Source organism: Eschscholzia californica, unplaced genomic scaffold, assembly GCF_041429995.1.
Source record: "Eschscholzia californica isolate CP2 unplaced genomic scaffold, dmEscCali1.0.p SCAF_1, whole genome shotgun sequence".
Classification (NCBI taxonomy): domain Eukaryota; kingdom Viridiplantae; phylum Streptophyta; class Magnoliopsida; order Ranunculales; family Papaveraceae; genus Eschscholzia; species Eschscholzia californica.
This window is the reverse complement of record NW_028238198.1, coordinates 41,371,012-41,443,100: the sequence shown is the minus strand read 5'-3', so window position 1 is coordinate 41,443,100 and position 72,089 is coordinate 41,371,012. Positions and strand designations below refer to the sequence as shown.

At 34.3% G+C, this 72,089-nt stretch overlaps 3 protein-coding genes and 1 long non-coding RNA gene across 7 annotated transcripts; 2 read left to right on the top strand and 2 right to left on the bottom strand.

The window, feature by feature from the left end:
• Nucleotides 1–21,538: 21,538 nt before the first annotated feature.
• Nucleotides 21,539–26,130, top strand: LOC147566896 (uncharacterized). Of its 2 annotated transcripts, XM_086653473.1 has the most exons (8): nucleotides 21,539–21,719; nucleotides 22,836–23,116; nucleotides 23,241–23,447; nucleotides 23,554–23,643; nucleotides 23,753–23,857; nucleotides 23,946–24,227; nucleotides 25,165–25,239; nucleotides 25,922–26,130. In XM_086653473.1, exons 2-7 carry the CDS (start codon nucleotides 22,859–22,861, stop codon nucleotides 25,192–25,194), a joined length of 972 nt encoding a protein of 323 aa, XP_086509599.1. In that variant the 5' UTR covers nucleotides 21,539–21,719; nucleotides 22,836–22,858; the 3' UTR covers nucleotides 25,195–25,239; nucleotides 25,922–26,130. The 2 variants fall into 2 exon arrangements, with proteins under 2 accessions (XP_086509599.1, XP_086509600.1); XM_086653474.1 differs by lacking the exon at nucleotides 23,241–23,447 and having other exon boundaries at nucleotides 21,548–21,719.
• A 13,900-nt stretch (nucleotides 26,131–40,030) lies between these two features.
• Nucleotides 40,031–52,501, bottom strand: LOC147566895 (26S proteasome non-ATPase regulatory subunit 2 homolog A-like). Its single transcript, XM_086653471.1, has 25 exons — nucleotides 52,303–52,501; nucleotides 52,106–52,206; nucleotides 50,570–50,690; nucleotides 50,432–50,491; nucleotides 49,808–49,875; nucleotides 49,177–49,219; nucleotides 48,933–48,998; nucleotides 48,739–48,777; nucleotides 48,565–48,647; nucleotides 47,042–47,156; nucleotides 46,828–46,902; nucleotides 45,599–45,757; nucleotides 44,905–45,012; nucleotides 44,718–44,822; nucleotides 44,500–44,640; nucleotides 44,306–44,410; nucleotides 42,876–43,097; nucleotides 42,510–42,623; nucleotides 42,211–42,426; nucleotides 41,835–41,894; nucleotides 41,489–41,602; nucleotides 41,301–41,386; nucleotides 40,832–40,940; nucleotides 40,550–40,728; nucleotides 40,031–40,447 (listed from the first exon to the last, which is right to left on the bottom strand). The coding sequence occupies exons 1-25, from the start codon at nucleotides 52,411–52,413 to the stop codon at nucleotides 40,372–40,374; spliced, it is 2,676 nt and encodes an 891-aa protein (XP_086509597.1). The 5' UTR covers nucleotides 52,414–52,501; the 3' UTR covers nucleotides 40,031–40,371.
• A 5,844-nt stretch (nucleotides 52,502–58,345) lies between these two features.
• LOC147566894 (uncharacterized) lies at nucleotides 58,346–62,887 on the bottom strand. 3 transcript variants are annotated; one of them, XR_015237506.1, is made up of 5 exons: nucleotides 62,713–62,887; nucleotides 62,498–62,523; nucleotides 59,445–59,721; nucleotides 58,859–58,986; nucleotides 58,346–58,533 (listed from the first exon to the last, which is right to left on the bottom strand). It is a non-coding gene; the product is annotated as an uncharacterized LOC147566894 (long non-coding RNA). The 3 variants fall into 3 exon arrangements; XR_015237509.1 differs by having other exon boundaries at nucleotides 58,346–58,522; XR_015237508.1 differs by having other exon boundaries at nucleotides 59,463–59,721.
• Nucleotides 62,888–65,877: 2,990 nt separating this feature from the next.
• LOC147566893 (calcium-dependent protein kinase 2-like) lies at nucleotides 65,878–69,372 on the top strand. Its single transcript, XM_086653470.1, has 8 exons — nucleotides 65,878–66,819; nucleotides 67,155–67,298; nucleotides 67,597–67,749; nucleotides 67,892–68,007; nucleotides 68,103–68,270; nucleotides 68,354–68,481; nucleotides 68,658–68,757; nucleotides 68,886–69,372. Exons 1-8 carry the CDS (start codon nucleotides 66,117–66,119, stop codon nucleotides 68,976–68,978), a joined length of 1,605 nt encoding a protein of 534 aa, XP_086509596.1. The 5' UTR covers nucleotides 65,878–66,116; the 3' UTR covers nucleotides 68,979–69,372.
• The last annotated feature ends 2,717 nt before the right edge of the window (nucleotides 69,373–72,089 follow it).

Here is a 72,089-nt window from a genome sequence, read left to right as displayed (position 1 = left end):
GAAAGGACAGGTAAAGTTTTATATTTGAGTCTTTTGATTCTTCCTTGATTTTTTTATAAAAGATATAATAAACTGAAACCAAATGAGAAGATTACGTTATTTTTACAAGAAAGACATCCCACTACTAAATTCAGGAACTTCCCCATAAATATCATTATTCGACAAATCCAGTAATTTAAGGTCAGGGAGAGTTGTAAGTTCTGTAAAGATCGTACCGGTTATGTTATTCCCAGCAAGAACAATTTGTTGGATGATTTCTTGTTTTTCCTTAATCTCCTAGATGTTTAGGTGAGTATTTGATAGATAGAATTTGGATTTGAAAGAGAAGTTGGACAATAGAAGAAAGAGAACAAGCAGAACAAAGATTAAGAAGTTCTTGTTGGCTTTATTCATCATAGCAAAGACTATTTATAATAGTCTTACAACTAATTGTAAGATCCAGGTCAATCGTTAACTTCTTGCCAATTAAAAAGATGTTGACTTAAGGTTCCTTGTGGCATGTATTCATAAACAAGAAGCCTCTCATTTCCATCTAAAAATTAACGAAGAAGTGCAACCAGATGCCAATGACGGACTCTAGTAAGCACAACAATCTCACACGTAAACTCAGTTACTCGATTCCCACTCATCACCCTATACCCCATCCTCTACACTGCAATGACTGTGCCTTTTCTAGTTCTCATTTGTAAACAACTCTAAAACCCCCACGTCCCAAGATATTATCTAAACTAAAATTATTTGTCATGTTTCTTAATACTTGTATTAAAATCACCATGTTTCTGGCTTCGACAACTAAAGTATCACTTGGCCCACTACTTCCATAGCTATAAGTTTCACTTGATCCACCAACATCCATAGTTGGGCCTGCAACTGTAAAATATTCTATACATTCCTTCCAAAAGATAAACTATTTCAATGATAATTTATAGGATATTTTAGTATGTACAGTACATAACCAAATGTACAATAAATATTATTGTGTCATGTAGATCTTGTTACGTACAGTATATAATGAAATGTCTTGTACTATACATATGATTATGTCCTATACATTTTTCAAAATTCTTGCACTTTTTTCCGGTGGGGGGGGGGGGGGGGGGGGTATGTATAGGACATTTTGTTGTGTTTAGTACATAAGAAAATGTTCTATAGACATAATTATGTTCCGGACACTTCTCTATCTAGAGTATATAAGAAAATATCCTTTACATTCCTTTCAAAGCGTAAATTATTTTCATAAAAAATTTATAGGACATTGCATTATGTACATGACATAATAAAATTTCCTATACATTCCTTCTAAAAGGTAAACTATTTCACTGAAAATTTATAGGACATTTTGTTATGTACTGGATATTTTTATTACTACCTATTCACATTTCTAATTTCTTACACGTTTCGAATAGAAAGTGTAGGAAATTTTGTTATTTTTGTTATGTAAAGTACATAATCCAATGTCCAGTTCTGCACATTACATTTTAAGAAATATTTCATTCACAATTTCAGGGAAGCTAAATATGATAAATCAAATTCAAAAAATTTCTTAGAACATAACGAAATAGATCTGATTTCATTCACAATTTCAGGGATCAAAATAATTGTAGATTTCATTCATACAACTCTTAATTAACAGCTCTCACAAACGTCCTACAAATAAACCTAAGTTTGATCACAAATAGTAGACCAAATTAACAGAGATCTTCAATTTGGTTTAAAGATACCAGATTTGTTGTTATTCGATTTAATTTTTAAGAAACCCAAGTTTTTGATATTTTAGGATTTAGATCCATGAATCCAGAAAAAATCAAAGATTTCATTCAGAAATCTCTTAATAAGAACCTAAACACACAAAACCGATCACAAACCATCAACGATCCTTGATCTTCTGAACCATATGAACTCGATCCTTGATCTTCTTTTAGAGGGAGAATGAAATCTAGAATATTGGTCCCTGGTCTTTTAGAGGAAGAGAGGAAGATCTACTTCTTTATGAGAGAGAAAGAAACTCAAAATATCAAAGCTTTGGTTCTATGATTGGAGGGGATCAAAAAAATTCGCCAAATTTTTAGAAAACTGGCGCCACAAAAATAATTTTGAGAGGTTCCACGTCACTTATCCAACGACAATCAGCAAGCTCTGTGGCGATTAAAAACTGAATTGGATGGATTACATGCCTTGGCTAAGAGGTTCCACGTCACTTATATGTACTACAGACCAAATTGCAATCAGATAGCCCATAATGTGACTTATCACGGTATGGTCCATGATTGAAGTTCATTGACTTTTAAATCCTTTGAAGATAGTCTATTATTAATTGGTCCATTTTGTAATGTTTTTTCGTTTCTTTTTTGACTAATTGTAATGCTTCTTTCTTTTATGGTATGTTTTAGCTCAAAAAAAGATAAACAATTTTGAGAGAGGAAGAATGTAAGATCCGAATCTTTTAGAAAGAGAGGGAGCAGGTAAGATCAGACAAAAGTGGCAAGTTTTAAGGTTTATGGAAGATTTTCATCTCATGATTGGACATGAATATTTTAATGCTCAAGTTGTCTTTAGTCAGAAAATGGAAGAGAAGTTGTTGAATGCCCCATCCAAGAGCAAGAGGGGAAGAAAAAAAAAGAAGAAAATAAAAAGTTGTAATTTATCTGACATTCGGACCTACTTTGAATTTTTTTGTTGCTGGGTTGGGTTCGAATTTACCCCTGAAAATTTGGACATCCAACTCATTTGTCCTAAGCCAAATAGATAAAACCCACAAAATTTCAATTTCTTAAAAATGTCGAATGATAAGCACAAACCCCTCTTAAGCCCATGAGGTCGTGCGATCGAGACTCGGTGGAAGCAGTTTGCCATCAAGATTTATCCCATGTAATTTAAGCAATATATAAAGTAAATAATATAATTAATTTGTCGGGTTTAAGGCCTATTTCATTATGGTTTAAATTAGGCGGTTATCACGCTCATCACATCTTCATGATGTATCAATGCCTTGTAACGACTAATGTAGATCGTTGTCGATTTCTAAAAAAAAAACACAAACCAAATTGCCTTTTTATGTAATTAATTCTTGTATTTTAGTTTTAAACTTTGACTATATCTAACTCTTCAGTCGGATGTAGATAAAATTTAAATATCTATAAATAATTTTTTATGGTTTTTCAAATAAATACCACTTTGAAATTCTTTTTTTTTTATCATTCATGATTTTTCCAGGTAGTTATTCGCAAAAACCATAGGTGGTTAGTATTTACAGAGCGTAAAAGGCTCATTACAGAGCAAATACTTTTTGCTTTTCTCTATTTCTCTGTAAATATACTTTTGCTATTTACAGATCAAATAGGGGTTAAAATGAAATTACATACTTCAAGGATCAAACTGATGAAATTAAAGATCGTACTTGTTTTTATGTCTTATTTCATCTTCAAATCCTACAATCACAATCCACAATCATCAACAACCATCCCCACAATCATCCACCACAATTGCTATTAATAAAAGAAATTAACTTGATGAAGTTTTATGAATGGAGAAGTTTAATATTTCAAGCAGCTTCATTATTGGAGGGAGTTGAAGCTCAAAGATCCTCATTAATGGAGGAGCTTAATATTCATTAGCTTCGGGAATCATATGACTTATAGATATAATATTCCAAGTGAAACATGTATTTAGATGTAAGATTAAATTTTTTTAATGATTTTTCCAAATAAAACTTAGATCTATAAGGTAAAATCAAATTTTTTTGTTTTTGCCTCCAACCCAAAATTTCGGCCAATTGGTGCTTTAAATGATGAAGTTTTTTGGCCGCATTTTTATCCAAAATTTTTCGGTCAATAATGTCATTTTTCATGAAATTTTTTTGGTGAAAGCTACTGCTTTTTCATTACACAATTTTTTAGATAGTTACATTTTGAATTCTAGAAAAAATATGAAGCACTAACAACTCATATGTAAACAATATACAATACTTGTACTTTTTCTTTTTTTTGAGGTTAAACCCAACTATGAAAATCAAACAGTCAATTACAACAAGATAAAGGACTGAAAAATAGAAGTTAACAATCGAGGGATAGTAAAATAAATGAACTAGTATCAGGGGGCCATAACAAGAGAATGGGCCAACTGATTGCTGCTACGTGGGATGTGCCTTAATTCCACGTCCAACTCAATTAAGGAGCCACGGATTTCGTCAACCAAACGTAATAAACGCCAAGGGACGTCAGGATCTTCATTTGATAAAAATCTTACGGCCACAGATGAATCACTTTCCAATATAAAGCACCTCTGTTGTAGCTGCGTTGCTAGCCTTAACCCTAATCGCAAAGCCAATATCTCACTGTGAAGCGCAGAAATAGGTGAAAATCAGTTATTAAAGAGCCGATCATATCTCCATTAGAATTCCTTGCTATTGCGGCCGCCGATCCATTGTTCGGGTTGAAACCACTATCAACATTTATTTTTACTTTACCTGGAGGAGGAGGTGACCAATCGACATGGTTCCTGTCTCTAATAGACTCAGAAGGGTCAAGAAGGGAAAAAGATACATTATACCTGAGTTCCTGGATCGAAGATCGATAGATATGTGGGAGGTTTGGTTCGATTCCATTGAAATGAAGGTTATTCCTTGCCTTCCACCAAAACCAAAGCAGATAAGTCTATTGATACCATTCTTTCTTTTTATTTTTACCTTGGTTGAGCAAGTTAGTTATAGAATCAATGGGGTTTGTAAGAACCTGTGTTTGTAAACTCTGGTCAGTAATATTTATCAGACGACTTGAGGTTGCTAAGACTAGAGAAGGTAAGGTTAGGAAATACCTTCCTTGGCTTCATCAAGCCACTGGAAAGCAAGACAGGTATGAAATTGGCAAGTAAGGTATTTCCTAACCCTACCTTCTCTAGTCTTAGCAACCTCAAGTCGTCTGATGCCAATGCATTTGGGCTTTTCCACTGACTATAAACCCAAGGACATTCAATTGTTGAATGAAAGGGTTCATCACACATTTGACAGGAAACTGTCAAATTTATTGGTGGGGATGAAGAACTGCCGTCCATCTCTCTCGGCCCCAAGATTGGTGAAGAAGATAAAGAAAGATCAAGAAGCTAAAGAGAGATGAACAGAGGTTATGATAGAGAAGAAGAAGACTGATGAAAGAGAAGATGAGAAGAAGAGTAATGAAAGAAGGGAGTTGGTCACAAATCGGGGGCCAAAACGGAATTAACCTTAATTTTTTGTCTTTTATGCCGAAAATCTCATCTTTTACATCACGGATCTACTAAAAGACATTGTCTTCCTCAAACAATATTTGCATTGTTTCTCGAGTTTAAACTTCACATAATCAAAAAACTTAGAATCAAAAAACTTAGAATCAAAATCCTAGTTAAAACCAACAAAATCCTATTTATATGGAAACGTTGTATTTGTGTTGAATAATCCAAGATTCTAGAGAGAGAAAATCAAAACTCATGTTCTAATCAAACTAACAATTAGCCACACAAGAACTTATAAAGCCTATTCAATTAAATAAAAAGAACACTAATAACCCAAAGATTTTGATTCTTTGAGATCTTATACAAAAACTTTTTATTTTGATTTTAATAGTGATTAATTATGTTATAAGTTTAGAGTTTTATCATATGGATTATTTTGAGGGACTTTACTTGAAATTTAAGCCTTTCTTTTTAAATACAAAATAATTTTTGGTTATTTTCTTTGTTGAACTAGCTATCATAGATTAAATAACAGCGTTATTACAATATTTATTAACTAACATACAAGGTACATTCTTCCACTCTTTGCTCGCGTTTTTCTTCCTTGCCCATTTAGCTAATTTGTCTGCGCTGGAGTTGAGTTCTCTTTTCGTGTACTTGAATTTCACCACTTCGAATTCTTTTCTGATTTCTCGAATTTTCCGGATGTGGATTAAAGATTGTCATTGTAACGTGTGATGTTGATTGTGAAGATGTTTGATGAGGTTGATATTGTCGCTTTCTACAATTATATTCTTGAGTTGATTAGCTTTCGCCCATTCGAGGTCGAGTAAGATTGCCATCGCCTCTCCTTCTTCACTGTTTCTGGCTCTAGTGGATTTTACTTTCACTCCTATGAATTTCGATTCTGCATTGTGAACAATCAAGCTAATGCCCACATTGGATGTTATATTAGTAAAAGATGCATCAACATTCACTTTAATAAAATTCTGGGGTGGGGGTTGCCATTTCTCACTAGGAGTATGTTTGATTTTCTCCTGGTTCATATTGATTTTTTGGTTATAGTTAAAAGATCTCTGTAAATACTAAAAGTACGCTCTCTAAATAACCAGCTCTGTAAATAGCTCTTAAGTGCTCTGTAAATACCAACGACCAAAATAGAACTTGCAAATAAAAAAATAAAAAAAAATAAAAAAGTAACCCATTTTTGGAAAAATAAAAGAAGTTGTTTGCAATTTTTTTGTTAAACAATAACTTGAAAAATAAAACTTTAGCAAATAACTGTTTCTAAAGTAAAAATAGAAATGACACGAGAAAAGAAAATTAAGCCGCAGATATTGTTTGAAGTATGATAACAAATAATTCTAATTATTTGAATATGCTCGGGTACTTGAGAAGTATCTGTTACTAAAGTTACTCTTTCTTAGATTTGTGTGAATTCAAGTATTTACGCTTTTCATGGTCCTTGAGCAGTTTTCTACCTCACTCAATCGAATCAAATATTTTAGTTACAATCTGGAGTGACTATTCAATCTGGAAATATCGCGATCATACTTCTCAACTCTTTCGCTTTCCCAACTAGTAACATCTGTTATACTGAACATATATTTCCCTGTATTTTTTCTAATTCGCTAAGAGATATCGGGTGAAAGCTACTTGCATAAATATACACTTTATCACTTATATTCACACACATGATTTTCCCAACCTTGCCACGATTTGTTAATGCAATTCATATACTTCTCAATTCAATGTAACCTTATCAACCAGACTATCTTTTTTTTGGCCAATTCTAGTTTATGAGGTACTCCTTTTTCCCCTCTTCTTACGTCATTCAGTCGATACTGTAATTCTTTTATATTTACGGAGAATTTGGAGAACTTTATGTCATTTATTTTTTACAATTGGCCCTTGATTATTACTCTCAGCACCCCATTACATATTAAAAGGGTGCCTTCAACCAGATTTATTTGAGTTACAATTTTTTTTATTTCTGAAGTTGTCTTACTCGGAAACTAATTTATTTAATAGAAGTACTTTATCTCCATTGCGCAAATTCAGTTTCTTAAATTAAAGGATAGGTGATATTATAAAAAATAGACTAAGACATCAAGTAAAGACAGACGACCTACATACCAACTTGGAGAGTAATTTTAGAGGACAACGTAAGAGAAAAGTTCCCTTCTTTTTTGGTGCCAAGGTTTGGGAGATTTAAGTGCTACATGGAATACAATTTTTGGAAAAGACAAGGAGTGTATTTAATTTTATCTTCTCTATTCCTTTACTTGTCGATTATTAATTGAACTATGTATTTATTTTTGTCTTCCGTTGGGTTAGAAGATTACACCCTAATATGAATATTCGTTGCAATATTGTTTTTATTTTGTTATTGTTGGGATAATTCATCATTATAAACAAGAATCAAATATATTATCAAGTCTAAACAATGAAATCCAGGAGTCATATTTGATGAACAGAGAGATGAAATTTAAATGATTTACTAACCTGAATCATTAGAAGCCATGATGATGATGAAGCAAAATCTTCCAAACCTAGAGAGATCTCTGTAGTAATTTTGTCTTAATGGGAAGAGAACAAAATCAGAGTTATATCTCTCTGGTTCAGAGATTTGCCCCTTTATGAATCGGAACTCCCAACCAGTTATTGGAAGTTACCAAATTATTACTAAAGAGCCCATCATTCTTTAGTAATAATACTCAAGGGCTCTACACAATGCATATATATAATATGCCCCCCACACAATATAACTGATATTAAATAGGTCCACATAATAATTAATTAGACCACTAAGGACCCTCAATCGAAATAGCCAACATATTATATATTATGAACCTCATATTAAGTCCACATAACCATTAGTATTGAAAAATACTAACAATCTCCCACTTGGACTTTATATGATTCTGAGTTATATAATACGAAAAACTTTAGTGCGCGCATAAAAGGCTATTTCTGAGCTTAGAAATATCACGTCCAATCTGGTTCATTAATCACATCAGCAAAGGATCAAAACGGCGTTCGTCGCATTTGTTCATGACTAGACCTTTAATGGTCACATTACTAACGTAATTAACAACATAGATCAAGTGTGGATGTGTAGCTTGGAAATTACATGTTATGTGATCTATACATGCCTATTTCCAACTAATCCAGCGACTCCATAGAGTCCAACTTTCTCCAATTGATTCCTCAATATAAAGTTGTCGTACTGAAGTTCAGAATATTGAGATGAAATATATACTTTTATTAATACTTAAAACTTGTACAAGATTAATACAAAATACAGTTATGTCCAAAGAACATAAAACTGAAGGATCCAATAAAATGACCAAATAAACTCCCACTAATCAATAATATCAAGGGGTCCTAGAATCCCCATACGGACCACATGTTCACAAAACACTTGAGGCGGTAAACCTTTAGTGAACGGGTCAGCTATATTGGAGTTTGTGTCAATGTGCTCAATGCACACTAAACCATTCTGAACTCGATCTTTTACCGCAAGATACTTTATGTCGATGTACTTAGACTTCGAAGAACTTCTGTTGTTCTTTGAGTACAACTCGGCTGCCTTATTGTCACAATAAATCTTCATTGGTCGTTCAATATTATCGACCAATTTCAAGTTAGAGACAAAATTTCGAAGCCATATAGCATGATTAGATGCTTCAAAGCAAGCTATGAACTCTGCTTCCATGGTTGAAGAGGCTATAAGAGTTTGCTTAACACTTTTCCAAGAAACAGCTCCTCCAGCCATCATGTAAATGTATCCGGATGTTGATTTTCTACTATCAATACATCCAGCAAAATCTGAATCGGAGTATCCTACGATCTCTAGGTGATCATTTCTCCTGAAGGTGAGCTTGTAATCCTTCGTCCTCTGTAAATATCTCATAACCCGCTTTACGGCCTTCCAATGATCTAGATCTGGGTTACTCAGATATCTGCCCAACATTCCTACAATAAAGGCCAAATCTGGACGTGTACAGACCTGTGCATACATAAGACTCCCAACTGCAGACGAGTATGGGATCGCCTCCATTTCCTTCTTCTCAAGATTCAATTTTGGACATTGGAGCAAACTAAATTTATCACCTTTTGCCACAGGTGTGTCTCCTGGTGAACACTTTTCCATGCCAAAGCGTTGGAGAACTTTATCGATATAAGCCTTTTGAGAAAGACTGAGGATGCCTTTTGAGCGATCTCGATCTATCTGAATACCCAAAACAAATGAAGCATTTCCAAGGTCTTTCATTTCAAAATTATTTGAAAGAAATACCTTAGTTTCATGCAACATGCCTATATCACTGCTTGCTAGTAGAATATCATCTACATACAACACCAGGATAATGAATTTGCTCCCACTCGACTTGAGATATATGCACTGATCAATGATATTTTCCTTAAAGCCAAAGGAGGTAATAACCTCATCAAATTTCCGGTACCATTGTCGGGACGCCTGCTTTAAGCCATAAATGGACTTCTTTAACTTACATACAAGCTGTTTTGAGCTACTCGACTCAAAATTATCAGGTTGTATCATATATATGGTTTCTTCAATGTTTCCATTAAGAAACGTTGTTTTTACGTCCATTTGGTGAAGCTCCAAATCATAATGAGCTACCAGAGCCATGATAATCCTTAGAGAATCCTTCGTAGAGACTGGCGAGAATGTCTCTTTGAAGTCGACTCCTTCCTTCTGTGTAAAGCCTTTAGCGACAAGACGTGCTTTATATCTTTCAACGTTACCTTTTGAGTCTCTTTTGGTTTTAAAAATCCATTTACAACCAATTGGCCTCGCCCCTTTAGGTAACTCGACAAGATCCCAAACATCGTTGTCAGCCATAGACTTTAACTCTTCCCTCATGGCCTCAATCCACTTTTCACAATTTGAGCTCGTTTTGACTTCATTAAGAGAAGTTGGATCGTTTTCCAATCCCAAGTCATATTCGTGCTCATTAAGATAGACAATGTAATCATCAGAAATTGCCTTTCTTCTTTCTCGAGTGGATCTTCTAAGTGGCTCCTCAACTTGAGGTTGTTGATTTGGGACTTCCACAGTTACTTCCTCTGTTTCCAAAGGTGCTTGTCCAGCTTGTATAGGGAAGGGTTCCTCATCTACTATAGGATTAGTCTGTATGATTGTATTTGATGAAATACCTTGATTCACGGGCAGAACAATGAGAGGTACTATGACTTGATCATTGTCAGTAGTGACTATAGGAGAAGTATTTGCATACTCCTCCTCAAATACAATTCCTTTATTTTGACTACTCCCACTGTAATCAACATCCTCAATGAACTTAGCGTTCCCTGTTTCGAAGAATGCCTTGTTTGAGGGATCATAAAATTTATAACCCCTCGATCTTTCAGAGTAACCAACAAAATAACAACTAATTGTCCTCGAGTCCAGTTTCCTTTCGTTAGGCTTGTAAGGCCTAGCCTCAGCTGGACAACCCCAAACATGCAAGTGCCTAATATTAGGTTTCTTGCCTGTCCATAACTCGTAAGGGGTTTTAGTTATTGCTTTACTTGGTACTCTATTCAATATATAAACTGCAGTTTTTAGGGCATCGCCCCATAGTGACTCTGGTAAAGAAGAATGACTAATCATGCTTCGTACCATGTCTTTGAGGGTACGGTTTTGTCTCTCAGCTACACCATTTTGACTTGGAGTTCCCGGCATGGTGTATTGAGGGACTATACCACACTCACTCAAATATTGGACGAATGGTCCTGGACGTTGTTCTCCTGAACCGTCGTATCTGCCGTAGTATTCACCTCCACGGTCAGATTTGACAGCTTTAATCTTCTTGCCGAGTTGGTTTTCAACTTCAGCTTTGAAGATTTGAAACTTGTCCAGTGATTCTGATTTCTCCTAGATAAGGTAAAGGTATCCATAGCGAGTAATCATCGATGAAACTAATAAAATAACGTTGTCCATTCGATGATGCCTTAGGAAATGGACCACATATATCTGTATGTATTAGTTCCAACGGTTGAGTAGCTCTATATGCGCCTTTACCTCGTTTGTTTGTTTGTTTTCCCTTAACACATTCTATGCAAATTTTATATTCAGAATCGTTAAGGGAGTCAAGAATTCCTTCAGACACAAGTCTCTTGATTCTCTCCTGAGAGATGTGACCTAATCGTTTGTGCCACAATATGCTGGAATTCTCATTAGCTATTCTCCGCTTTGTACCCAAAGTGCTAATATGTAAATTTTCATCACAATTAGACTTTATGGTGTTTAATAGATACAATTTATCAATTAAGTTACCAGTACCAACAATATCAGACTTTAGAGAAATACTAAATAATCCATTTCCAAATGAACAAGTAAAACCAGATTTGTCCAGACAAGAAACAGAAATTAAGTTCCGTCTAAATGACGGTACAACAAAAGTATTTTCTAAATACAGATAAAAACCAGTACATAACTGAATTCTAAAAACACCAATAGCTTCCACTTTAACCATAGTTCCATCGCCCACGAAGATGTATCTTTCACCATCAGACGGCGTTCGGTAGTGGAGACAATCCTGCATAGTGACACTAATGTGAGTAGTAGCTCCTGTATCTATCCACCATGTGTCACTTGGTACAATAGCTAAATTAACTTCAGAACAAACAAAGTTCAGAAATATACCCTTCTTAACAAGCCAAGCGGCGAATTTTGAACAATCCTTCTTCACATGACCAGTCTTTTTACAAAAGAAACAGGAAGGTCCTGAGACCTGTATTTCTTTTGCTTTAGTCTGTGATGTTCCACCCACTGCAGTTTCTTTACCTTTAGTTTTGTTTCGCTTAGCAAACTTCTTGACTCCTGAGGTCGAGGCTAAGTGAGCACTTTCAGACATCTCCCGATTGATCCTCTCTTCTTCCTGAACACACTGTGCTATAAGCTCATTCAAACTCCATTTATCCTTCTGAGTATTGTAAGAGATCTTCAGTGTGTTATATTGAGCAGGAAGTGAAATGAGGATCAAATGAACAAGGATGTCATCTGATAGTTCCAATCTGAGTTCCCTGAGTTTGGAAACCAGATTAGACTTCTCCATAATGTACTCTCTTATGTTCCCCTTTCCTTTGTACGTCATGGTGACAAGCTTTGTTAATGCAGTGCTTATCTCCACCTTCTCACTCGCTGTGAAGCGATCAGAAAGTTGCTTAAGGAACTCCTTAGCACTCGTCTCAGTCAAGCCACTGCTTATTGAGTCCGGAATTGAGTTTTGCATGATCATTAAGCTCATACGGTCAGACCTTTCCCATTTTTCAAAAGCGACCCTCTGTTCAGAGTTACTTAAGTCTGTCAGAGGTGCTGGGCGGTCAGTCCTGAGAGCAACATCTAGATCCATACAACCAAGCACAATCATCACGTGCTTTTTCCATTTCTTGAAATTTGTGCCGTTAAGCACAGGAATGTTGTTCATGTTTGCAGATACTGCAGATACTATAAAATAAAGAATAACAAAATACATATATGCTCAATTAGAGTTCAAATTACATCAGACAAAAATTAACAACAATTGAAAACAACAAAAGTTGCAATTTGTGGGCCCATTTCAAGATATCAAGTGTAACATTACTACCTAGTCTTTGGACAGAGACAGTAACATACTAGTGATACTCTCGGATATTGGTACAAGATCTGCCAAATATTATGCATTTCTTTGGACCGACATAATATTCGCATGACAACTAAGTATACCACATACCCTCGTCATAAGGCAATTTAAGGCTTCCCTGAGACCGGTAAAAGTGACCTTCCTTTGGGCCGATCACTTCACATGGACTAAGACATGTTTATCTGCATCAACTATGACATTTTACCCAACAGGGGTCACTTTGGTGACATGTCAGTTCAATGTCATAATCAGTGCAATAACCATCTAAGTTCTTGTCAAAATAAAATAATAATATTTTGATACAAGATTAAATTAATAGCCTAACCTTATGTACAATGGTTATCAATATGTATCAACATATATCAATATATTTCATGTATAACAAATGTCAATTCATGATAATCAAATAAAGAATTTCAAATATATGTGTAAAACAGAGACATTTTTTGAAATTCCACCCAAATTTTGTTAAACATTCATAATAATCAACCAAACATATACCTAAATATTTGGAACCAAAAGTATTAAAAAAAATGTTATTGTATCCAGAATAATTTTGATTTATAATTCCATGAGAGAGGGATACTATATAGCGGAATCTCTATTAAAAGTTATTCACATAATATAATTTTATATTAGGGGAGACAAAAAATAATCAAGTATTTATGTATCCCTAAATCACTTAACAGAATCATTAAACCAAATTAACAGTATCTAATACTTAATTTTCTCTACAAAAGTAATAATCATCAGAGAATTTATAAGAATATTATCTACCCCAATATCTCTCAACTACCTAAATATTCAAACAGAGAGATTAGGGGAGAGGAATAGGGGAAAAATAACTACGATTTCTATTATTCCTCCCTAAATCAACCGAATCACAGAAGATAACATTCAAGATCTTTATTATTTAAAATAAAGGTAGTTACTGATGTTCTATAAAATATTAGATCTCCCAAATATTCACAGAAACTAACAGATTTAGGGATAATCTAAAGGTAAAACAGTTTCTTACAAATTATCTTAAACATCACAAACATGGTGAACAGAACACATAAAATCATCTCAAAATTCATACAAATAGTGGCTCTGATACCACTTGTTGGGATAATTCATCATTATAAACAAGAATCAAATATATTATCAAGTCTAAACAATGAAATCCAGGAGTCATATTTGATGAACAGAGAGATGAAATTTAAATGATTTACTAACCTGAATCATTAGAAGCCATGATGATGATGAAGCAAAATCTTCCAAACCTAGAGAGATCTCTGTAGTAATTTTGTCTTAATGGGAAGAGAACAAAATCAGAGTTATATCTCTCTGGTTCAGGGATTTGCCCCTTTATGAATCGGAACTCCCAACCAGTTATTGGAAGTTACCAAATTATTACTAAAGAGCCCATCATTCTTTAGTAATAATACTCAAGGGCTCTACACAATGCATATATAATATGCCCCCCACACAATATAACTGATATTAAATAGGTCCACATAATAATTAATTAGACCACTAAGGACCCTCAATCGAAATAGCCAACATATTATATATTATGAACCTCATATTAAGTCCACATAACCATTAGTATTGAAAAATACTAACAGTTATCTCTTTCAATGAGCTTTAATGTTGTACTTTGGTTAGCCTAGGAAACAAACAATTCCGAATTCAAATTACATGATATTTTAAGTAGAGTGAGTTTTTGGTTTTGTTAATTATGAAGGTTTTTTATTCTTTTATCTTCCGAAAATTAGTTACTGTTTTTCACCAATTTTTAGTTATAAAGATAGAGATAATAGTTTGGATTTGATATTAGATTTAAGTATGATTGTTAATGGTGAATTCCCAAGTCCTAGATTTACCATATCATAGCTTATCTGACAATTTTATTTCATTTTCATAGTTTTAATTGTAAATGTGTCAACAGTTGGTAGCCCAAGTGGTTCCAAGATGTTGACATAAACTCCAGAAAGTCCTGGAGATCCCAGGTTCGAATCCTAGAGAAGGTGGAATTCTTTGGTTATTTGAATTGGGATTATTAGGGTATAAATAATGTAGTTGGGCTTTAGGCCATCGTTTAGTTGGGCTATAGGCCCGGTCTTGTTAGAGTTTGAATGGGCGGGTATCGAGCTTATCACATCTTTGATGTATCAATGCCAAATGGAATGATTATCGTTGATCGTAGTCAATTTCCAAACAAAACAAAAATATTGTAATTTTTAGTTCTCAAATATTATCTCGTATTTGAGTAGTAGTTATTCTAGTTTAATATTGAGATCTGATCAAATCCTCATGGATCGACCTCATAATATGTGCCATATTCACTGATTCACATATGTTTCGTGCACTTGCGAGAAACTTCACATCAGTAATCATGGTCTTAGGGGGTAAATTTAAAAGTTGGGCAGATGTGAGGGTCAAATTTATTGTTGGTCACAAATTTAGGGTCAATTTGGAAGTGTTTGGATGATAGGTTGAGTTTCAATTTCGATTCTGGAATTGATTCCTAGTCTCTCGTAAAATCTCTTCATGATCAAGGAGATCAGTGTCGCTCCTCACAATTTAGAAGTCCAATACCAAATTTTGATTGGAACAGTTTTGAACGAATTCAATGGAATTTTTCACAGGTTAAGATAAGAGGTAAGAAGTTTATGATAGCTTATAAATCAAATGGAACATGACAGAACTACCAATGAGTATTGTTCATCAAAAAAAAAAACTAATGTAGCTTTATCTGGAATTCAAGGAAGTTTTATCCGCATAGCTTAATTAATTCTTCCAGTTAAGTTTTAAAGTTTTTATTAAGCAGGTGTGAAAAAAATGGATGGGAATTGATTTCTTTTTTTCATGAAAAGAAACACAATAGTCTAAGAGTTTTTTAGCTTACTCCCTCGACATTCATTGGTAATTGAGTTGACCCCTTGGAGTTTGATCCCACATCTCGAGGAAATTAAAAGCCACGCGTCATCCTTTGATATTCAGTATGCTTGCTGCCCTCGTGCTGCTAATAACGTGGCCCATGATTTGGCTTCAAGTTTTTTCCATCATCCACTTTAATTAGTGGTAGTTTGTGTTGTTCATGTGCTGTTTACATTTTTCGTTTTCTTTTTTGGAACGAATTGTAACTTATTTGTTTTTAGTGTTATTTCTCCTCAAAAAAAAAACTTATTATTTTAATAAAAACATTAAGGTTGTGTTTGGCTTACAAAAATAAAATGCAGGTTATCTAAAAGTTGCACCTGAAAATCTATCTCTATCATTCTTGTTTATGAATGCCTCAAATGACAAAGTCATTACATTTAATAGAACTTAAGTGAAGAAAGTGTTCTTCTTGGTAATCATGTTCTATTCTAAACACTTCAAACACAGCGTTAATGTCTTTTTATTAAATCTAAAGGGGTAAGGTCAATTACCAATTTGTGTTGGGGAGTAAAGCCAGAAAACTCATATCTAATGAAGTTATCAACTGTTAGTATTTGGGAAGACAGTGGAAGAATTAATTAAATTTCTCTCCTTTAGTCAAACGACAAACCAATTAAGTTGTGATGTTTCTTATGTTTAAGTTTCCACATACGTTTAATGTGTAATATCACGTAATATGGCTATATAAGGAACTTCTAGTCTTCTAGAAATAAGCCCCTTGTGATGGGGGGCCATGCGCGGCCATAGGACTCGCACTCCCCACCACAAGGGGCCTAATCAAGATATTTGTCAAGAAAAATTTAACTCCGTTTACTAGAAGTCGACGCAGATAACGATCACTTTCGTCAACTAATACTACAAACATGTGCAAGTAGGTTTTTAGAGAACTTTAAACCAAGGAGAACCTTTTTTTTTTTTTTTTTTTGTTGAACTAGATATTCATATATTAAATAACAAAGTTATTACAATACTTATTGACTAACATACAAGGTACATTCCCCCATTTCGCTAATTTATCTGCGCTGGAGTTGCATTCTCTTTTTGTGTACTCAAATTTCACCGCTTCAAATTCGTGTTTACTATCTCAAATTTTCCGTATATGCATCAGGGATTGCCAGTGAAGAAAGTGATATTTATTGTGAAGATGTTTGATAAGATTGATATTGTCGCTTTCTATAATGATATTCTTGTGATGGTTCTCTTTTGCCCATTCAATTCCGAATAAAATCGCCATAGCCTCTCCTTCTTCACTATTTCTGGCTCTGGTAGATTTTACTTGAGCTGCTATAAATTTAGATTCTGCATTATGAACAATCAAGCTAATTCCAATATTGGATGTTAGGTTAATAAAAGATGCATCAACGTTAATTTTTATGAAATTTTGAGTCGGAGGTTGCCATTTCTCGTTAGTTTTTTGTTTGATTTTCTCTTGTTTTTTCATGATTTTAGGGAAGTTTTCAATCATTCTGATAATTTTATTGAGATCGTTGATTTCGTGTTGAAAACAATGATCGCATCTCACTTTCCAAAGGATCCATAATATGTGTGCAAAGTGTATATTGACTTTTACATTAAATTTTAATAGTCACAAAGTTGTCTACGGTACACCAAAACATGGAGATGTTTTTCTTAATAACAAGGTTCAAGCTTTATTATCACTTAACCACATTGAATTTCATACAGATATAATTTGTAATAGCATAAAATGAAAAAAAATAAATAGGGTACACTTTTTTTTTCTGTTATTAGTCAAGAGCGAATGTCTACCGCCACCATCAAGCTCCATCAACGAAGTTCAAGTAGCTCAGGGCGGAAAATCTGACCACCACCCTAATTTGAAAATAAGAAAATCAATGAGATTTTCTTCAATATTGTTAGGAAAATCCGAACCATTTCACTTTAACTCATCAGTGTGGATGAGAATTAATATGAAAATTTTCCTCACAAAACAAAAAATCACTACAATATCACCAGGGTACTTAGCAAAAATAAATAAAAATTGGTGTGTTTGCCTTCCAAAAATTTGCACTATCATGTCTACGTGTTTCTTCTTTAATGTTATTTTTCGCCCTTAAAAACTACTTCATTTACCGACCGATTTACATATGACAAGCCACCTAAAGAATATACATTCTTAAAATATAGCTTCAACTCACTTATATTATGAAGTTTTTGTGTATCAAAGTTAATTAGTTATTTTATCTTAAATTTCTCTTAATACATGAAAAATTAACCTAGCTCATAGATAAATAGAGATGGTAGATAATCTTACCCAAATTTAGTACATATAACAACTAAAATGCTGAAGAAAAAAGGTAGTAGCAAATGGAAGACAACTTATTTATTTACTTCATTAAAAGATGGATAGAACAAATTAACAAGGACTAATACATAAAATAACCAAATTTACTACTCTACTAATACTGCATCAAGCTAGGGTTCAAAATATGATCTACCTGCTGATGTCCATGAGGTGATTCATATAAGAAGGTTGGTGGATTAAATAAAATCCCATAACTCAAATTCTGAGGAACACAAAAATCTTCTTCAAAGGGTACCCCAAAAGTTGATGAATAATCATTAATATCAGAAGAATTCAACCTCATGTTATTATAAGGGTATTGTTCTACTCCATCAACAACCTTTTGGCTATATCCATTAGCAAGAACCTCTTGATGATGATCATCATCATTTTTTACTATAACACGAGTTTTCTGCTCAAGTTGATGATAGTGATGCTTTGGAACTGTTTGAAACCCTTGGGTGTCACAGGTATCCGAGAAGTTAGAGAGACCGGTGGAAACCGATAAATCGGAGTCCCGGCCAGTGAGTTTTTGAACCAATGCTCTGAATTCTGAAGCACTAGTCTTTACCTTTATGGGGTTTGAGATATGAACAACTTTGACAGCAGGTTTAGTTTTTCTTTGATGATTAACAACACTTAGTCTCTTATCCATATTATATTACTTGAATAAAGTATTCAACAACCAAAGAGAGAAAACAAATTTAGAAGAACATAGCTTGGTAGGAAGGGTTTCTTGTAAATGATGATTATGAAAAGATGAGGTAGGTTGGTTTAATAGTGAGTACGGAACAGTCGGAAGGAAAAGCATATCTAATTCAATGATGATAGGGGGACCCCTGTACACTCCCTGGTGTACTTTCCCTAATAGGACAAGGGATATTTTAGTCTTTTTACAATCTGAAAAGACGATGAAAAGACCAAAATAACTCTTGTCTTATTAACAAACTAAGTTATGCAGTGTATCAGGGAGTACACCAAGAAGTCACCCAATCATTTTTGTATCTAATTTCTTGGAAAGAGGAAAAAGAAAGAGAGGTCAAATCTAGTTTAAAGTGATCAGAGAGATTGTTTTATTCCTTCATGATTTTTACGAAAAGATGAGGTTGGTTTAATCGGAGTTTGGAAGGAAAAGCATATCTAATTTCTTGGAAAGAAGAAGGGGGAAGCGAGGTTCGTTCAAATTTCCTAGAAAGATGTCATATCAAAGAAATCGTTTTATTCGTTGACGATTTTCAAAAGAAATAGACGACTCTATTTATAGAGTTAGAATATTACTGGTTTCTAAGTTGCTAGTAACTAATATCTAATAGTTTCTAATATTTAATAGCTTTTAATATTTTAACTTGTTTCTAATATTTACTAGTTTCTAATATCTCAATATAGGAAAGATATTTCAACACTCCCCCTCAAGTTGGTGCATAGATATCGCACATGCCAACTTGTCCTCCAATTTCAAAAAAAAAATCTATTTGAGATCGCTTTTGTAAGAACATCAGCAATTGATCTTTTTTTTGTTGACAGACAGTCAATTGATCTTAAGATCGGATCTTTGGTAACTCCACAATGTTGTCGTCTAAATTTTCTTTAATGAAACATCGATCTACCTCAACATGCTTTGTACGGTCGTGCTGGACTGGATTGTGAGCAATATCACATGTTGTTTTATTGTCACAATATAATCGAATTGGTCTTTCTGGAGGATATCCTAAATCATCTAAGAGGAGTCTTAATCATAATGCTTCACATATGCAATCTTCCATACCTCTAAACTCAGACTCTACACTTTGAACGTGAAACAACGCTTTGTTTTTTTACTTCTCCATGTAACTAGATTCCCGCCAACAAAGGTAAAATATCTTGCAGTTGATCGCCTACCTTTTACTTCTCCAGCCCAATCTGCATCAATATATACATCAATAGTTTATGAACTCGAATTTTTAGTAAACAAAATACCTTTTCCAAGAGCCGCCTACAAATATCTCAAAATGCGTACAACAACATTCATGTGTTTTTCACCGGGGTTGTGCATAAATTGACTAACAATACTTAATGATATGAAGATCTAGCCTCGTCTTCACCAAGTAATCAACATTCCAACGAGTCGTTGATATTTTCTTTTATCAATCGGTATCTGATTAGGGTCAATGAATAACTTTAATCCTTCTTCGACAGGTGTATCAATCGGCTCACACGCTGGCATACTCACCTCTTGTAACAAATCTAAAGTATACTTTCTCGGGAATAGATAAATTTCATTACTAGATCGAGATACTTCAATTTCAAGAAAGTATTTCAACACACCAAGGTTTTTCATCGCAAACTCTTTAGACATGTAATTTTGTAAAGTCTTTTGTTCTTCGAGATCATCCACAGTAACCACCATATCATCAACATATACAATATGTGTTGTGAGTTTTCCTTTTTACCTTTTCTAAATAAGGTATGGTCAGAATTACTTTGCTGATACTCGAATTCCTTCGTAGCCTTTTTGAACCTTCCAAACCACGTTCATCGTGATTATTTTAATCCATACATTGACTTTTTCAATGCACACCTTTTGGTTACGTATCTCTGCTATCTTGCATTTCGGTGGAAGGTCCATGTAGACTTCTTCTAACAGTCCCCCATATAAAAAAAACATTTTTCACACCAAATTGTTGTAGTGGACGATCTATATTCACTATTAACAAGACACGAACGGTGTTGATTTTTGCAACTGGAGCAAATGTTTCTGTGTAAGCGACTCCATAAGTTTGAGTGTAGCCTTTTGTCACTCGCCTCGCTTTGTAACGCTCAATTGCACCATCTAAATTCACTGACATCCCAATGGACTTTAATCAACTGGATGATCATCTAGCTCCCAAGTGTCATTGTTTTGTAAGAATTTCATCTCCCCATTCATAGTCACTTTATTGAGTCAGACAAGGCTTCATGCACATTGTTAGGAATGGATACAATAGATAATTGATTTACAAATGACTTTTTTGATTCTGACAATCACTACGAAACGGACGGGTTTTAGCTACGCCCCTTTTGTTACGGCTAACGAGTATCGTAGCTACTTGTCACCACTTGCTATGGAGTTTATGGTATTGTAGCAAATGCGGGCCAACAACTACGACCGTTGTGTTCATTTGCTACACATTGGTCTGTTTCAAGTACGTCTCACGCACAAACATTTAAAAAATTAGAAGGTGTCTTTCACCTACGGTTAGTTTGGCGTAGCAACTGGTGGCCATTTGCTACGAGTAATCCGTAGTTAATGGGGAAAAAGGGTAGCAGATACTCATTAGGTTTAGCGCGGAAAAAATTGCGGGAATTTTTTTTATTTGCGCCAAAAACTTTGGGTGCCTTGTGTAAAAGAAGCTCAATTATTGGGTGCTTTTCACAAAATATAGAAATACTTGTGGTGCCCAAATCGTCCATTACTTTTTTTTCTATTTTCTAAATAGAAAGACCTAGAGAGGGAGAGTTTGAAACCAGGGTTTCTTTTTGGCAAAAGGAAGAACGGTTTATGCATAGGAGAGTTGGAGTTTCTTGAGCCGAAGGAAGATCGGTTTCTTGTAAATCGACAAAGGGAAATCGATCGAGAGAAGGAAAGTTGGAGAAGAACGGGTTCAGCTTATTGTTAGGTATTTCATTGATTTTCCCCTCTTTCTCTGTCTATGAAGTTTTTCTGAGTTGATTTCCCAAATTTCTCTCTCGATTAAATCACAATGATCAAAGAGAGAGGGTTGTTATGTTCTTTCTCTTCTCCTTCTCTTTACTAATTTTACAGTTTATTGTGTATAAAAGTGGATGAATGAATTTCTTCCTGTAACCCAAAAAGAGAAGGAAAGAGATAGAGACTATGGGAAAAACCTAGAATAATTAATTGTGATTTATGAGAGATGATAATAGAAAACTAAGTATATGTTTATATTTACTCAAATTGTATGAGTGTCTGTAAAACGATTTTTGTTCGTTTGTTGATGTAAATCTCTCACCATTATTGATTTTCTCGTTACTATGTTCCGAACACATCAAGAATTTTAGTGTTTGTAAAGTTGTTCTTTCCATTTGATTTAGATATCAAGCAAACTAGGAGGTTTACGTTTCAGACTTCTAGTAGGGAATGAAAGACAAAAAGTCTGAATAATAAGCCGAGAGACACGTTTGACATGGGGGTAGATGATCAATTATTGGATAGTCAACCTTATAACTTGGGATGTGGTGCTGATGATGAAGTAGATATATCATTAGTGAGGAATGATCTGGTTGGAACAACGGCTGAAGCACCACTTAATTTAAGTCGTACCGAAGCAACTAGTTCAGTGAATTTCATTAATGATGATTATATTGAAGATGTTACCGAGGAAGATGAAGAAGATATAATTGGGGACGAAGATGAGGACGAAGATGAGAATGAAGATGAGAATGAAGATGAGGATGAAGATGAGGACGAAGATGAGGATTTTGATATTTAAGTGTCAACTTTAATTGTTATTTTATAGGAATAAGATCTACCTATTAGCCTTATTTTTCACGTATGCTTATAAATGATAACTTTTGAGTTAGATTATTGTAATTGTTATCATAAGTATTAGTATAAATTTTTCTTCCATTTAAGATTATTTCTTTTCAAATAGGTTTATAAATGTGATCTTACCTATTATAAATGTGATCTTAGGCTCTCTTTCACTTGAAGTTATTTCTTTTTCAATTATGTTTACAAATATGATTTTACTTATTAGCCTTACGTATTACAGGATCGAAGACTACTTGGAAGGTGATGGCCGACGAACAACCACGAGCTCTTAAGCGAACAAGAGGTCTTGCTAAGTTGGAATTTTTGTCAAAAATCCCACCTGGAACAAAACTTACATTAACTATTGAGGGTGGAATTCCTTATGGTAAAAATTCTACAGAGTTAGCTGCTTATGTTGGAAAGCTAGCTAAAGATGGTGAATATTTCCCTTTTGATGAGCCTGTGTGGAGTAAAATAGAAGATAAGGCAGAAAGGGTAAGGCGGGTGAAAGATGACTTGGAGGTAATTTTGATGTTCTATCTCTCTCCATCTTTTTTTATCTCTGTCTTTTCTCCCTTTCTCTTTAATTGTATATATGAATTCTTTAGATTCGCTGTTTATATTTCTTTGTTTTTGTTTTTTTAAGAATATTTTTCACTTTCCCGAAGAATGTGATCGTTGGATAGACACGACTCTAAATCATAGTTGGAGACTTCACAAGTACAGAATGAAGTTGAAATATTTTGACCCGTATAGCAATAATACTGAGTGGTATGCTAACTGCCCAAAGAATGTCATTCCAGCTCAATGGAAAAATATGGTTCATTATTGGCATACTGACCCCCATTTCAAGGTTTGTATACGTTATGTTTCACACATACACAGATGCAAACACAAACACTTCATTAACCTAATGAATAGTATAATTAATTAGGAGTGAATTTAATTTCATTATGCAGAAGGCAAGTGAGACAAACAAGAAAAACAAAGCGAAGAGCAAGGATCCTCATATCGGCGGTTCAAAATCGAATATGAATTACGCTAAGGAGGTAAAATCAACACAATTCATTCATAAAAAGAGTTACGTTGAAGTAAACTAACTGTCATCTTTTTGTGTTATTTTTCTATTCTTTCCATTTATTTCTACTCTTTTTACAGATAGAGGCTGCAACAAATGAAAAGGTCACACGATCAATGATTTACAAGAAAACACATCGTCGGTCTAATGGAACAGTAGCTTCTGAAGTCGCAAACGAGAGAATAGTATGATTTTAGATCACTTACAATTACTCAAATTAACTTATTCATTACTCAATCTAAATTTTTGTTATATATAAACTAACAAATGTAGAGGAAGATTGATGAGATTTTGAGCACCGGTGCTGAAGATGTTGTCTTGTTTCAAGAATCTTCTGTGGACTTGGGTAAAGACATTTACTCAAAAGTTGTAGGACCCGAGAAAAAAGGGCGATGGGGGGTTGTGGGACCTAGAATGAAATTCGATAGAGTTGATCAAGGTGCTTCTAGCTCCACAAGCAAGGATGATAAGATCAAGAATTTGAGTGAACAGGTTGAAATGTTACGCACAACTATAGATCAGATGAAGGAGGAGCTATATCGACTATCTAGTCAGGTACACATGTATTTTATATTACATTGTTTATGCAAATCTTTTCGTTTTTGTACATATTGGATTGCTTAAGGGGACCTGAACCCAAAGAGTACAAGGAATATCTAAGGCATTAAAGCGTTCCTATACAAACACTTAATTCCCCAAACTGAAAACTAGGAATCCTGACCCAACCATAGCCTAAATAAAACACAACTGCGTAGAAAGCAGTTATACATATACTAGATGCAAAGTGTAAGAAGGCACTAATATTACTATAAGAGTAGTAATTTGGATTTCCATTTATTGTTCCTAGATTCGGGTACCAGTACCCGGCATAGACGGATGGAGAATAATGTGACGAATTATCGTTCGAACGAGTAAGAGATGATCTTTCCATGATGCAGTAAGTATTAGAAGAATTAGGTCTGCTAAAGATATTCTTTCCTCTCATCCCATTACCTAAATTACTTGTTAGTAATGGGTTGGATGCTTTAGTTGTTATTCCACCTTCATGAAAGTCCCATTGAGAAGGGTAAGCTCCTGCGAAAATCTCGTCCGGGCGAAGACTTTTTTGGAACTCAATATTAATACCATGAGTACTACTAGTTTCCAAGTCATTGGAGTAACCTAAGCAAAAAGGTCTAGTTGTTGATGATGATATTGAGTTATAAATTCCAGCTGAATTAGTACTAATACTTCTCTTGCCATAGAGCTTAGAACGTTCTCGTTGTCGTCTAGCCATGATAACATGCCAATGATTCTTAACAGAATTCAACAAACTGATTTAGCAGCCTTTTAATTAGAAATGCAGTTACTCACATTAGAAATACAGTTACTCACATTAGCAATTACTATTAGAAGTGCCAACTTAATTTGTTCTTTCAGCTATTATTATAAAAAATTTGTTTCTAAGCATTCTTAATTATCAAGAAATAATGAGTACCTTAACTATCTGTAGGGTACTTCATCGTGTAACTCTGCACAATGATGATGATGATACTATTATTTCAGAAAGTTACCAGAGTATGCATTGGTACGTCTTCTCGTTTACTTTCTTACATATTTTAAATTTGCCGTATGTTTCAGTATCTCCATCAATGTGGTAGACAATGACGCAGTAGTTTTAGAGTACCTATCACAGTAGGGAGTCATTTAAAGAAACATTAGGCTCCATAAAAATCTTCCTAAGTTTGTAGAAAGCCTATTTTTTTGTTGCAGTCCAGAAAGTTATAAACACATGAATTTTAGGTTTTAATGTAGAAACTGAAGATGAATATATATCTTAAAAAATTTGTATTGGTATACTTTCATAATTATGAATCTAACAGACATCATGTTGCTCATATAAGTGTTCATCTCTACTTTAGAATATGGAATGTCAATGTTGCTGTTTGTGACTCATTTTATTAATTAAGCTGTATTCTGCATTTGGCTTTCAGCTTTTATCGTAAGAGATGTTTTTAGTATTCATCTGTTTAACTCTACACAATTATTTACTCATTGTTAGGTTGCTTACATTTAGATTTTCATTGAATCTTGTAATGAATGGTTAGGGTATCATACTCAAGGCTCTATAAATAGTTTTGTACATTGTTTGTTAGCATTTTGGAATCGTGAATGTTACATTTGATGGCAAAAGATGATTACATTCTTGACTTTATTGAATTACCATTGTTTCTCATTAAATTCTAATAAAATATTATCTCTTGTTGCAGGAAAAGCTGGAGAAGTGAATATCCGTACGAGATCCTTTTTGTTAATATATAGTACGTTGAACTTTTAGATATGATGACATTAGTTAGTTTGGATTGTTTACTCAATATATTACGTTCATATTTTGGTAAATTTAGTTGGTAGGTATTTTACTTTGACGTTTGTATGAAAGATTTTTAATGAATGAATGAAACAGATGATTGAGATGTTATTGTATGTGTTTTAGTTATATATATGAATAGATACAGGTTGAACAGGGTTACGATTAATGAATGCGAACCGGTGTGGGCCTTGAAAATTGTCATTTTTCTGCTACGAATGCTTTCGTAGCTAATGGACATTCAACAGTAATATATTATTTTAAATAAGTGACTTTTTGCTACGAACAATTCCATAACAAGTAGACAGTGAACGGTCAAATATTTTTGAACATTTAGTTACGACAAAATCCATAGCAAAAGGTTTAAATTAGTAGTTATGGATTAAGTCGTAGCAAGCAGTTCGTAGCTAAAACCTTTTGTGACGGCAACATTAGTTACGAAATGCAGGTCGTAGCAAGATATCATTTGTTACGGAATATCGGGTAACAGCTACGGCCAGGGCCCGTAACTAAAGGACGGCTGTTTTGTAGTGAATCGATGGTCTGACACATATTGGCTCACTGGATATTTGATTCTACTAGACAACTCAGGTTCATATGTCGGTTTAGGAATACTTCTTGTTTGACACCGTGGTAATATTTTCCTAGGTAGTTCAGAAGGTGTTTCATGGACATCCTTGACAAGGGATTAGTTTGGTGTATTACCGACCCCTGGTGTAGTGGCTTCAATTGAGACAAATCCACAGTTTGTTCAACGATTTCATTAACATTTTCTTTCATCGATTCAGCTGGTGGTAATTCTAGAATTTCATTTCTTGCTTTCATTATTCTTCAGGAATCAAATTTACTTCAAAATTAGATCCAATGTTATTCCCTTTTACATAATTATTTGTTTCTTCATAATCAAGAGTCAGAACTTCTTGCTTTTTTCTCCCCCTAAAGTTCCGACTCAGGTGAAAAATAATATCATGAAAGATAACAGCCAATGTAACAAACATCCATTTAGTTGGAGGATGATAACATTTGTACCCTTTCTGATTTGTAGTGTACCGTATGAATAGACATCTTAATGCCCTTGGAGTTAATTTTGTACATAGGTGCTTATGAAGATAGACAAATGCTACACAACCAAAGATACGGGGAGGTAAATTTGAAATTGTTAGAGACGTTGTAACATCCGATAGAGCTTAAAAAGGAGTCTTAAACTTAACAGTACAAGAAGGTACTCTATTAATTAAATAGAATGCAGCAAGAAGTGATTCTCCTCAATAAGATAATGGAACATGTGCTTCAATCAATATAGCACCGATAACTTCTAACAAGTGACGATTCTTTCTTTCAGCGACCCCACTTTGTTGAGGGGTATTTGGACAAGTAGTTTAATGAACAATACCATGAGATTCCAAATAGGTTTGAAGTTCATGATCTACATACTCTCCCCTGTTGTCACTACGAAGTATCTGGACATTTGCGTTGTATTGGGGACTAAATAATTTATCAACCTTCTGAAATAATACCTTTACTTCACTTTTAGATGTCATCAACTACAACCAAGTCATTGCAGTGCAATCATCAATAAAGGTAAAAACCACCATGATCCACCCAAAGTAGGAACTTTAGATGGACCACAAACAGCAGAATGTGAGATCATAAAAGGAGTTGGACTTTTATTTAAATTTAACAGAAATGTTGCACGATGACTTTCTGCAAGTGCACAAACATCACACTGAAAACTTGAAAAATCGTATTTAATATATAACGATGGAAAGAATTTCTGAAGGTAACCGAAGGAGGCATGCCTCAAATGTCGGTGTCATAACTATATTTTAGCTTTATTTTTGTTTTTAGAACTGTTCACTACTAATGTCTGACGTGATTTACTAGAGCTTTCATATACTAAGTCAGAATAATACAACTTTCCTCGTCTAACACCACAACCAATTGTATGTCTCGTCTGGATGTCCTCAATACACAACATTTATGCCAAAAGATGACAATACAAAATAGAGCGGTGGTTATTTGAGGCATTGGTAATAAATTATGATCTAAAGATGGGACAACCAAAGCCGAGTCTAAATTCAGGATGGTAGTTAGAGTTATAGGTTTTTCCCCTACAACAGGGGCGAAGGTGCCAATGGCAGTAGAGATACATTTACGTGAGGAATTGTTAATGGTTGAGACGTATCCAAAATCAAAAGTCATATGACCTGTAGGTCCTGATTAATTATCTAAGTACTATTTGAAACATGTATAACATATTTAAAGTCTCACCTACGTTACTTGTAGTGGCTGTTGTCGAAGAAGCTTGCTCACAGTTAGATCTACAAGGGTTTTCTTAGAGTTTTTCTTTCGATTATGATCCCACCATTCTGGATAGCCTAATAGTTTATAACAATGGTTTTTGGTATGACCAATTTTGTTGCAGTGAGTACGCTTATAAGCTGTTTTGTCGAATTAACCAAATTTTGGCTTTGTCTTATTGCGAGTCATCATTGCGGAAGCATCGGTTGTTTCAGGTTTTCATTTCATAAATTAAATTAAAAACTGATGAAGTTTTTACTTCACTGAAGCTAAACCGGAAAAAACAAGATGAGGATGAAGGTTATTTCTCTTTCAATTAATCGAAATTCACAAAACAAATTCAAGATTGTTGGCTCTGATACCAAGTTCAAAGTGATCAAAGAAATTATTTTATCTTTGATGATTTTCAAAAGAAATGCAAGACTTATTTATAGAGTTAGAATACAACTAGTTTCTAATTTACTAGTTGCTAATATCTAATAGTTTCTAATATTTAATAGCTTTTAATATTTTTACTAGTTTAATATTCACTACTTTCTAATATCTCAATATAGGAAAGATATTTCAACACCCATATGTGAACAAGTTGCCATTTTTGGCCTCTTTCATTGTGCAATTAATTATTCAACAAATGCTACTTGATCGAAAAAAAAGTTATAACCTGAATCGCTCAACAAAGTCAAATTTTCGTATCTGTAGCTATTTGGTGTACGCATTAAAAAAAGTTAAACTTTTATTTTCTTTTTCTATCTTTATCGTTTCAACTATTTTAGATTTTTTTTTTTCTTAAGTTCTTGTTCTCTTTATTCTTAGATCCAGGTTAGGAATTTATTTTCTTCTTCGATTTGGAGAAAGGCCATCTCTGATGAAAGGGCCTTCGCCAAAGAAAGAGTTCGATGAAGGGCCCTTTCCTTCATAGGATGTTATGTAGTTTTTTCATAAGTAAAGTTAGAAAGAAAATGAGTAAAATTAACTTCCTCACACATAACAGTTAAAAGTTAGCTAGGGACCAAATCGCCTTGTGACATACTGAAACTAACCACATAAGATGGGGAAGATGACCACCTTCCCCACAAAAACTGTGATTTCATTGCGAAAAAAAAAACAAAAAAACTGTAGCCTATTTGGAACATTAGAATCCGAAAACAAAAGGAAAAGTCTTAGCCTCCAAATTGCCACAGCCTCCCCTCTCTTACCACTCCCTATGGGCCTCAGATGGAGTCCACGTACTGGGCAATCCGAGGGCATTCAAAGTGGCCCAAGTTCGAGCAATTCAAACTGAGCGCGGAATAGGCCCAGTCTGAGGCGTAAGGTAATATTGGGGAGTGCCTACAGAGTCTCCAAACAAAATGTTAGGAGAATAAAAACAATAAAAAATTTGCAAATGGTCCAAAAAGTATATTCTTAATAGAAAACAAGAGAGGAAACTAGAAGGTATTTTTCATATTCAAATTTCCTTCTCTTCCTCATCAATCTGGGTTTCTGTATCTTGATGATAAGAAGAAAATATCAATGGAGGTGGAGAGATTATACATAAACAACAAGAAGATAAAGTTATGAAATCACTCAACCTTCGTCTTCGAAATCAAGTATAATAATTCGTCTCCCAGAAACTTGGTGGTGCTTTTGATGAAAGCGTAATTTGTCTCTACTCGGTCATTCAGATTACATATAATTAAGTATTATAATTCACGGCCTTTAGGGCCTCTTTCGTGATCTTCAGGATCTTTTATTTGTGATCTTTAGGGTCTTTTTATTTCATTTTTGCAATCTTGTACTTACTTTCCCTTCATGTTGTCTTTACTTTTGTAGGTTTCATTTTTTATTTACTTGATTAAACCCATGTTGTACTCAAAGGAGTCAAAATCATCAAAACCATGTAATTTGTTGGAATGTATTCCTTCTATGAATGAAATTCTGGTTTATTTCAAAAAAAAAAAAAAATAGGAAATAGATCTTTGTCGAAAAAAAATTTAGTTACATTCTAACTTTGTTGTTTTGGGCAAAAAACTATGGAAGTGACTTACAATTTAGTTAGACTCCTATGTTATTCTTGGTCGCTGGTGTTTAACGAGCAGCTTTTGCTCTTTACATAAGTTCCAACTTTTCCACTTTCTCTGTAAATAAAATTTTGTTATTTATAAATCATATAGAGACTAACATAAATTTCTTGTAAGGGTCAAACTGAAAATAAATGTCTTCTTCCATCTCCAAACCCTACCACTCCCTCCACAATCATTCAACACAAACACTATTCATTGAAGAAATTAGTTCGATGGAACTTCATTAGTGGAAGAATTTAATATTTCAACAAGCATTATTGTTGGAGGAATTTGAAGTTCAGGAATATTCATTAATGGGTGAGCTTTAGCGTTCACGAGCTTATCAACAATCATTGGGCTCATAGTAATAATATTTTGAGCGAAGACATGTTTTTAGAGTTAAGATAAAGAAAATTATGGTAATTCTTCCCAAGAAAACACAGATTTAAGGGAACATCATTAAGTAGAGGTTGGGCTCATTGTCCTTATTCTTAAATCTAGGATATCAATCATTTTAAAAAAAAAAAAAATTATCTTGTCTCATTGTTTTCCTCTCTACAATCTTGTTTTTTCCAGAAAATTTGCATGAAAAGTAATTATATATTTTGCAAATTAGTTATATATTCTCATAGCATTTTCTTGATTCTAACAACATATTTAAGTTTTGTAATTTTCTAAGTTATCCAGAAAATCATTTAGGTTTTGTAATTCTGAATGAGCGAGTTTGTTTTGCAGTTGGCAACCCCCTCAAATTTCTTGTAACATTTCTTTAATTCTGCATAAATTGTTGAAATTCTACTAACATTTTCTAAACTCTGACAAAAAATAACAATACAAGCGCAATAGAAGAGGGTTAAACTAACTTGGTTGTTACTTGATGAATTGAATGATAAATGAAAAAAGTCTTTAAGTTATTAGTTCTTGTAATTGATTATGTTGTAATGAATTTCTCTTAATTATAATTACTCTAAATTTTAGTGCAAATATCGTGAAATACTTTAATAATATTGAGAGTTAACGGAAAATGCTACAAGATAACACAAAATTAATGCTAGAATTACCACAACGATGTCCATAACACTTTATTTTATTATCTTTGAGTATATCCATATGTTTGGTCTACAGGGGGAAAGATAGAAACACATGACTCTTTCTTACTCCCTCCGTCCCAAAATGAATGACCTAATTTCTTTTTTGGGTTGTCCCATTTCTAAAAATAAAGAAAAGAACTTTTCGCTCTTTCCTATAATTCTCACTACTTTAAATTTAATGAAAACTTTATTTAAAAGTAAGTTAAACCTTTTTATTGTATTGTATTGTAAAAAAGTTAATGAGGGTACAATTGAAAAAATCATGTTATATTTTAAAGTCAAACTCTAATTAATGATGTTCCCTTAAAAAGTTGGGTTTTCAAAATAGGTCATTCATTTTGGGACAGAGGGAGTATTAATTCTCCATTTCATATAAGAGACAATATAATTTTGTTCGCTAACATCTATTTCATGATGGGGTACATGTGCATTACAGAGTAAATACACATTGAATGATACGAAAGCATCAATGGAAAAGAATAAAAATGTAAAACTTTGTGGGAATCTATATACTTCTATTGTAGTTAAATTTAACTTATTTATGGTTATAAAAATATGATGGGTTTTTCAGTATTTAGAACATGTTTATAGAGTTATCAAAATTTTCGCCAAATTAAAACAAAATGCTACAAAAAATTTATGAAAAAATTTTAACAATGCATATGATGTTGTTAGAATCAATAAAATGCTACCTGAAAATGTACGAAAAATATACGTCAATTTACATACATAAAACAACATCAAATTTTTTATTCTAAGATATAAATGTGTTTGTTAAAATCAGTAAAATGCTAGAAAAAAATTGGAAATTTTGTTAATCTAAACTAAGTAACTCAAAGAACATGTCATACCTTAGTACGTTGTTTGGAATCAATAAAACGCTAGATAAATAATCAAATTTTTGTTCACCTGCTTTAATCAAGTAATGACCGAGAGCATCTCGGAAGGCTTGAACCCCACCCTCAAACTCTTGACCGACGTGAGTGAAAATTGGACCCCATGCATCTGCCTTAGTTATTTTTCATTTAATGTAACAACCATAAGAATTTGCATCACTAAAATCTTTTCAATGATTGAATAATTGCCCAATAAAAGTAAAAGTATTACGTGTAATAAGAATAAACAAAATTCTAGAAAAATGTTTAAAATGTTGTTCTCCTAATTTAAGTAATACAGGAGAATCAAGGAAATGCTAGAGAAATGTTAAAAATTTGGTAAACTGATGTAAGTAAGTCAGAAAACATATGATACACTATTATGTTGTTGTTATTTCGATTCATCACCTAAACTGTTTTAAAAACTCAGAAGTATTCTTAAGTGTAAGTATATAATTGAGTTTTTAAAATCAATAAAATGCTAGAATTTTTATTGAAATTCGGTTATATCTTCGAATGTTGTTAGAATCAATAAGATGTTAGATAAATAATCAAACATTTATTCACCTACTCTAACTAATTCGTAACATATGCACGCATATTATGCCAATGAATTAATAAAATGTTTGAAAATACTGAAAATGTCAGCAAATTAAATATCAGTGTACATTATGTTTTCTTATGATAACAAGATTGCAGTGATAGAAAATTCATCTTCTTTTCTTGCAAAAAAAAGTGATGAAAATGTTACTCTTAAGTATGTTTTTAGAACTAAATAAATGTTTTAAGAAGATTCAAAATTTGATCAACATATATATATATAAATTAATATAACAATTTTCAAGACAAAATAGTTTGCAGAGATGGAAACGTTGTAAGAGCATCTCCAATGCAAAACTCAAAAAAATCTCTGTTCATCCTATGTGTCAAGTTCTATTTGAGATTCTCACTCCTAGGTGGCGTTAATAGAGATCCTCAATTTTTTTTTGTCTCCAATGCAAAACTCTAAACTTATCTTATTTACTCATGTGGCATAGTTATTTTTGTAAATAAATAAGAAGTTATTTTACAAAATATAGAAAACTCGATTTCTATTGGTTGAAAATCAAATAATGATGAGTTGGACAATTAGAGAAATCTCAAGAGGACACGAGTGTCCTCTTGAGATATCTCTATTCCACCCTCGACACGTCATCTTAGAGATCCAAATAGAGTGTTGCATTGGAGATGATTTTTAAGAAAAAACTCTAAAAATCCTAAGTGGCACTCAGAGTTTATAAGATTGAGTGTTGCATTGGAGATGCTCTAAGAACATAGAGAGAAAAATAAGGGAATCTCGTTTTTAGAAATAAATATTGAGAATAAATTTTGGTATGTTGGTCTTGGCAACTAAAAATATATAGAAATAAATATTAAGAATAAATTTTGACCATAAATTTCCTCTCTTAAAATTTATGAAAAGAATATATTTATTAACTCAACCATAAGAAACCTTTGGTTTACTATAGGTTAAAATATATTTTAAAGGGGCAATAATGGGAAAAAACAAATGGCTTGAAGCATGGGACCCACCAAAAAGTAGACTTTTGGATTTATTTTCTATTTCAGGTATTATTTAGGTCTTATAGTGTTTATTGATTTCGGAGTGGATGTATGAGTAATTACCCCCTCTATTTTTGGACCTTAGACTCAAAAATTCTAAAGAAAAAGAAGCTAAAACAACAAAATCTTACTAATAAAAACCCAAGTTTTTTTTGTGTTAAATAATCAAGATTTTTAGAGAAAAAAAAACAAATTTGATGTTGTAATCAAAACAACAACGATATCCACACAAGAAATTATAAGACCCAACTCAATACAATAAAAAGAATCTTAAATTTTAAAGATTTAAATTCATTAAAATCTGAGACAAAAAATTTTTATTTTGATTGCAATAGTTAAGCTATTAGTTTTAGATTTAGAGTTTTATCATATGAGTTATTTTCATGGACTTTTCTCTAAATTTAAGATTCTACTTCTGAATATAAAATAGTTTTTAGGTCATAACTGAAAACTCTGCAAATACCAAAAACCAGGTCTTTGAATAACCAGCTCTGTAAATTGTTCCTAACTGCTCCGTAAATACCAACAATCTATTCTTTCTCTCTTTTAACTATTGTCTTCTTTCAACAAAAAAAAAATTATTGTCTCCATTAATTTCCCTTTCCCTCTAACTTATCGCTCACTCCACTCTCTCTTGTTTATCTTCCATTTCGTTTTCTCTCTAAAAATGACGAAGAAATGGATGGTGAAATTTTTTTTGTTATTTCTCTTCTTCTAAATTTTTTCTCTTTTATAAATGAAACTAACAACGGATTTAACAGTGAAGAAATCTCATCGCTCTTTCAATATGGTGAAGAAATCTTATAGACTGAAGAAAAAAACACGTATTGTTTTATAAAAAGTTAGATCTTAATCTTTATTAAATATTTGAACAAATTGAAGATTCATACTAGAGCGTGTAGATTCATACAATAGCTTAAAGATTCGAGCATGATTTAGAATTATTTTCTCTAAAATGCACTTGGAGAATTTGAGAAAATGTCTTGTACATTTTAAAACGTCCTAAATCTCGATCGTGGTTTGAACAGTATATTTGATAATGTCTTTTACATTTTCTGAAAGTCCCTATACATTATCAAATGTCATATGCAATTGAGAGATTTTTTTTGTTGTCATTTACATATGATTATGTCAATTACATTCAAAAATATCTCGTACAATATAATAAATGCAAATTACAAACTTACAAGAACAAACTAATAAAAATTAAAGTCTGTACAGTACATTCGTCTTATATAATTTCATGTGTCCATTGCATTTTAGATACTTTTATATATTTTTGTTTACATTTCATTACTTTTTTTTTTTTATGAGATATATCAAAATAAAAACCAACATTCTTACAACAAGAACTAATTAAGAGCGGAAAAAAACGATGGTGCTACATTCCAAACATTTTTCTGACCATTCTTCCTACCCCATTTTGCGAGAGCGTCAGCTTTGGTGTTGCATTCCCTGGGGACATGTGTGAAGATGATGTTTGTGAACTGTTTCTTAAGATCGAGCACTTCCAAGATGATTTGTTTGGATTGCCAATGTATACTGTCACTCTGGCCATTGATGAAATTGAGATTGTCGCTTACGATATGAACTTGATTGATTTGAAGTTCATATCGTAAAAAAGGGTATCGCTAAACTTTCACATTCTTCTGCATTTTGTCCTCTGACTGTGTCTGCTGTCGTTGTGATAAAATTTGATTCCTCATCATGAATGATACATCCTATTCCAGCTGGTTCCGTGAGTTGCGTAAAAAAGGCATCTACATTTATCTTGAGGAATTGTGTCGATGGAGGTCTCCATTGTTGTTGCCGTGGTTTTTTTCTGCCTTTGTTTGTTAGTGTGGTCTCAATTTTGAGTGGTTTGGTAGACGTATTTTTTATCCGCTCAATCATGTGAATAGGATTTTGTTTAGGAGAGTCGAAACAATTCTCGCACCTAGCTTTCCAAATAAACTATAGAATTTTAGCATATAAAATAGTAATGTCCTCATCCAATAGTTTCCATTGCTGTATCCATTGTCTAACTGTGGTTAATTGTTCAGATCTTACCTGAAAATGAAACCATATTGCTCTGGCATAGTTACAATGTAACATCACATGGTCTAAAGTTTCGTTTTCATCGCAGTTTATTCAAGTGTAAAGGTTACCAATATACCTACCAATTTTGTCTCGAACGGGTAGACTATTCGTACAACATTTCCAGAGAAATAGTTTGATGCGAGGTATCGTGTTCATGTTCCAAATAAAAAACCAATCTGTGTCGTCGTGCATTGGTCCATTGCTACTAGTTCTCAAATAATTGTACATTGATTTAATAGAGAAGTTTCCTGACTTGGTGAGTGCCCATTTTGCTGCATCCTCCTTATCAGCCTGCAAATTAATACTTAAAATAGCGCTGCAAGTGTCAGTATTAAAGCAATTATTTATAACATTTGATTACTTAAAGTACTTCAAAAATGCCATTTACATACAAACAATAATTTTTATAAAATTTAGAGTATATACAGTATATTCGTGAGTGTCCTGTACATTTCCGTAGATGTTTGTGTGTTTCTATGAGTGGAAATTACTTAGGCCGAGACTTTGGGGAATGAAGAAAAATCTCTGAGGAATAAATAATTTCTATAAAATTGGTCAATTGAGATTGACTCTTTTATTTCTATTGTTTGCTATGAGGCTTCTAATTTTGGAAAAAAAAATTAAATTTTGAAAAAATCTCATAAATGAATTTAGAAGATTCTTTTACAGTGTAAACCCTAAATTTCTTCCAAGTGTTTGTTCTTTTCTTCATCTTCTTTTAGAAAGATTTGTTTTCTTCTAATCACTGAACCCTAAAAACATGTAGAAAAAACCTAATATCTTTAGAAGTGATGAAAAGTATGGTCTAGAGCTCAAAATTAACTGATTCCTAAGGTTTAGAATGTGTTTACATCTCTTGGAGAAGTTTAATGGATGAAAAAACTTTCTTTAGACATCCCATGAAATGTTAAGAGCTTTAAGAGATTTTGTATGATGATTTCTAAAGTTTAGAATGTTTTTCCCTCTTATCTTTGTATCTTTGTTTATGATTTTAGACAAATAAAGGTAGTAGGTGATGGAGATTTGGGGAAGATAAGCAAGAGAAGTGATGGAAAAGAAGGAACAATATGTTTGGCTAGAAGTTATGGAGGAGATGGCATTGATGAGTTTTTCTCCCGAGAAGAAGAAAGAGGGGAAAAAGACTTTAAATTTAAAAAAACAATTATAATTTTTATTAAAGTTAATTGTAAATTTTTTCTATATTCCCCCTAAGAAAATATTCTCTGAAGATTTTACAAAGAAACATGAATTACCTAGAGAATTTATTTCCCGGAGATTTTTCTTTATTCCCCAAAGTCACGTCCAGTATTTATAGAGAAAAAGTATAAATTAGAAAGAGAACAAATCTGAAATGATTGAAATTGAAGAAGAAAATTAGAATTTGGGAAGAGAGAGTAGAAATTAGAGAGAAGAAACGTGATTTTAGAGAGAAAGATTGTGTAATTTAGAGTATCTACAATGCAAAACTCAAATAATCCTACGTGTCAAGGCTCAATTGAGTTTCTCTTTTCCATATGTCAATGTTGAGATCCTCAATTCAAAAGACATCTCTAATGTAACACTCTAAAAACTTAAAAATAACTTAGGTGTCATTTCCTAGATTGTTAGATTTGCTTTTAATATTGAGTGGTCAATTGAGATCTTCAAAAGAAATCTCAAATATTGAGTTTCTTCTTGAGATATCTCAACATTAAATGATACTACATCATTTTGAGATTCAAATTGAATGTTGCATTAGAGAGTTTTTTGTAAAACTCTAGGTGCTAGAATTTTTCCAAAATCCAAACCAGGGTTGATAAATATTAGTTTGTGTTTATTAATTTGGGTTGTTCAGCTCGGCTTAAAAATCATTTCGATTGGTTGGATTAACCCCTTTACGCTCACTCTATAGTAAAATGCGTGGGTACTGAGCTCAACCTTTGAGCACCTTATGTAAAATTCCAGAGATCCTAGTGATGCAATATACAAAGGAATTATATGAGGTTACATCAACATCTCTTCTTCTCCACCCCATTAGACCATTACTATCTCAAGTCTTCTACTTTAATTCTGCATCGATATTTTCAGTTAGAAGACAGGCCCGTGCGATAGGTACGAGTCATGGCTCTCACTGGCCCAACCACAAGGCCCCATTTTGTTGCCGTCCTCAAGTTATGCCAAATATAGTTTAAAATACCAAATGTTGAAGAACTAGTACAATAATCATGGAAGCTCAATGGGGAAGTTGTTTTGGGCGAGTGACAGGGAATGGATGTCTGTTCAATACACATTAGTGGCATTTTTTACTTTGGGGTTTGAACAATGGTATTGATTCAGCAAAGATGTGATAAGCACGATAAACGCCAAATTCAACGATGTTCATTTTGGGTTTCAGTTTTTGGTTGTTTTTTGTCATGTTTTGATTTTGGTTGTTAATCGATGTTGTTTTTGTAACTTCAAATATGCTTTTTGGACTTTCAATATGTTTTTCTTAGATTGTTATATCAAAGGTTAGTTTAGGTATTATAAGACTATGAGTTGCATAGAGATTTTGTTTTTAGGGGGATTGATTTTTCTCGACTAGATGTCATCTATTAAATTTTGTTTTTGTGAATAAAAAAGTTTATTTTTTAATAATGTCAATTCTTGGACCATCAACCCAGAAATTGTTGAAAAAAAATGACGTTAACGAGTGACGTCCATAAGGCTCGTCGCTACGCTTTCGCTCTCAAATCCATCTTGTTTTCTCTCTATCCGAATTTTATTAACTCTGACAAAGAACCTAAATGCTTACTTTTCTTATTTAAAATTCGAAGATAATTATCTTTTTAGAAACAAGTCTTTGCAAATCAAAGAAACATGAAAAATATTAGGTGAATCATGTGGTGACGAGATAGGTCAGGTCTAGATTCATTTGTGATTTAATATTAATTTTATACTTAAATTATTTAAAAAAATCAACTTATTATTGTGGTGTCAAAAATTCAACTAATTCTTGGACTTTTTATTAAAAAAAAAAAAAAAACATTAAAATTTAACAAATAATCCTGAGTTATCGACCACCAGCCTGTTAAAAAGACTATCAGAAAAAGGAGTTTGTCTTGTTTTATGTCCACCTTGATAATGAGTGACACAAGGACATTCAACCAGCCTGTCTTACAACTTGGCTAAGAACTATCCAAGCTCTTCTGCAAGTAGTTCACTCCTTTATTTCATTTTTAAACTTGAAAGTCATTCATGCAACTCTACTATCAAAATGTTGGAAATATTTTTCTATGATATTTCAAATAAGATGTAATAAAATCTCATATCTAACAGAAAACTATTGAAAAACAACTTTTTTTTGTCAATTTTTCCCGTAGTTATTTTCGTTAAATCAAATAACATTTTTCTGGCATACAATTAAATCAAATAACATTTTTCTGGCATACAATTATCTTGAAAATGCATTCAATTATTCGTGAAATTGTCAAGTCCTTCCGCTGCCGGATACTAGAGGGAAGCTAATTCGAGTCCAAATGACGTTGACTTGCATAGACTCGGCAGAAGACAAACCATTGGCTAAGTGATTTGGAATTGATTCTTTCCACAAGGCCCACCCTTGTTGTAAGCCTTGCCAACAATCAAAATTGGTTCTTTCTACAAGGCCCACCACCCTTACTTTAAGCCTTGCCAACAATCAAACTCAATGATATCAACTCGAAGCAACATCCTGGATAACAAGGGAGGTAAAAGGATGAAGGAAACGCTAGGGTTAACGACTTGTCAGGTCCTTAAAATTCCATTTCCTCCCAATATCCATCTAATATAGAATTAGGGTGCAGATGTCCAAACCAAACTAGAAAAATAATGAAGTTCAATAAATTCAAACCATCAAAGTGTAGCTTCTGCACCTCGTTACAATATTTCTGAGGAAGGACGGGGCAATAAGGGTCGTTCTTATTCAACCGATAAGAAGCTAGCTAGTTGCACACCCACATAAATCATTATAAAAAATAAAAGCTCTTCCATTTCTCAGAAGTCTTAATAGTTTAGTCTCTGATTTTTGGGCACACAATCATTGATAGATGTAATTTCAAAAACTGAAATGGTTCACATGTATGTCCCCCCTTTCCTTAATTCCAAGATCTTCCCGAGGCGAAAAAAAAAAATTGGAAGCATAATAAAATTATGAAATTTTCAATACCTCTAAGCTACATCTAGGAGAAAAAATACAAGGAGATTCCCATCGACAGACAGACTATAAATAATTGTTCCAATTGTGCAAAAGGAACACAGAAATATCTCTCTAAATCGCCTGCTGACTTCGAAGTGGAGAACTGATATCAACCTTTACCGGAGGACTTCTGTTATCTATTTGTGCGCGCACAATAAATAGCAAGCCTAGTTGTCTTCCCGATACTCGGGGTTCTCTTTTAGAATTACAAATCCTTCTAGAATTGGTGATAGCGGAATGTACCTAAATAAAAGTAACATAAGTATGCTTGTAGAAGTACATGTATATGTGTGTGTGTTTGTGTAAATAATATAGGGATCTAAATGGAAAAAAAGGGTTCCTTACTTGCCAGTAGCAAGTTCTGCTCTATCACCCGCAGCCAAAAGAACAGGGGTAGAGTGAGTCTGGAACCCAGTGATAGACTTAGGTCGACCGGCTTGACCAACCACATCAACTGCCTGACCCACTCTAACAGACACTGATAGAGGTTTTAGATTCTCATCCACGGTCATCAACATTCTCGGCTGTCAACACAGATAAGAAACATAACATTCAGCAAGGAAAATCAAAAGCTCCTTTCAAGGTTCTGCATCACATATGGTATTAAACAAGGCTCTAAGAGATTACCTTCATTGCTAAAGCGAGAAAATAGAGGACATAATGGTATTTCCCCAATATTATTGATTTCATGTCAAGACAAACATGCAACAAGATTATCAATCCAGCAAGTGCCGTCCTGGAGAGAGCAAAAAATAAGAACATGTAAGGCTCCATCTAGAAAGAGATACCATCCAAAACAAGAAAACACTCGAGAATTGAATTTGATGAACTATGTAAAAGGTTGGTCCCGAGGTTTCATATTCTCTTTTTCCGCAAGTACTGTACTACATTAATATTGGCAACAGAAAGACAAATTATATGTGCCAAGTTTCACTCGTTAGATTTGATGGAGATATCGGATCTAGTAAAGGTCAAGTTCCGTGAACGTAAAATTGTTCATCCACAAACTCGCTGCAGGAATGTCCGTCAACTATATCTAACAAGTTCACAAGGTTCCAAACCATAAATAGGGATTTTTCAACAGAACTTCACTTACGGTGAGAGAAGGAAGCGCTCTGAATGGTAAGGAGCAAGAGTCAGCAAACCCTTTCCCATATGAACAAGACCTTGTGCAATGCGAACCTGTACAAGCAGAATTTTAGGAAGAAAACAAAATGAGAGAAGAAAACCATGAATAATTTAAAGAAAAAAGAAAATCAGAAGCATCGCATATGAACAACATACACAGAAAAGAAGGCTGGCTTCTTTGTAATAATAGCTCGATAGATTACGAAGCATGCCAGCTATGCGAGCATTGTTGGTACCAGCACCTATTAAACCCAACGAGATAGTAGCTGCCTGAAGAACCAAGAAAGCGACTTAGACCACAAAAGTACATCAAATGTGTGTATGGGTGTGCTCAAGTATCAAATTACTCCAGTTCAACAAAAAAAAGTATAAAATTACTCCAGTGCAACATAATGAGAGCAATGATAAGAACTCTAACAAACACCAGAAAGGAGAAAAAAACTTATCCATCTGAAAATCATAGTTGATACGAGAGAGAAAGAGAGAGAGTACCAAAACATACCATAGCTACTTCCGAGTCTGTGTCATGGCTGAGCCTGCTTAAGGTATCCATCACGTTTACCTAAAGCAATAATATAAAGTTAACTACTCAGTAAATGAAAAATACTTGAGATAAAAAAAACAGCATGTGAGTCAGGTAACTACTTCAGAGATATACATATTTCATCCAACTTGTAAGGCCACAACAGGGGTCATGACGACCCACCATGTGATTGGCCCCGACCTGCATGGGCATTGGCACTCGCTAGTAATAGTAACTACCAAGTCCTGATGTGATGAACCACTTGATGTGGTTGGGTCTCACATCAAACTTGGGTCAAAAAAGAAATACATAAAAATGTAAGGACACCCGTTCCTCGACACAACTAAGGACATACTTTTGGGTTTGATATGCAGAGAAGCCCAAGAGCTAAAGGAACAGCCCGCCGGATATTTTGTTCACCGTATTGTAGAAGGTGCTCCAGTGACCGTATGGCCATCTCAAGACCCAGCTCTTCAGCCATTGCTACCATAGCAATTCCAAGCACAGCAGGACCTTGATGACTCTCACCCTTCTCAAAATGTTCTGCACACTGCCCCAGAAGGTGTTGAACCTGCAAATAAAGCATTAGATTTCCGTATAATAGGCAGTATCTTTTAAGTGCTACTACGGGTATGCTGGAGATAGATTGCATACCTTGAGAACATTTCCTGTGCCAGCATATGCACATGATAGTAAGGTCATATCACAGTATTTCTTAATTTTTTCATTAAATGTCTTCGAAACTTCTGCAGTAGCCTCAACGCTTTCCTGCCATGTATCGTTCAATATATCATTATTAGAACAGTCAACAGTAGTTTAAAATGCAGAAGAAGTGCAACTATCTCAATGCTCATGTCCTAATCTAGGTCCTCTAACTTGGAATAGAAAAGAAGCCATGCATTTTACCAACCTGAATAAATTTTTAGGACGCGAAAGAAATGAAAAGATCGTATCTATGCACTGAGGAAACTAAAAGCCCTTAAAAGACACGAGCTGTTACGGGCAGCAAATACGGCTTACCTGTTTCCCGAGGTATAGAAGCCCAAGGCCAAGTGGTAGTAATCGAGTGAGAGGCTCATCAAGTTCTGCCTCACTACGGTCCATCAATGCAAAAATAATTGACTGGGCAACATCCTCGTTGCAAGAACCGACGAAGACCAAGCCCAAAGAGATGGCAGTAAATGCAATCACATCGAGTGGTGCTTTTGCATCCCCTAGAATAGGAGACAACTTCTCATGAATCTGCAGAATAATCCATCACTTAGCACAAACTGAATGTACACTTGTTGCTAATACGTAGAAACTGGCATATAATCATTGTTTTAAGAAAATCTCAACATCCATCACACTGACAATTCTGAGAACCACGTTGCAATATGAACAAACAATCCAGCTAGATCACACTCAATTGCAAATTATCTGACAGCTTATGAAGTCGGATGATTTATGAACCTAGAGTTTATACATTAATCAGATGCAGAGCCAGCCTAACCTATCAGGGATTTACTTTGGTCGAACTAACATGGCTCACTAGAAATACTGACTGATCACCCCATTTAAAGCACACTGGACGACTGAAATATGTTAGTACACTAAAAAATCAAAATTGTCCAATCCCTCTTAAGCTTCTTTGGCCTTCTCAATGTGCTGGTTGTTTAGAAAACAGAAACAACTAAGTTTTGAAGGCAATGACAACATCATTCTTTAGTCTATTTATCCACCATGTCGGGTTGCAGAGTATCTAATTGTTTCGAAGGCACCAAGACGGGTCCGTCTCAGTGGCCCTAGCAAGCTTCAAATGTTTGGTCACTCAAATAACTATATTCTGTAATATTCTAAGGCATCAATTACATTGATTTAATTAACTAATTTCTGTGATGTATGTCAAATAGGCTAGTTATGGGTGCAAGGTGCAATCTAAGCAAGTGAAACCGCTCAAGGTGCAAGTGACGCTTGAAACCGCCTAACGCCTTGCTCCATCCCACCAATTTAGGCTCATCTAGCCCGCCTCGCTCAATTCACCAATTTTAGACTGTTACGTCCTTGTCAAACTTAGCTTCACAGTTCATCTTCAGATAAAGTGATGGACCAGTCTATTTGTTGAAAAGTGGAGATACAGTATCCAGTTATCAAATTTTCAATGATGCCAAACAGTCTAAAGCCAACATATTTAAGCTAATCTAATTATTTTCGCCACCAACAACAACTTTTGCTTCAAGCGGAAACAATACTAATTGGCCAGCCTGAATCAAGAAGCACAAGTGAACAAAAATAGATTTTGGAAAAAGGAGATTGTGACCTTCCAACTTCAATAATAGCCATGAGTCTTTACACCCATCAAAAGTAGCTACTTATCTATCGACTAGCATAACCAATATTTGCAGATTTTACTGCTTTTCTTCTTTCTGAATGGAAGATTTTCCAATTCAAGAATTTACAGAGTAACTTACTTGATCATTTTGGCTCCCTGCATATGCCAAGCCTAGTCCCATAATTGCTCCAATGCGGACAGTTGAATCCTCTCTATCTAAATAATCAGATAGAAGGGCCAATGCCTACGAGGAAGGAATATCCCCATTAGACTTCACCAATTCATGGAAAACTACATATTTTTGGGCAGACATTACAAAGGAAAAAAACTTACCGGATCACAGTCATGATTGACACTACAATTGACGATCCCAACACCTAATAATGCACCAGCAATGACATGGTTGTCATTGCTGTGGAAGTACTTATCAAGTTGAGCAAGCCCATTGTCCACATCCCACTGCAAAATCATGCCCTACAACCAAGACGAATCCATCTCAAAACCAGAAATCACATTAAGAAGAAACCCGAAACACAAGCCCAAAGACATACCAAACTTGCTGCAGCACTAGCTTTCCCATGCTCCTTATTCTTGAAAAGCCAACTCCCGCTAGAGCCACCACTTGAAGATTCTGAAGGAACAGTCATTAACTTATCCTGCACATGAATGTAAGGTCAGACTTCATACTCGGATCGCTTTGTCGCGACGTAAAAGAGCATCCTAGACAGTACAGCCTACCTGACCAAATCCAGCATTCACAAAAGCATTGACAAATGTAGCTGCTAAATTCTGCCTGGCTGAATCAACATTTGCCCCTGCACTCGCCCTGCCGTCTATCAAGTGCACCTAAGGAACAAAAAGTAATTAACATAAAAAAGAACCTTACACGAGTAAAGGTGTTCCAAAACAACCAGATCACATCACTATTTCACAAGAATGGTGTTACTGTGACAAACAGTACAATTGTCATCAACCAAACATTAAGGGAGGCCTGTGAGTGCCATAGTGATGCCCATACACACCAAAACATAGTTTCAAATTTATGTTACACTTTGGATTATGATACTTGACAGGAGATATAGATTACTTTGGTCCTTTTATAACTAGAGCTATTTTGAACTAGAGTTGTATAGTACATTTTGCCAAGCTTGCAAGTTTTAAAAGATGAACCGAAACTGTGAGACATTTGTTTTGATGAAACTCTTTTTTCAGTGAACGTGTGTAGTTACTAGGGTATGCTACTTATGCAATAACTATTTGAAACTGAGCCAACATAATGAATTATAAATCAGGTAGTAAGTGTGCTTCATTTTATTTCACTGCAAGGTAACTGATATGCAAGAAATGTGACCCAGAGAAGGACAAACATACAACTACTCTACTCAGGCAAAACAAATTTTCTCAGTAGTTTTAGTTGGTTAAGCAAAACTACCTTATATATATCTTCAGGGGATTTTGGTTCCATGACTTCGATATCACGAGCAAGATTAAGATATCCTTCACTACATTTGAGATTGTTTATGATTTCCTGGCACGCCTCCCTATCATCATCGTTTTCAACCATTTCCTCGTCGAGCACGAAATCAACACCCTGAGTTATAGAAGTATAAGACTAACCAATTAGACAATCAATTAACTTTTAAAGCTATAGCATGTCTACAACAAGATGATTTCACAACTTTGTACCAAGCATGCTGTACAAGCATATCCAACAACAATATTTGGGGAAAGGCTATTGAGTTAATTATCATGCCATGTCGTTAATAAAAAAATGTCTAATAGTGTTTACAGGTGACCATAATCACTACAGAAAATTAGTTTTTAACCAGGCAGTCTAGAAGTTAGCTCCAAGGCTCTGTAGAATGTAGATGCTAGGCTCACGCATCTATTTGTCTCAATGGATTGTGATTTGGTTCTTTTTTTTCTCTATATTGTTGACGGTACTCTTGTTTCATGAAACGTATGTAGTTGTTTATTCTTGCCTGTTTCTCTCTGTATTTATCTTGTTTTAACAACATATAACAATTGAAAACATAAAAAGAACTAAATGATATAAGTGGTATCAGGGTATGTAAAACATTGAGCCTACTGGTAGCCTTGGCGATGCATGGAAGCTATTTTTCGCCTCTAAAGGCTTAAAATCGTTTTAAAACATCACAAATGATTCAGTAGTCCAGTAGCTCTTATTGCTACATAGACTTCCCTCTCAAAATCGAGAAACCCTGCTCTGACCAGGCATTATTAACGCTAACAAGTGTTTCCAAAATTTGAACCAAAAACTGTTTCCCTAAAACTTCTTAGACCAGCTATACAATAATAGAAGCAGCAATCACCATCCTTCATTTCTGTCGAACATCGAAAGGCTGAAGACAAATAATACTCTGTTGACCTCTAAACGAGATCAACCAGTTTGGCCTCACTGCGATATTTAAATAACTAAACCATGAAATATGCATTGTTAACAGAAACTTCGACAATACAAACTAACTCATTTTTTTTGGAACTACCCCATAACTAAATTAGTCATATAACTTATCTTCCCCAAAAGGAAGTTTATATGTTATTCAAGCCATCTTGAACATATATATATATATATATATATATATATGTCCCGACCATCATCACATCTAAGTGATCTATGCTAAACATAAACTAACTTACATGACGTGCAAGAATGTAACAGAACTGCTTCTTTAACTGCATGTCATTACAAGAGGTAAACATCTGCTTCACATACTGCAAAAGCAAAAGGGTAAAAGTGTAAGCCAGTAAGCACAATAAGAAAACAAGAACATTATCGGCAAAATAAGTAATAAGGAACAATCAGAAACAGGATTAAGAAGAACGAGCGGTGCCTGGTTGTAGCAAAACGCACCTTCAAATTATCCAGGTAGAGTGCAATTCGAAGAGCACTGGGGTATTCTTCAAACTTAAGGTAAATCGCGTATGCTATATCCAGTACTAACAGATCATCAGGTCCAGGAAGGTAACTGCGATACATTACAATTTTTTTATTATTAAAATAAAGCGTAACAATTTCGGTTTATGCTGCCCTGCAGTGAAGTAAACTAGGGTTTTCCAGCAATATTGATTTATTAATATTTAAGAAATAAAAAGGTGCAAGTCATCACACCAGTTGACAACTCATGATGACCAGTGACATCCAAAATACAGGACAAACACTGGTCTTGTACTATATAACTCATAGGAAAACGCATCTTCTAAAAATTAATCCATGTTATCTCACGAGATGAGAATTCCTTAGAGATTTATGTAGCATCCTAAGCATCTTGTTACATTAAGAAAAATGATACAGGAAACTACAGCTACAGAATTTGGTATGACATAACATTAACATCCATGTGAGTCTGAACTCTGAATCAATCCCATTTACAGATGCACAACCTCCATTTTAAAGCACAGTACAATCTAGAATTCTAGCATATATTTGGGATCAAGATATATTCTACACAGTGGGAACAGAAGTTTGGCCGACTTTTGATTGCAACGATGTAGGTAACTGTGTGGACTTCAAATCTTACTCGACATCTATGCTGTTAAACTGCCTGACCTCCCCTCGCTATTGTCCAACTCTACAATTGACCGACTAGCTGTGTTCAGCCTCCTAGGTTCTCAACCCGGCCTAATTTCCTACTAGGTCTCCAAGTCAGGCGGGCAGATTGAGGTCTGCAAATGAGACCGAATTTCGAAGATAATCCCCCACCAAAATAATAAACTATACTTCTTTATTGTTTCAATACTTAAAACAATTAACAAAAACTGGCTTCTTAATAAATGATAATTTTCATGAATCCCAAGCTAATTATCAATTATTGATTTAAATTTGTTTTAATTTAGGAGCGGTATATAGGATTATGTGTGGATTGAAGAAACATTGTAGCATCAGACTCTACATCTACTGTTATTATGTTCTAAGGTTGTTTTATTACATATACAGGAAGACAAGGTGTAGTGTCATTGTGATGGTAACTGTAAGTTAGTAAAATGCATCTATATATAGAACTATTGCGAACTATATTATATTTATATATCTATATGGAAGGCTAATTTGGACTGTAACCAGCTCCAGAGTCCAACATTGAACGACTAGTCCCGGGTCCTAGATTAACACACAGAATCCACTTTTACTTCTTTGTGTTCGGACTAACGAGCACAGAGTAAAAGGGTCAGTATCTGCTTTTAGAGGGGTAAATTGCAATGTTGTACTCAAATAATACTGAGTATTTTAAAAGGTGGTTAGAAATCTAATTCCTCAAACTTCATTTACATGATCTTTGCTTTCAATATTGGGGCACAATACATTTCACAATTCACTTCATCAATTGCTCAAAATTTAAGACTTCGGATATTGTACCAAATATTTGCAAAGAATCATACCTTGCCGAACTAGTAAGGTATAGGCATGTCCTTTTGTAATTTGTGGCATCAACATGCTCAACTAACAAATCAAGATCTTCAACCTGAAACCAACAAATACAGGTTGCAATGTTTCTTCACTCAGGAGATGATGACACTCATCACGAAGGGATGAAACTTGAAAGATGGGCATACCTCCATTAGAAGATCAACAGCTTCAGGCTCCGCATTGTGCTGTAACATGATTTAAAGAGGGGATCACATTACAGCGAGTTTCACAACATACGAGCAACTAAAGACTACATAATAAGTACTACACAAATTGATAGTAATTTCTCGCTTTGTACGAATGAGATGAGTTTACTACGACCGGTTGTCAAAGAAGTTACCTTCATGTGGAAAGCAACAATTTGTTGCACTAGGCCCATTAGATCTTCTACTGAAGCCTCTTCAAGCTATTGCACAATAGAAAAAGATGAGTATAGAAAAGATAATATACAAAATTAAATAAAAAAAAAATATAACCTAATAGGTGAATTGAACTCAAGCAAAGGCACTGCTTTGATCTAATGTCTCTTTACAAATCCATGTGTCACAAGACAAAAATCAGAAATAATAGATTACTTGTCTAACCTGTCGCTTTGCATACTCTTGGGATATTTCTCCAGCAAGGTTCCTACGAGAAATAGATTAAGATTAGAAGACGAATTAGTGAAGATAAAAGTCGCTTATCAGACCGCTTAATTACAAATAAAATGGTCCATGAAGCATACCAACAAAAGCTACAAATAACATTGAAGTGTGAACTAGAAAGAACTTATCAGTGACATGAATGTCAAAACTCGTATGGTTTCTGATGCGAGTACGGGCATGGTATCGAATGCCAAATATGATGTCTAGGTGTCTTGTCTTCGTCATTAGATCATTTTACAGCTTAAATATTTACTTTGAACATCTATGAATACAAAGTACACAAAATATGGGAACCCAAGATGGTATTTTAAAGTCCTAGCATGATTTCATGTAACTACATGCAAGATGTGAATTAAAAAGTTCATGTTAGACTCATTGAGGTGATCACAAGAGTTACACAAGAATATTGAAGTATCTTAAAAAACACTAAGTAGACTATCCATGTAAGAGAAAATATAGAACTTGTAGTACAACACATGAAAATAAACTCAAATATTTTTCAACCAGAGAATAATAACTGCACTTATGTTTAAACCTCAAAAAGATTATTTGCAGATTAAAAAACACTAACCTAACATATTCATGGCCCCATGACCCAATATCTCCCTCCGAACCCAATAGCCTGTACTTGAGGCTCTCCTGAATAAAGAAGAAGAAGAAACTTCAAGAAAATGGTAGAAATAAGATGAGGAAGTATAAGGAAAACCATGGTAAAAGCGTTTATATGCTAAAGTAAATTAAGCTCAAATTTGTAGATAAGGAGGGTCCTCATGCTTAATGGCCAATTCAACAAGAGAGACAATTGTGTGTTAGGTGAAAAGTTGATTAGCATAACTATTAACTACGTAACATGACAGAGTTGTAGCTGCATTAGAAATCGCAATAATATGAAAAGGTAGCAATAACTTAATCTAATGAACAGAAAGGGGGAGCTTAATTCCGCAAAAGAAGTAGGACCAGCCGGCTTTCTTCAAAGAAAACTTCCTTGAATAGCCTCAAGGCTAGTTTGCCTGAGTAGCTAACTAGGAGTTACTCTTATAGTTATATATTATATATTGTCAAAGATCACAGCACCATATAGAGAAACAAACGAAAAACTAGGCCTGAGTAGAACCGTATAAACTTGAGCCTAATACTGGAAGTATTTTAGCATGAAAAGGTTAGAGCTGAATTAGGGGTAGAAATTATAAAGTACCCGATCTCCTTCTGCAGACATAGTTAAGGCCAGAACTGAAAGAATGTCGGCTAGGTATTTCTGCAATTACAAAGGTTAAGTCAAATCTCTAAAATCGAAGTAATTTTTAAAACTTATACAACAGACTGCAGCTTTTACCTTCAGATCTGAGTCTCCCATAGTTTCATAGAACGCCTTTAGAGTCCCATAATGTGAGCGGAGAAACTTCAGCGGTTTTGGAACAGAGGTCATTGAGCTAGTCGAGGTTCGAATCTCCTGCCTACAAACAAAATTTTACAGTCGATTTTCAATGAATATAATCGCCTAATCGGAATGCCCGGACATAGACTGATGCCAAACTGTACATTTTTACAATGACGCAAACAATATCATATGTAATGATTCTCAAACATATTTTTCTCTAATCCTTTTTCTTTCTTTTTCCTTTTTCCTTTCCTCTTTTATCTGTAGTTCTTTTTTGTGTGATTATTTACAAAACAGGCTTTAGATTCAAACAAGATAACACATAGTTTAAAACTATAATTCTTTTTGCGTCACCGCAACATGGGATGGCAGGAAACAGTGCGACAGATACAGCTAAGCGCTGTAACATATTGATTGAATATCAATACGAAAAGTAGTGATTGCAATCACGAACATTTATTTGGGAAACGGGATAGCACAATATGCTATTTAATGAACGGGAGATGTGGATCACTGAAAACAGTGAGTGGCTAACTGCTGGGGTTGCCATAGTTAGGCATGGATTTCAGACATTACATTATCAATGACAGGTCACTGGCATTTGAATAATACCAAATCCAATAGGCAACATATGTTACATAACAATAGTTGCCTACGAGCATCTCTAATGCAAAACTCAAAAAAAAGAACTCCATTAGTCCTATGTGTCAAGTCTCAATTGAGATTCTTATTCCTATGTAGAAGAAGAGATGCTTCAACTTCTGTGCGTCTCAGCTACATATCTCTAAAGTTGTTCTGTAGTCGCAATGCGGAGGTCCCAGATTCAATCTCATGGAAGTGCAAATCCAGGAATATTGAACTTGTTATAAATAAAGTAGTTTTCGTGGGCTTTAGGCCATTTAATTTCGTCGGGCTTTAGGCCATTAATTTCGTCGAGCTTTAGGCCAGTAATCTTATCACATCGTATCGATGTATCAACGCCTTTGTAATGACCATTGTAGTCAATATTCAAAAAGAAAAAATTACAAAGACCCAACAAAAATTCGTTGTTTCAGTTTGAACGATCTCAAAATACTATCCCATGTTTATTAGTATAACTAGCGAACTAGTTAGAGATTTCCATGGTAAAACAGTCCTCTGTGCACAAGTACTCAGACTTGAACCCTTCAACCCTAATAGCCAACTGCTTTTGAGATGTCATAGAAAAGTAATATTTTGTGATATCAAAATATTCACCGGCTCCAGGGTGGAGCAAAAAGGAGAGACTTTGTAGGCTGAATTGAGATGTTCTCTTACTATGTACGGTTTTACTACCATCACATTGAGTATTGGTAGAAAAATTATGGATGAGCCATAATCACTGGGGAGTTGGGAGCTCAGCTTTTTATCATCAATTGAAAGCAAAAGCACTAGAAACCATGATAACCAAGATTGAACAAAACCCTAGCAAACCATCAACAAGATAAAAAAATTAGTCTAATTCGATATTACCTCATGCTTTCTAGGGCAAGTTTCTGAATACCAGGTTCAGAATCCTGAACCCTCTCAACGTAAAGTTCCAATTGTTGCTTAAGAGCCAAATCCTCATCAGACTGTTATTTGAAATTCAGAAAGAAGACAGTGAATCAGATCAAAGATTCGCGTGCAAAAAGAACAAACACAATGGCTAGGGTTTTGTTAGTACTAACCAAGTCTTCGTCTTTCTTCTCATCCTTCTTCTTCTTAGGATCTTTAGAAGGTACTTTAAGAGAAGCCTCTTTTGCGTTTTCGCCGTTACTAGGGTTTGGATCGGTCGTCATGTTAAGATCTCTCTGTTGGAGAAGGAAGAGAAAAGAAAAAGCTTGAGTTCTCTGTCGGGTTTCAACTTGTGTTCGTAAGTGTTAGTACAGACTACAGACACACCTCTCTCTCTCTCTATTTAAAGCGCAGTGAGTTCAGAGGCTCACGGTGCGAGATGATTTTTAACCGACCGTGTGAGGTGTTTTGGGCAATCAAAATAATGTGAATAAATAAGGTCGATGTTCATCAAAAACAAAAAATAAGGTCGATGTTCAGAAAATTTTCCGCAATATAAAATTTTAAGTGGAAAACATGTTTTTGTTTTATCCAAACACTACTAACTTTTTCTACGCTTCTTGTTTTTTCTTTCTCCATCTTCCGTTCTCACCACCATTAACTCCAGCGACCCATTAACTTCAGGCTCCAGCGACCCTCGAACACTAACTTCAGTCGTCTCTCTCTCTTCCTCTCACTCTCCTTCTATTTTTTCATGTTGCAGCAAAGGGCTCCGTCGGGATTTAGAAAGAGAATGATGGAGAAAGAGAGAGGGAAAGAGGAGAGGAGAGGAGAGAAGAGAGGGAAAGAGAAAAAAAAATAAGACAGAGAGAGAGAGAGGAGACAAATAAGTTGTCGGTCTTCGTCCGCCAACTCTAGTCGGCGACTTTAAGGATGGGTTTGTTTCATGTTTTGGGGGGTTACTATCTTTTTTCCCGGAAATTATTCTTGTTTCCCCAAAATACCGAGCAGACAATTAAGATTTGGGGCGTCCTTATTTTCAATCCAAATATAAATCTGATTGTATTTTAGTCTTTAACCTTCATCCTCATGTTCATCTCACCTCTACCACCACAACTTCTGACCACTGCCACTATTTTCAACCACCGCCACTAGCATTTTTGTCTCTCTTCTTCTCTTCATCTGAGTTGAAATATATATACCCCTAACGGGAATCTGAGATCTGGTGAGAGTTATCGAGAGAGGAAGAAGAATAAGGGAGAAAAAATGGTGGTGGCAGTGGTCGGAAGTGGTGGTGGTGGTGGTCGGTAGTCGGAAGTGGTGGTCGGTAGTCGGAAGTGGTGGTGGTGGAAGCGAGGTAAAGATGAAGATTAGGGGTCAAAACCCAACTAGTTTTATTTTTTACTAATAATAAAGATGTTCTCTTAGTAAATCTTGATTAACCAAGTATGAAGATGAAAATAAGGGGTTAAAATACACTTAGGTTTATTTTTTGGAGTGAGAAACAGTAGAAAAAAAAAATCAGGGTACAAAATGGGAAAAAAAAAATAGCGGATCCTGATAAATTTTTTGAGTACAAAATTTAAGTTAAAGAGAAATTATAGGTTTTGTAAAAGAGTTAAGGATAACAAAAAAAATTCTTCTTCCTCATCTTCGACTACCAACTCCGCCCACAGCCATATTTTTCTCCTCTCTTTCCTCATTTTTTTCTTCATCCTCTCGTTCCACCACCACCATCTCCATTTATCTTTCTTATCTCTCTTTTCCTTTCTCGTTCGTTCGCTCGTTATCCTCTTCTTTTAGTCTCTCTCATCTTCTTTCTCTCCTCATCCCTTTCTCTGTTGATTTTATAAAAATCGAACTGAAAATCTCCCACACAAGCTCAGACATGTTTGCAGAAAGAGAAAATAGTTGTTTAGGTCAAAATATCATTCATAATAACTAAAAAAACAAGTAATTTTTTCTATTAACCAAAAGTTATCAAAATATTATGGGTATTGACACATATGGTTTAAAATAATATGAGAAATTATTAATCAGGTCATTTTTCAATATTTTGGTTCCAAAAACACCACTACCCACAAAAGTTCATTTTCTCTCTAAATAATTCTAGAAACTTTTAGGGTTTTTCCTTCTTCTGCATCTTCTCTAATTCTTCTTCTTCGTCTCTCCAATTCTTCTTCTTCTGGTTCGTCATCTTTGATTCTTCTTCTTTTTCTTCTTTTTCTTCTTATTCATATGAAGATGGACAAAGCAACCAACAAACTTAGAATGAAGTTTATATGAAAAAAAAGTTGGTTTGGATATTTTCAGATCTGGATTTGATTTCTCCGACAAATAATGACGACGAAGAAGTTTCCTTCAAATTCATTACCTTCAACCGCTTTCAGATTTAATATTAGTAATTTGTAGTAATACATAGCTTGTAGAAGAAAATGAACAGTTGAGTATGTGATATGTGGGGAAATTGAACATGCCTAGAAACTGTTTGTTCAATTGTCTCATAAGGTACCTCTTTCTTGGACTGCTTACGATGTACATATGGAAGATTTGGTTAAATGGTTAATTTGAGTCAACCAGCTTAACACTCGATAAATATACTCTTCCATGGTAGTTAATGTTGAAACGTCCACAATGATCGTAAACCGCTTTGTGGTCCACTCGAAGAAGTGAGAGTGCTAGCATTGGCAAAATCACTCATTAGTGTTACAACCACAAGAGCCATTACAACTGAAATTAGCAAGACTGATCTAATCTTGTTTGCTGCCATGATTAGATTATGTGTAAAGGATATGGAGGTTCTATATGTTAAAGCATTATGTATGTCAATGTCATCAACAACAAGATTTCGTAGACACGTACTCTTAGTTTATATTCTCAATTTGCAAATCGAGTTTGCAAGATATGCAACTCAGGATTATATTCTGCAAAGCTTGCAAATCATGTTTGCAATCTATATTTTGCAAACACAGTTTGCATTTTACATTATGTAAACACATGTTTGCAGAACAGATTGTTGCAAACAGATGTTTGCAGAAAAACGTAAAGGAAAAAAACGTTGTTTTTTTGTGGATTTTTTTTTTGAAAAAAGGATTGGAAGTGGATCTTGTTAGAAATCTAATGAAAAATCATTTCTAAATATATAATTTTTATAGAAATCCGACATCTCAAACAAAAGTTATATCTATTTAAAGTTTAAAGAAAAGTAAAAGAATTTAGTTACACAAAATGACAAAAAATAGTATTTTAGTATTTGTATACTTTTTTACCTGAATTATAATTTTCAAATGTTTTGTGATTTTCTACTCATTTTCAATATTATTTTGACCTTTTTAGTTATTGCCCCATGAAATCTCCCAAACCAGTACCCTGGTTTGGGAAGGACCTCAACCAGTACAATGATTTTAGGGAATCCCCTGAAACCAGTAGGTTGGTTTAGGGGAAACCCTCCAACCAGTTTGTATTGGGGGAATCCTCTGGAACTCGTGTCGCTTTCCAGCAAAGGGATCATCCCCTTCGCCAGAATGGATAGAGGGAGAAGGAGGATGGGAAAGAGAAAGAGAGTGTGGGAGGAGGAGAGAAATAATAAATGTGAGAGGAGGTGATGGTCAGAGGAGAATAGAGAAAGATTTGAAAAAAATTAAACGTTGTCAGCCATAGTCGTCTGTCGACGACCATTATTGGAGTGGAGAAAGAATGGTGGCGGCGTGGAGAGAAACAAAAAGATACAAAATAATCCACTAAAATTTGTTTTACCCAAAAATAATTTCTTGTTTCCCCAAAGCGGTGTCCTTTTTTTGACAAATGGTGTGAGATATTGTTTTTTTACAAACGATGTGAGATCTTATGACGAGGAAGAGATTATAAGATAAAATGCTGAGGAACATAAGTACACCTTTTTTTACACATAAAAAGGAATCAATGGTGATAAAACATCTGAAATTTCAAGTCCAAATCAGACCTGAATCTGACGTAGATGGATGGATTCGACGTAAACGGATGGGTTTCGATACAAACGGATGGATTCTGACGTAAATGTGACCAGATGGATTCTTACATAGTCGGATAGATTCTGACATACTCGAATAGAGTCTAACATAAGTTGCCCGATTGATTAAGAAAATTCAAATTTAATCGAGATTTTGTCATCAACGTCATATTCTAGTCATATTTCGGCTTGAGATCCACGATATATGGGTCGGACGACGATCTTCTTAAATTAAGTAGAGGTTAGGTGGGGGAGAAATGAAGTGGAGGAGTGGGGGAACGAAGAGGATGAGACAAAAAAGATACATTTGACGAAATAAGAAAAATATATATACAAAAATAGTAAGTCGGAAACAAAAAACGAAATTTTTTGGGATCTTAGGAGCCAAAATGAACCGCAACAATTGAAAGGCAAATAGGTTAGTTGGTCACCAATTAGGGGTCAAAACATAATTAATGTATTACTTAATTGACGATTCAAGGGAAAAGATATCGCAAACCACCCACCGTTGGGTTTAGGTATCTCCTTGAGGAGAAATAACATTCTTCATGGAAATGTGATTCTTGATGAATGCTTGTGCACTAAAAATCATACTAGAATGTGATTCCATGTAATCGTCGTTCTTTGCTCGCGAGCCAAACATAGCCTAAGAGATTTCGCAATTGTCCTCGGGATGTGGTCATTGATCCACTCTCGTGCTCCAAATATCATTTTGGAGTATTCTTCATGGCGGTAGCATTCCTGGACGACAAACATGACCTTAAGTTGCCGGTTTTTGCAAGGTTCAGTCCAACCAAACTCACCTTAGGTTGTATCTTTTTGCAGGGTTGAGAAAATTTGGTCAAATCAACCAACCTAACCTTAAGTTGTACTAGCCATAACCCGTGCCTACAGCACGATGTGTTTGTTGGACATTTTGTGCGATTAAATGCAATGTGTATATAATGGTAGGTTACCATCCATGGTTCTTGCACTGTGAAACCGAGGTATAAATATAAGTATGCAAAAAATATAAAGATGAAATAATACATTACAAATTTCACATTAACATAGTATAATGCTTCATAAAATGAACATTTATAACTAATATAAATTTCGTTTTGATACTGAAAGAATTTTTGATGTTTTGCAATTTAAGTTTGCAATGCTTATTAAATTAAAGTAGAAACATAATGCATCATACGAACTATTAATGAAAATAAGAACATCTTTACTGCATAATCATTTCATTAAGATTCAACTCCTAGTAATATAGATCATTTTAGAAATTTTTGTAGAACTCATTTTTGTGCACCGTGCTCTCTATGCCTTTTTAGTTCCATCAGGTCAAGATGAAAAAATTAATTAAATACTCGTATTTACTAAGGATGGAAAACATTTATTTGTCTTAGTCAACATGCATTTTTTTCCACGTCAGCAACACAAGTTTTGTTTTGTAATATAGACTAGGGTATAGCCCGTGCCTCCGGCACGAATAATATTATTATGATTAAGTCGGTTTTATTTTTTATATAACTTAAAGAAAATTTTTTCTATGAGACGGTAATTGCCTGATGGATAACTTAGAAGTGTTCTAAAATTAAATAAGAATGCGGGAGTAGTTATATTTTTCATTCAGTTGAGGGTTCAAGAACATGACAAATAGCTAACTATCAACTAATTAACATTATAACCCATGACATAGGCAGCTTACCGTTTGTTAAAAAATGAAAAAAAAAATAAAGGATCAAATCCTATAAAAAAAACTAAATAGAAAAAAAAGAACAACATTCCAAAAATAAGAAATTTTATAAAAATACAAAAATTAGAGACATTTATATGAACATAAACAGCTATTTCCATGTGAAAGTAGTAACAACATTAAGAACATTTTCAATGCTTGACAGTTCTGGTTTTAGGAAGGAATCAAACAGAGTTGGATGAGGAATTCAATGGTTTGGTGGGTTATCGAAAGAGGCTTTGGAATTCTTTGAGGAACTCCAGGCACAAGAATTCTTCCACCAAGCCCTCCCGCCTTTGTTTTTTGTTATACACATGTTAGGTTACGTGGAGACTTCAGTCAACCATAAACGAAACATATACCAAAACTAGTTGTTTAAAAAAAATTGCTATCAACCATCATTTAATTAAAATAATACTTCTAGACGGTTAGAGCAATGTTTCAATCCACGCGACAAATACTGAAGAGTCTGCAACATTAAAATTAGATGGTTCCATGATGCTAGATATTGGAGATCAAACTCCCACACAAGATTAATTTCTATTGACTTGTGATTGCCACTGTATTTTACAGTATTGGCAACATTACGTTACGCAAATGATACTTGGATACTGCATGACGGAACCATTTCCATTAAGTAGCCCACTACGGCCAACTATACTTTTGCTTCAAATATATCTACCACCTGTAATAGTCCTAAAAAAAAGTGTAACCATTTTAGTTGGTGCCACCATTAAGGTCACCAATCATTTTAACGGATACAATTCATCAGAGAATTCAAAGACACTAAAAAATAGGTTTAGAGAGCTAGGAAAGTAGAAAAAATAATTAACAGTGTGAGTTCTGACAACGTTGAAGATACCCGCAGGCCTTATTAAAGTAGGCAAGACCTCCAACATAATCTAAGTGACCGCAACATTCATAATGAGAGACTCATTTGAAGTTCGAGCTCATATCAACAAAACAAATAAAATAGTAGAACATTGTTTAAAGGCAATAAGGGTACTAAAGGTTTGCTTACAAATGGGTAATGTTGATACTTCAGCATAAATAAACCACCGGATTTAAAGATTAGAGAAATCTGGATATCTTCGGTGATCAAGAGACCTCATATTCATTCCACAATTAAACATTTTCCTCCAATTGATGCTGAAATAACATGAATCGAATGCGAAGATTAATTGAGAAAGCGAACATAGCAATCATAGCAAACATGAAAGAGAAAAATGAGAATATAGTGATTCTAGGACAAATTGATGACTATATATGCAACAACCTCAACAAATTAGTATTTCCTGTATAATCATGAATCCAAGTTCATCCAGACATTTTAGCAAACACATAGTGCATGCAATAGGTATTATCATGTATAAAGTTTGACTATAGCAACCGAATCCCAAAGAATGATCAAATCTCAAATCTCAAATCTTCTTTTCTGAAACATGAAGAATATAGTGTAACAACAAAAGAATACACCAAAGATACCGGAGTAAGAAATTTAATCAAAATATGTAACTCTAATATGTATCAAACATGAAGAGGATATAGTGTACCAAAAAAATAATACACCAAAGATATCACAACAAGAAAGAATAGATTATTCTCACTTTTTTTACTACACAAACCTTCTTGCTTTCGAATTTTCCTTCCTTGACTTCAACACCTCATATCACATCTCACTTCTTTCGCAAAATTCCAACTTTTGGATCTTAATTTTGTCCATTCACGATACAAAAATTTTATTGTTGGACAAACTTCGCAATACATTCAAAAATATTTTTTCGTAAACCGATACCCACAAAAATAATAACAATGAGGTGAGGCCCAATTTAAACTTAAAATAAACCCCGGACCAGATTCACCTCCAACCAACAACCATAACATCTGTATCATAAGAACAATCTAAATCAAAACAAAATAAATTAGCAAAAAACATATCAATACAATAATACATTATAATATGTTTATGATTATTAGTAGCGAAAACCAAGTAATTTTCATGACATAAATCTTTGCGCCCTAATCAGAACACGGCCTCTCCAAACTTATAAACCAATGCTATCTATTGTGGATGTTTCTTATGGTAAGAAGGGGATTCTCACATTACTTAGGTCCATCTACTGTTTGACGTTTTAGGGATTTGAAAAAGGTCTAAACATCATTAAACAAAAGAAACTCTAAGGGTGTGTTTGATTCGGAAATTTCCCTGGGAAAAGAGAATCAGTTACCTTAAAAATATATTTTTCATGTGTTTGTTGAGTATTTTAGGGAAAATGAGATTTTCACTCACGTGATCAAAATTTTCTATTTTTCTCTAAAATCAAGGAAAGTTGTTACCCACCTCCCCCTAAAGAATCTCTTTCTCAGTAACCATTTTTTCCACTTCACCTTATTTTTCTCTCAACAACTTTCTCTCTATCTAAACCACTTCTTCTATCTCTCGACTTCTTCACTGAATATATGAGCAACAACCTTCAACAACTCAATTTAAAAATCTCAACACGTTTCTCTCTCTGTTTGAACTATCTTGTGTTTACAAAATATCAATTCCAGGTATGTCATTAATATCAAAGTCTTACTTTATATTGTTATGTCAAATATATGGTAGTGTTCTTCCTTCAAAACTAAAACTTGAATATAATAATGATAGTATTAACTTGGACAAATTGTTACTTGATTGTTGACAAAAGTTGATACAGGTCATTTTCGGTTTACTCTAGTTCTTACTTGTCCCAGTGCACATGTCAAAACCTAACAACAAACAGAGTGGATCGATATTTTCATCGGTCATTTACAAATTTCATATAACCAATAGTAACATGATTCTTTACTTAGAGTTGATCACAGTCTTTAAATATCTAAGTAAGTCCTTACCAAATTCAACTTAGAATATAAAGAAGTTTAGATCATTGAAAGGTTCAATCAAAGAACTGCTACTTCCAAGTAACAACTTATAAAATAAATAACAACTCTGGTTCTTGATAACACAAATAGACATAGAGAGAGAGAGTAATGAAATTATGAAAAATAACAATCTGGGTTTTGTAATAATTGAACATGTTCTTGAAGTTTTCAAGTTCTTTAGTTCTGTGTTCAATGAGGGCAACCAAAGCTTCTTCCTCTTGTTGATTCTTGTTGTGATGATAAGAAGAAAGAATATAAATTTTGGGAAAGAGAATACAAGAAGGAAGAAACAAAAACAATAGTATTCATTTAATTTCTGTGTTTGCAAAGAGTTTCATAGTTTTTAGAGAGAGAGAGAATGTTGTAGAGAGAGATAGAGTTGTTTGGCATTTGGAGGTCTGATTTCATATTCATATTAATATCATTCCTAAATTATTTTTGGAAAACTCAAATCTTTAGAGAGAACTAAAAAATCCATCATAGATAATCCCAAAAGCAAAAAAAAAGAAAAGAATGATAACTAAAATGACATCCACTGTTACATAATTATTGATGGGGAAGGTTTGAAATTAATTATGCAATAGTATAAATATACTTTTTATTAATTACTATACTTTATAAGATGGATTTTCTGTTTAACTTTCTTACTCACTGATCATTTTATGATGTATTGCTTATGAGTTCTCTATTCTACTTAGTACTAGATTATTTCATGGTGGTGGTAGTACTAATAATAGTTCAGAGTTCTTTATGTCTCTTTTGTTGTTTAGGTTTTGATTTTGTAAAGAGCAAATTTTGTATATGGCTTGTTTTAGTATTTAGGTCAACCAAATCACATCTAAGATGAGTCTTACCTAGCATGGACCAACATATACAATTCATTTTCATATATCTTTATTTCATTATGTACTTCATTTCTTAATTTTTATAACTATTTGGTTTAGTTCGGTTAACGGTGTAAAATGCTTACGCGAAAGCTGCGCTTAAGGGTTACGTGTATGATGATGATTATCATCATATATGCATACTGGAGTCATCGTCGTAGAAGAAATGCAAATCTCAATAGAATGCCTCATATTAATCGAGACCAAGAGAGAACAAGTGTCTTAAAGAGGATGTATTTAGAGAGTGACCGCTATCGTCGTAGAAGAAATGCAAATCTCAATAGAAGACATCTACTATGATGATATTTAATAAGTTAGTTCGATAAATTTTTTAATTAAGATAATGTAGGACAAGTATTTGAGTCATTTTTAAGCTTTTAAGAAAAATGTCTTTTTAGTTTAATGAAGTATTATATTCCCAATAATATTTTATAGAAAAATAATTTAGTAAATAAATATTTTTCTATATGCCAGACAAACAACGGAAACTAACAACATGAGAAAAATAATTTTATTTTCTTCGGTGACCCAAACAGTAGAAAATTTAGAAAATGTTTCAAGGAATCAAATTCTAGATGAAAATGTTTCTCTGAGAAACACTTTCTCTTATTTTTTTTCCTTTCCCTAACTTGGAATCAAACACACCCTAAGAGAAAATATGACACCTTTGAATATGTTAATGAGAAGATAAACCCTCGAGTTTTTCAAAAGAAAAAAAAAATGGATTACTGTGAAAATGTAAATTGAAGCCATGATGAGAGGAAGTCTTTTTTCTTCCATTGAATTTAAAACTTCCAACAAATGTAAAATAAAAAAGATATAAAATCATTAAACCAAAGAAGAAAAAAAAAATCCGAGACAAAATATAGTACCTTTCAACATGTTATAACCTTCAATTCTGCTAAAGAAGAAAAAAATTAGATCAGTGAGAACCTAAATCGAATCCCTAATTAATCGAAACCCGGATAAACCCAAACTATGATGAGGAGGTTTGAAGTTTTCTTCTATGTAAATGTTAAATAGAACAATTTTTGAAAATCTTTAATCAAAAGCAGAACAATAAGAAATCCGAAAAGAAAGATGGTACCTTTGAACATGTTAGTAGAAGATAAACCTTCAATTCTGCCAAAGAAAAAAGAATTAGGTCAGAAAGAAACTCAAAATTAAAATCCTAATTAGTTGAAACCATGATGAGATGAAGAAAATTATAATCTTCAAATAATTTGAAAGAAGGTGTAACGCCCATTAGTTTGGTAACGGGTGGAGAGACGGAGAGTATTCTCGAGAGAGTTAAATGAGGAGGAGTTCTATAGGCACACCACTTTAGTACTATATGATCCCCAACCCACATAACTTTTCACCAATTATGCTTGCTAGGGCGCCAAAAACACTTAAGTGTGGCGGTTATAGAACTTCCCACATGAGAGAGTTGTGTAACTAACCTAAGGATAATAAATGAGTTTAAAGATGATGAAGGTCATTTGTTCGTGTCCGTTGGATCCCCCGTTCACCATTCAACCTGTTTTAAAAGCTTATTATAACGGAAATGATCTAACGGTTGAAATTAGTGTTGATCTGGGACGAATGGCTGGATTTATCTGTTTGTTTGTCCCAGTCAGCATTCTTCAACCTGTTTTATTATATAGATGTTTTTCGTAGGATTGAGAACATTTACCAAATCAGCCCTCCGACCAAACTAGATTGACCAAAAACGGTTGATTTTTCTTATTGAACCAACTGATTTGGTATGACTTAAACTGAAACCCATTGAACCAATCAATCTGAATAAATTGATATCATGTCATATTATAATAAAATTAGGTATAACTCGTGCATATTACATGAATACGTCTGCTACGTACCTTATAGATTTGAACTAGTTATGCGGTGAACCCTTCCTCTATAAAAGAAATTGCTTTGTTATTTAATTAACTTTGTATAACAATAGTCTTTTGAGTTATTTCCTTTTTGGCCCCCTACTTTGTGACTAGCTTCCGTTTCTACCTTCTATTTTTCGTAAATTCAAATTTGGCCCCATATTTTCTAACACCGTGTAACTACCGTTTAAGTCGAACATTTTATTCCAAAACTACCCTTACCTGGGTTAGCGTGCGTGACCAGAAGTATTTCCTCATTCCTCAGGTTGTCAAATCACTACCCAATAATCCTTCATTTTAAAGAAATATAAAACCCATTTCAGAAGTTGTTTTTCACTTCTCAACTCTCCATCTACTCAGTCGTTCATCACCATTTTACCCTAAACCTAGATCTTATATTCTCATCTACATGCAGAAAGCTTCGTCTGGATTCATGGGTGGAGGTGATTCATCAGAAAATATAATGGTAAGTTGAAGTTTGAATTTTCCCTTTCCCTTTCGTTATCCCTTTTTGCGTCTCTAATCTATGGTTTCTCTCTAGATTTGTCAAATATGTGATGAAAAATCACACTCTGGTTTGGAGTATCCATGGATCTACTGTCCTTGCCGAACCCCAAAATGCATTGATATTTGATTTGTGTCTACCTCCGAGAACAAAGAAGGTAAATTTAATTTACGAAAAACAGGGGGTCATAAAGGAAGCTGGTCACAAAGTAGGGGGGCCAAAAAAGAAATAACTCCAATCTTTTTTGTGATTTCTAAGAACAACCCATATTCAAACAATTTTTACGTAGATAACCAAATTTGAGAAAAAAAAAATTTAGCGTTTTTCTCCGTTGGTAACATCAAGTTTGTAAATAAATCATACTCTTCATCGCAAACAGGTGTTTGTAAAACGTTATTTCTTTTGTAGAAGTCGATGTATATCGTGAATTAACAATTAGTTAACTTTGTTAAGTTTGTGGTCATCAAATTCAAAACCAATTGACAATGAATGGGAAAACCTTGATAATAAACACTTGGTTATAATATGAGCACATGTTGAGTTAGATAACGTTCAGCTTTGACCAAGTCAATAAGCAACAGATTGACCCGAGCAACACTTGTTAAGCCTCACATGGACACGAGCAAGCCCTAGATTATTACGGTTATCAAAAGGGTGGATCCGAAATAGCTCTGTCATCTAAGTCAACTTTAACTGGAGAGATTGTTGGGAGGTCGTCATGAGTCCCCATGGAGCCCCGCTTTGGCGTTGAGACAAACAAAAAGGTGGATGTAAGTCAGCTCTGCTACATGAGTCTCACTCTGACCAGAGAGACATAGAGTGAGGTCTACAAAAGTATGTAAGATGCCTTACGATTTGCTCTCCCGGCGAGAGTGGCGGTTGCGCGAAAGGCCAGGTAGTACCAGAGAAAACTTTCCAAATATAAACCATTATGGTTAGAAAATACAATCATGTTTAATTTTATCGTCTAATGGTTGTGCCACATGGCTATCATCATGTCGGTGTCTTATCACCGCAAGATCACAGGCGGTGATCTACCACCGTGTCACCAAACCTATAAGTATCATACGGGTTCAACCTGAAAAAGGGATTCAATATTCAAACTCTCATAATCGAATGATTTCTAACTTGCACACTAGACTAACTTGAACGTCGAAGTGTCTTAATTTGCAGGTACCTCCCACCCCACCCCTTCAAGTCACCATTACAATAAGAGGAGGAAATCAAACAAGAGGTTACAATGATATTTTTCTGAGAAGATATGAGACACCATTTTCCACATCATCAGTACTTTTTGGCATTGTCTTTGCGCCCCTCACATGTGGCTTCTTTGAGTCTAACACTTGTCTTTTTTGTCAGTGATTTAGATCACGTTTGCCATGTGGGCCTATCATTTTTTGTCCTAGTTCTCTTACTACGTTAAATTGTGGTCATCCAACTTTTTTTTTTTTGTTAAATGTCATCCAACTTAAAATAAATTGCAACAAACCTTGATAATTAAGACATTCTTAGTTAATCAAAAAAGAAAAATTAAAACATTCTTAGTTATGAGGTACCCTTTGTTAACGTGCAATTATTCTCTCAAACATGGCTTAGGATGTGGATTAAAAAACTTGATTTTTGTTTGCTAAATAGTTACAAGACTAATCACTTTTTTTTTTGAAGGTCTAATCACTTTTCTATGCCAGTTTTTTTTTTTGTTGAGATTTTCTATGCCAGTTTTGTGTATGAAAAGTTGTCACATATGAAAAGATCATTGTCCTAATCTGCTGACGGTTATTTAAAAACATAAAAGAGAAAAAGTAGTTAATTCCCCGCCAAATCCTCTCAACCTCCAATTCTCTAACTTTCTCTCTCTACCAAAATTTCCAAAGACTAATTCAACACAAAATTATCCTTCCTGGAAAAATGATCCAACAATCCAACCTGTTCCCTTTCTTTTTCCAGCTTTCTTTCCTTCATTGGCCTTTCTTTCCCCTTACTATACATGCATCACTTTTTTCAATCAACTCTTTCTTCAGCCCCAAATAGAAACCAAATCAGAAGGAGCTCTCCTCCTTTCCCTATCCTCCTCCTCCTCCACCACCACCACCACTACCTTTATCCACCATGGGTAATTGTTGTCCTAAAGGAACAACTGAAGAACCACCCAAAGATCAATCATCTGAAGAAAATGTCAACAAAGACAACGGTGGAAACCCGTCTTCTGAAAGTACTACCCCACCAATACCATCATCTTCTTCCATCTCTACCGCTCCCTCTGTAGGAGGAGGAACAGGAAAACCTTCGAAACCAGCACCAATTGGACCCGTCTTGGGCCGACCCATGGAAGATGTTAAATCCATTTATACAATCGGAAAAGAATTGGGTCGTGGTCAATTCGGTGTAACTCATTTATGTACACATAAATCAACTGGCGAACAATTTGCTTGTAAAACTATAGCGAAAAGAAAATTGGTTAATAAAGAAGATATCGAAGATGTTAGGAGAGAAGTACAAATAATGCATCATTTAACAGGACAACCAAATATTGTTGAATTAAAAGGAGCTTATGAAGATAAACAATCTGTTCATTTAGTTATGGAATTATGTGCAGGTGGTGAACTTTTCGATCGAATTATTGCAAAAGGTCATTATACAGAACGAGCAGCCGCTTCTTTATTAAGAACTATTGTTCAAATTGTTCATACTTGTCATTCTATGGGAGTTGTTCATAGAGATCTTAAACCTGAAAATTTCCTTCTCTTGAATAAAGAAGAGAATGCTCCATTAAAGGCTACCGATTTTGGTTTATCTGTCTTCTTCAAGCAAGGTATTTGAGTAGTTTCCTCAACTAATATTTGTTTTTCTTTAAATCACCAATGTGTATATATATCTTGTTATAACATCAAACTTAACCTTTATAATAACATCGAAAAGATTTTATCGACCATATCGATCTATATTTGATGGCTAATTTTTGGTTGGTTTGTTCAAATTTCATGATTAAGGAGGGTTAGAACCTTATCTCTTATATTCTTGTATATGAAATTTTGAGTGGTTTTATATGTTCATTAAACAAAAAAAAATCTGTTTCGGGATTTACACATTTGAGAATAGAAAAGCAAAGGTGTCGATTATAATTTTGCTTAATCATATCAATAACAGGTGAAGTGTTCCGAGATATTGTGGGAAGTGCATATTACATAGCTCCTGAAGTGTTGAAGAGAAAATATGGACCAGAAGTTGATATTTGGAGTATTGGTGTCATGTTGTATATTCTTCTTTGTGGAGTTCCTCCTTTTTGGGCTGGTAATTTTCCTTCCCATTTTTTTCTATTAAAAGGACCAACACTCAAACTTAGTTTTTTTCCTAGGTCAGAGTTCATATTGGACTTGAAGCCTGAGTTGACTAGAGACAGACTGCAAAACGTTCAGTTTTTGTTTGATTCGTGATGTCTAACTGTCTGAATAGCTGGTTCCGGCTAATTTTCGGTCTATTTGAGTCAGATGATTTAGATTCAGACAATCAGAAAAAAATAAATATATTACCATCTTCTCTACTCACAATGATTGATATGCTAAAGAATCTTATTTTGTTTGTATTACAGAATCGGAGCACGGAATTTTCAACGCTATTCTACGTGGACATGTAGATTTTACAAGTGACCCATGGCCGTCAATTTCAACCGGGGCTAAGGATCTGGTCAGGAAAATGCTCAATTCAGATCCCAAACAGAGATTAACAGCATTCCAAGTTCTTGGTGGGTATAGCTTATTACTTCAGAAGATTAACTCTTTTTTCTTTTTTTTTTTAACAATTCTCGAACGAATAAAATGAGAAATCTAATTGAAGATAAGTATTTCATATAGTACTATTCTTGTGATGTTATATTTGGTTTTCAGATCATCCATGGATCAAAGAAGGTGGAGAAGCACCTGATACACCACTTGACAATGCTGTTCTCAACAGGCTCAAACAGTTCAGGGCTATGAATAAGTTCAAGAAAGTCGCTCTTCGGGTAAATATTACTTTCTCGAATGTTCTTTCACATTAGAAGTATAAACTACTGTTTTTAAGACTCATTAAGACTTTTTCTGAATCTCAAATGGTTAGGTAATTGCTGGTTGTTTATCTGAGGAAGAAATCATGGGATTGAAGGCTATGTTCAAGAACATGGACACTGATAATAGCGGCACGATAACCCTTGAAGAGCTGAAACAAGGACTCTCCAAACAAGGAACTAAACTATCTGAATATGAAGTTAAACAACTCATGGAAGCTGTAAGTCCTTCAAATTAACAACAAATATAAATATCAAGTACTATATATATATAGACATTAAGATTTTCTGTGGAAATATGTAGGCCGATGCAGATGGTAATGGAACGATAGACTACGATGAGTTCATCACTGCAACAATGCATTTGAATAGAATGGACAGAGAAGAACATCTCTACACAGCCTTCCAATACTTCGATAAAGATAACAGTGGGTGAGTATATGATATTTGTAATAAGTTCATTGCTGCAAATAGAAATTACCCCTAACTCCCTAAGCAACCGAAACTAGCTATCTTTGTTGAAAAATATGACAAAAATAGTTCTTATATATACTAAAGTTTGGATTAATGTATTCGGTATATACTTTTTCACTCTCCTACTTAACTAGGTACATTACGACGGAAGAACTAGAGCAAGCTCTCAGAGAGTTCGGCATGCATGATGGAAGAGACATAAAGGAAATTCTTTCGGAAGTTGACGCTGATAATGTAAGCAAGAACCTATCTATTTCTAAGATTATAACCAACTAAAAATTTCTTGTTAACGACGTATTTTGTGTTGACTTGTTGATTTGGCTATTCAATGCTAATATGTTATTATATATTGATTTATACAGGATGGAAGAATCAATTACGACGAGTTTGTGGCCATGATGAGAAAAGGAAACCCCGAAGCTAATCCTAAAAAACGGCGTGATGTTGTTATTTGACACACAATGTCTATATAATTCATGAAAATTGAAGAAAAAATTGGAAAGAGCTAGGTTGGTTTTCTTGTGTGTGACATTATCATTAACAACAGGATTTGTTGGGTTTGGTGTGGTTGGAGAACTGAAAGGTTTATATATTTATGAATAGGCTTTTGAACTGATAGAATTTAGAGAAAAAGCTAGGGGGAAATCTGAGGAGATTGACAATTGAATGCTAATTGTGTTTGGGGTCTGGGGTTTGTGGTGGACATGAAACATTGTAACCAACCTAAGAAAAAAAAGAAGGATAAGAACTGTGTTCATTATATTAGATCTTAAGATCTGTAACTTTTCATATATATTGTTTATCCTTGTCTTTCTAGAGTGAAATATACATAAGAAGATTTACTCTAAATTGTTGGGACTTATGTCCTACTATACATTGTAAGTAATTTGTATTTATATTAGTTGCGATTAGTAATTACTAATGTAACCAAAAAAGAGCCACATATAGTTCTGTATGAGATACATAATAGAGACATCACGCGACTCTACTTGTAGCTTGTGATCTCGTCTGACATCAGCATAAGGTCATGACACACGAGTACGATCATTTGATGATGAGACGAATCCTTATCTTTAGGGGTTAGACCACTAGTTTGTGTATGTGATGTATTCAACACATTAAGCCAGTCCATCTCGATTCTCGACCTCCTAAATATTTCGTAGTAGCCTGAATGTTTAGTGGATGATGACCAAGTGACATGTATCCTCTACATTTATAGAATCCTTCGATATTCTCGAGTGCTGCATACCCCGTGGGTTTACCGAGGGCTTTGAAATCACCAATCAACAAAATCATGTGATCTAATACCTAGGTGATGTTGGGTTCCTTAACTTACCCAGTGGGAGTGGACTCAATCAAATAGATAATCCACGGTATAGGTATCCCCTTGCCGCCTTTCTCACAAGGTGTCTACTAATTCGCAACAGAGATGGTCGTTCTTTTACCCGGGTGAGTCATGAATGTTAGTAGTTGTGTTTGAATAAAATATAACAACTACTTTTATTTGAGCTAAAGTGCGCTTACTTTTGGAATAAACTACTTTCACCCACAAACAAACAGAATACCCATTGTACTCACAACACTTGTAGAATAAAGTAGAGAACACTTTTATCATCCTTACTAATAGGGAAATGGAAACTTTAAAACTAAAAGTTTTGTCCCACATCTTTCAAAGAAAAAAACAAGCTTGTGTTTATAAGGAGAAAATTGGGTGTAAGGGGTGTGACCCCTTGGGGTTACAATAGTGCTCTCCGGAGGAGAGACCCATCACTTTTTAGAGGCACCCTTACCTTAGGCACACCAACATTTATCTCTTTCACACCCTCGCGGGTCAGGTCACCGACCCGAAACTCGATCTTGGTCTCGGTCTTATTTTTATCTGACTTCTTCTTCCACTACTGGCTAGTGGAAACAGTCCAAGTACGTCTGTATTAGCTACCTATTCTCCACCGTTGGATCAAAACAACCTGATCTGGTTTCGTACTCTATAAATAGGGATAGTGGAATCAGTCTAAGTACGTGTGTATTAGCTACCTATTCTACTGTCTATTTGCAGGTTCATTCTCTCTGATTGGTTCGATTACTACTTAATTAAGCTCTGCAAAAAGATAAGTGATTTTACTTAAACTTACTGTTTATTGCTCAATTAAATTCTGCTTTTATTATTTGGGTTTTTTAATACTATATTTATAACAATTAAGTCATAAATTAAGTCAAGATCTTAAGCACATTTAGCAATTTCCCTTTGTTTAATTGGATTATTATGTTATTGTTTACGGGCACTGAACGTAATTTTGTAATATAATTGTCACGATAAGCTATATAAGTATATTAGGGTATACCCCGTGCCTTCCGCACGAATAATATTATTATAACTGTTAAAATAAATGATATGAGAGGGAGAAGAGTTGTATTTGATTGAGAGTTGAATACTTAGTTATTACACTTGAAGCCTTTATATAGGCTCAATAAGAGAAACCTAATATTAGTCCATCCAATGTGGGGCTATCTAAGATAACTCATATGTTATCTATTCTCTAACACTCCCCCTCAAACCAATGTACTTATCAAGATATTGATAAGTACAATGGGTTGATATAATAAAACCTTACTCATTACAATATCATTTAAACACAAAATAAAATAATTTAAATGCAAAACAACTTTTGTTCTTCTCTTGGATCAATGGTGATTTGACTTCCTACATAATACTCCCCCTCAAACTAATGGGACTTGCAAGTGTAGAGGACCATGAGTTTGTGTAGATACCCCTTGATGATGCTTCAAATTTTTACTACTAATGTTGGTGTTGTTTTAATGTGTATGCTTGAGAGAAATAAGATGTAGAATAGTGGTAGTTTTGACCCACTTAGGCTTTAAACAAGAAAGAAGAAGCATGATAGCTAAGCCCACTTGAGAATGAAAAAGAAAGATGAAAAAGAGAAAAGCTGAATTGCTTGGCCCACTTGAGTTTGAAAGAGAAAGAGTTGAAAGAGAAAAGCTTAATAGCTTGGCCCATTTGGGCTTGATAGAGAAAAGAAAAGCTTAATAGCTTGGCCCCTTTGGGCTTCAAAGAGAAAAACTTAAAAACTTGGCCCACTTGGACTTGAGAGGAGAGAAGCTTTGAAAGAGAAAAACTTAATAGCTTAGCCTACTTGGGCTTGAAAGAGAAAAGAGAGAAGCATAATAGCTTGACCCACTTGGACTTGAAAGAGAAAATTGAGAAGCTTAATAGCTTGGCCCATTTGGGCTTGAAGGAGAAATAGAAAAGCTTAATCGCTTGGCACACTTGGGCATGAGAAAAAAAAGAGAAGAAAAAGCAATTGATTGCTTGGCCCACTTGGACTTTAAGAAAAAAAGATTTGTGAGAAATTTAGAGTGAGAAAGGTAAATTATGAAAAAGGATTTTAGAGGCACATTTGAAGACATCACCACACAACAACACACCAAGTTATAGGCACCACAATTCCTGTGGTCTTTTTTTTTGAAAGCATCAAGGAGTTCTAGCATCATTCTTAAGAGCACATAAGTGGACAGAAGGCCAACAACTTTAAGCATTATAACCT

Excerpts from the sequence above, each read along its gene's own strand:
- LOC147566896 (XM_086653473.1), top strand. The coding sequence starts at position 22,859 with ATGGCCGACGAACAACCACGAGCTCTTAAGCGAACAAGAGGTCTTGCT. Across the intron at positions 23,448-23,553 it reads ATACTGACCCCCATTTCAAG|AAGGCAAGTGAGACAAACAA; the intron begins GTTTGTATACGT and ends TTCATTATGCAG. Across the intron at positions 23,858-23,945 it reads AAGTCGCAAACGAGAGAATA|AGGAAGATTGATGAGATTTT; the intron begins GTATGATTTTAG and ends TAACAAATGTAG.
- LOC147566893 (XM_086653470.1), top strand. The coding sequence starts at position 66,117 with ATGGGTAATTGTTGTCCTAAAGGAACAACTGAAGAACCACCCAAAGAT. Across the intron at positions 68,008-68,102 it reads TCAAGAAAGTCGCTCTTCGG|GTAATTGCTGGTTGTTTATC; the intron begins GTAAATATTACT and ends TCAAATGGTTAG. Across the intron at positions 68,482-68,657 it reads TTCGATAAAGATAACAGTGG|GTACATTACGACGGAAGAAC; the intron begins GTGAGTATATGA and ends CTACTTAACTAG.
- LOC147566895 (XM_086653471.1), bottom strand. The coding sequence starts at position 52,413 with ATGACGACCGATCCAAACCCTAGTAACGGCGAAAACGCAAAAGAGGCT. Across the intron at positions 45,758-46,827 it reads GTTACATTCTTGCACGTCAT|GGTGTTGATTTCGTGCTCGA; the intron begins GTAAGTTAGTTT and ends TCTATAACTCAG. Across the intron at positions 42,624-42,875 it reads TTCTATACCTCGGGAAACAG|GAAAGCGTTGAGGCTACTGC; the intron begins GTAAGCCGTATT and ends GATACATGGCAG.